Source organism: Mauremys reevesii, linkage group 11, assembly GCF_016161935.1.
Source record: "Mauremys reevesii isolate NIE-2019 linkage group 11, ASM1616193v1, whole genome shotgun sequence".
Classification (NCBI taxonomy): domain Eukaryota; kingdom Metazoa; phylum Chordata; order Testudines; family Geoemydidae; genus Mauremys; species Mauremys reevesii.
In genome coordinates, this window is record NC_052633.1 from 75,009,852 (window position 1) to 75,079,991 (window position 70,140).

The 70,140-nt window shown below is 58.3% G+C and overlaps 1 protein-coding gene across 1 annotated transcript; it reads left to right on the top strand.

Annotated features, from left to right (window-relative positions):
• The first annotated feature begins 17,211 nt into the window (after positions 1-17,211).
• On the top strand, positions 17,212-58,787 carry WNT10A (Wnt family member 10A). The gene is made up of 4 exons (XM_039494955.1): positions 17,212-17,496; positions 24,185-24,447; positions 38,456-38,832; positions 58,287-58,787. Exons 1-4 carry the CDS (start codon positions 17,435-17,437, stop codon positions 58,752-58,754), a joined length of 1,170 nt encoding a protein of 389 aa, XP_039350889.1. The 5' UTR covers positions 17,212-17,434; the 3' UTR covers positions 58,755-58,787.
• The last annotated feature ends 11,353 nt before the right edge of the window (positions 58,788-70,140 follow it).

Consider the following 70,140-nt stretch of genomic DNA (forward strand, 5'->3'; position numbering starts at 1 on the left):
CAAAAGCCACAGCCAAGGTCCTGGTAGAACAAGTCTTCTCTCATTGGGGGATCCCTGTGAAAGTGGAATCAGACCAGGGATCACATTTTACAGGACAGTTCTTCAAAGACTGTCTTACATTGATGGGAGTCCGGCAGAGACTACAGATCCCATACAGACCAATCATCTGGGATGGTGATGTGGAGGAAACTGGCGGATGCTGATGGATGTAATTAGGATTCCCTCAGGCCTCTGCTCTTTATGGCATTAAGGGCAACTCCTGCTGATAAAACACCCTCTGAGGTTAGGACAGGCAGAAACACTCGACCTGCCACGCCAGTGGCACGCAATTGGAGGGAATCAAAATGGACACCTACCTGCAAAATCCGCAAGAACATTTAAATCCGGTCCAGCTGCAGGTAGCCGCTATCTTGGGGGAATCTCGGCAGAAGGCTACGGCGTACTTTGACAAAACCCAAAGAGAGAATCCTTGGGAGGTTGGCGACCAAGTGATGTTGTCTTACAAAGCGCCAGAGCAGGGGTTCTGTAATCGGTGGATCGGACCCTTCCGAATCATCGTCAAACGCAGTTTGGCAGTGAACAGGATTAGAGACACAGGAGGCAAGTGTAATAGAGAGAAAATCCACCCTGCTAATCAGTTAAAGCTGCATCAGTCCTCAAGGGCCCAGGAGCAGCTCGCTTCCCAGGCGCTAGGTGAACCGCCCTCCGGTGGAGTCCAGCAAATCACAGCCGTGACATGGCCATTGAGGTTGCTGATCTATTCCCTCTTTTTTGCCCTGAGGGTAGGACTGAGCCAAAAATCAAGAGTTTGGGACTCGAATTTTGCAAAGGATACACCAGTCTGCACAGGACCATGACGCTCGGCTGCGCTTAAACACGCAGGTGTTTGAACTTTCAAAACGCAATGCGCCTCCAAAGGGAGCAGAGCGAATCACCACCACCAGTCTAGGCAGTGAACGTACTTTAGAACTATATCCCAACTCATTGGCAAATGGTTCTGTGGACTCGTTTTCGTAGCTTGCAAATACCGTAAGTGTTTGGTGAATATTGTTGGGGGTGGAAAGGAGAATCAAAAGCCAACCCCTCTCCCGCACTTGATCCAAGGTCAGAAGGGTTGAGGTAACTATGAGTTGGTGATATACACTGAGACAGGGAAAACTGGTAACGTTAAAACGTCGGACCAAACTGTCCACCTGGACTAATGAAACAACATTGAGAGTACGTGATGTACCCCCACATATACCTGGCAGGTACAGCGCAGGGGCCTCCCTTCAATTCCCTGATCATTGTATCTGGTGGAAACATAGTAGGTTAATTATTCAACCACAGAACACAGACGATCTCTTAGAAAGTGTGAATTTAGGTCCTAATCTTGAGTTCATCCACCATCCAATCCAATCTGTTAAGCGAATTAGAGGGGAAGAGGTCACCTTTCAATACCAGCTGGCAGGGGTGATATCACCCCTGCCACCAAGTGGCTGGAAAAGGATTAAGCTCTTGGATGAAGATTCGAGGCGGGGAGGATGTAAAACCTCTATCTCCTCGCCAACCAATTCCACACCCCTCACACCCCAAATCCTGCACAGGGATTGGAGAAATAAGGCCAATTTTGCATGGTGACTAACCAGGAAAGGTTCCTACATGGTTCCTTGGAGTGTCCGGTCACCGATCTGAATTTCTGTTTTACTCCAAAGCAGTTTCCTTCAATTGGAAGCCAAGTGATTTCCCCTAGTCCTGCCTTTGAAAACACCACCTGATTTTATCCGATCCCTTTTATTAGGACTTGACTATCCAAAACACTCCAGCGTTTTCGGTCCATATTCCCACTCTGGGACTAAAACAATTGTTACTTTGAAAGGAAACCCACCTTATTCAAATGACAAGTGCCATGGTTAAGGTGAGACAAGCTATTGTCCAATGATTAGATGGGGGAGATCAGGCAATAGACGCTCCCTGGGAAGAAATTGAATTAAATGGATGGATTCTTGTCCGCGGCATTGCAGCAGGGATTATTTTCACCCCTCTAGGATACATGCAGTGGAAGATCAATGTGTTAAAGGAAAAAGAGCAATTGCCCATACAGCTGACAGATGCTGATGGTGAATATGTCTCCATGATGCCTATGGTAGAGCTCCATCAGGAGGTAGATCAGGATATCCTGCCTCCACCCCGAGAGGTGGAAAGAAAAATGGAACCTGTTTCCACACATCCGCTATCCACCCCCTCTTCTAGGTGAGGGGTTTTTTATGCAAGCACCCCATCAAGGCGGGATTTGTAGCCCATAAGGGGGTTTTGCTAGCTTGCTATATTGCATAATATGTTTTCTTTTGGTTTGACTCATTATTTTGTTATCATATCATATTATTAATGAATCATCGTATTTTCTGGGGGTTTGTTTATGTGGAATTCCAGTTTATGGTATTCGTAAGAGTTATTCACGGTTATTCAGAATACTTGGCTGTAATGCAAGTAACCCACAGGCTGTATCCTGTATGATTAGCTAGAGCAAGTTAGTATAAGGGTTTGTAACCTTTGGCATAGATAAATGGCCGACTGGTCGACCCCCTTAACTTTGAGGAACTGAATGGGGAACCGAACAAAGAACTGAATCTCTTTACCATGAGTCTGGAGCAGACCGGTAACCACAGGGCACCGCAGAACATGGAAGTCATGAGTTAAGCCAAGGGTAACGTTTTGGGAATGAGAATCAATATTAGTACGTATGAGTCTATGTCATAATATGTTCACCTATTGAGTAAGTTGTCACGGAGTGTGGGGGAGTCCGGCCCTGCACCCCCGGCTTCCTGCGATTCACCGTGACTCTCAGCCAGCCAGTAAAGCAGAAGGTTTATTCAGACGACAGGGACACAGTCCCAGACAGGTCTTGCCGGTACAGACAACAGGACCCCCTTAGTTAGGTCCATCTGGGGGCCCCAGGGATGCCACATCCCCATTGGGAAGCCCAGGCCCCGTCGGGGCGCCCCCTCCATTTCCCTGCCAGCTCCAAACTGAAACTCCCCCCAGCCTCTCTCTCAGCCTCCCCCAGCCTTTGAGTCCTTTGTCCAGTTTCCCGGGCAGAGGTGTTACCTGGCTCCAACCCCCCTCCTGGGTTCTCAGGTTACATGCTCAGGTATCCTCCCTTCCCCAATGCCGGCGTCCCAACTCCCCTGCAACCTTCCCAGGTCAATTCTCCCCACTCAGCATCCACAGAACACAGCCAGAACATCCCCACTTCCTCACACAACTGCACCCAAAGATTTATGTGGGTGAGGAAACAAGAATTGAGCACTGTCACAGACTCGCAGGTTGTGCCCACTCTTGGCCCATATAGTCCCCGGGGGGGGGGCCTTCAGTGCGACAGCCCTTCTCGGGGGTCCCCTCTCTCTCAGGGATTAAGCCCCTCCAGCTCCTGGAGCCGCACCTCTCTGAGCCTCAGCACGTCTGTCTGTGCCGTGGGCCCCCTCAGGGAGTCCATGCGCTCTGGAGACCCAGGGCCTCCACTCCCAGAGGGAATAATGCCCCCTCGCCCCCCGTTCTCTAGACCGGAGCGACTCTCAGCCAGTGTAAACTAGGAGGGTTTAAAGTCCCACCTCTGTCCATTGTCTTCTATCTAGGTAAACAGGGACGCCTGGGCCACCTCTCCTCTCAGCCGTCCTCGATCCCCCTCTGGCTGGAACCGGCGGGTCAGGTCACCGGGGTCCTCTCTCCGCAGCCCATTGTCCTCCCGCTGGCCAGAACCGGCTGTGACTCCCAAGCTGGGCCTCCTGGTCACCAATTGCTGGGGTCTCCATCCTCCAGGCCATTGGCTGGGGGTCGCAGGTCCTTTGTAACAACAAACTCCCTCTCCCATCACCATTTAACCATTACTGGTTAAACCAGTAACACCCAGGGAAACTGAGTCCCAACCCCTCTGCATGCAAACAATTGGAAAAAAACCCAAGAACCCCCCCCCCCAAAAGCCAAGAACCCCCCTCCCCACTTCGTCACAGGCATGGTAAGTTGGTCCTAGATTCCAGCAGTGGGTAGTACCGGGACCCTATAAGAGGGCAAAAAAAAGCATGCAAGATGGTTGCGTTTTCCTATCTTCTCCATACAGCTGAGCTCCTCAACACCCAGGCCTAATCCCTACCAACTTGGGAAGCCTGGACCATCAGTTCCTCAGTCATGCCAGAGATGAGTCTGGTCCTTGGTCTCTTATTACCAGGTCTTCAGGGAAGGGTGTGAGTGTTCTAGCTTAATAGAGATGTTACCACCAGTGGTCATAGAATTGAATTACTTCGTTGTGACTCTGTTTTGTAGCATTTATGCTTCTTACATTTATTTTAATAAAGATCTTAACAAGCTTGTATTGTCTTCAGTATAAGAGTTCTTGCCATGCACCCTGACAGTCCTCTCACAATAGTGAACTCTGTGTTCTCCATCCCTGTAGCCTGAATTGGGACAAGAACCTAAAATATCTTCTGATCAGATCCGTGGCGAGTCATAATAAATGAGTGTCATGGAGTTTGGGGGAGACAAGGCCCTGCACCCCCGGCTTCCTGCGATGCACCAGGACTCTCAGCCAGCCAGTAACACAGAAGGTTTATTTAGACGACAGGAACACAGTCCAAGACAGGTCTTGCAGGTACAGACAACAGGACCCCCTCAGTTAGGTCCATCTTGGGGGGCCCCAGGGAGGCCAGAGCCCCATCTGGGCTCCCCTCCATGTCCCCAGCCAGCTCAAAACTGAAACTCTCCAGCCCCTCCTCTGCCTTTGTCCCTTTCCTGGGCCAGGAGGTCACCTGATCCCTTTGTTCTCCAACACCTTCAGCTGGCACCTCTGTAGCGGAGGTTCCCAGGCCATTAGTTGCCAGGAGATAGAGTGTCGGCATTTAACATAAGAACGGCTGTACCGGGTCAGACCAAAGGTCCATCTAGCCCAGTATCTGTCTGCCGACAGTGGCCAATTCCAGGTGCCCCAGAGGGAGTGAACCTAACAGGCAATGATCAAGTGATCTCTCTCTTGCCATCCATCTCCATCCTCTGACGAACAGAGGCTAGGGACACCATTCTTACCCATCCTGGCTAACAGCCATTTATGGATTATTTATGGATTTAACCTCCATGAATTTATCCAGTTCTCTTTTAAACACTGTTATTTTCTGTTCAGACAGCATCACATCTGCTCTCTAGGGCTCTGCAACAATCACGCCCCCTTCTCCCACCACCTAGAGACCTAGGAACTGCATAGAGGAAACTGAGGCACCCACACAGTATTCAGAGAAAACGTTAAGAACAGTCCCACTTTGTCACAACGAGCCCATAAATTCAGGTCAATACCAGCTTTGTGAAGGGAGTGAGGGCTAGTGTTTAAAGCAGGGGGGTTGGGGAGTCAGGGTGCTGGGGGGGGTGTCTATTTTTGACTCTGCTACTGATTCCCTGTGTGACCTTAGTCAAGTCCCTTCCTGTCCTGGTGCCTAATTCCCCGCCCCCCTCTGTTTAATGAGGATAACAATGCCCCACTCCCATTAGCTCTGCGTTATGCCCAGCAGCAGGTGGGGCTACATGTCGTGGCAGCGCCGTGGCAGCGGAGCTGCTGCTGCCAAGAAGGCTGTGCCCCGTCTCCCAGAGCTTGCCCACATGGGGGACGCATCCAGCCTTACCCATCACCATCCCCACAGAGAGAGCGGGTCCTTGACGGGGCCCAGGCTGGGCTCAGCTGGGGACTAGGGTCTCGGATTGGGGGGAGGGAGAGGTGCCTCAGGGCCACGTGGCCTGGCTGGGCCTGCATTGCTTAATGGGTGCCCTGCAGCTGCCCACCGCCGGGCTGGCTCCTGGGCAAAAGTGACATCAGTCACTGACCCTGGGGGCGACGAATGCAAGCGTTGCTAGGGCCAGCCCTATGGCTGAGGCGGGGCTGCACCCACCCCCAGCCAGCAAGTCCACGACCCCCCAGGGCTGCCTGTGGGCTTGATGCCCTGAGGATAGATGCCCCCTACTGGGATGAGCCAGTGCTTGGAAGCATCACAGGGCTTAGCTGGGTCCAGGTGGGGCTGGAGGGACTGGGCAGTAGGGCTGGAAGGGACCTGGAGAGGTCGTCACAGCCCCTGAACTGAGACAAGGCCACGTGAGCCAGACCAGCCCTGGCTGGGCTTTGTCCAGCCTGGGCTGAAAAACCTCCAGGGACGGGGACCCCACGACCTCCCTGGGAAGCCAGGCCCAGAGCTGAACGGCCCTGAGAATTAGAAATATCTAATGTAAGTCTCCCTTGGCGTAGGTCAGGCCTGCACAACATGCGGCCCACGGGGCGGGGGGAGAATTAGGGAAGCACCGGGTGAGGGGGGGGCTGAGGAGGCGAGCAGTGGGGGGGGGCAGGTGAGCCGGCGTGGGGGGGGGTTGAGGAGGCGAGCGAGGAGTCAGTGGCTGACCTGTTCTCCTGATCTGGCCTGGCTCCCATCCCCTCTCCAAGGGGTGCAGCTGTCTGGAGGTGCTGCCTTCCTCAGTCCCACCTCCTTCACTCAACAGGGCAATTGATTACCAAGTGGGGGGAAGATCTTATTCTACTTCTAGCAAAAAGACATTTTTCTTTTACCTTAATTTTACTACCTTAGGGGCCCCCTATAACATATTACCAAGGTTTAATACGGCTGTTTCCGGGGGGGCAGCGCTGGGGAAGGAGGTTTGGTTCCGTGGAGCGGGCAGTGCTGGGGGGGTGTGTGTGTGTTTCAGCAGCGTGGGGGGGGGGGTTGTTTCCACGGGCCGGGCGGCGCTGGTGGGGGTTGTGTTTCAGGGGGCTAGGTGGCGCTGGGGGGGGGGGTTCAGTGGGGTTCGGCCCTCAGCTGTTTTCTTTGAAGTAATATGGCCCTCGCTGCTGTACGAGTTGCGCAGGCCTGGTGTCGGTTAAGCCCATTACTGCTTTTTTAGCCTTTCCTCATAGCTCAGGTTTTCTAAACCTTTGATCAGGTTTGTTGCTCTCCTCCAGACTCTCCGCTTTGTCCACATCAGCCCTGAAGTGCCGCGCCCAGAACTGGACACAGGCCTCATGTCAGTGCCAAGCAGAGCAGGCCAGTGACCTCCCGTGTCTTACATACAACACTCCTGTTAACACACCCAGAACGAGATGAGCCTTTTTGCAGCTGCCTCACGGTGACGACTCGTATTCAACCCACGATCCACTAGTCCCCCCAGCTCCCTTTCAGCAGCGCCGCCACCAGCAGCTGGTCCCATTGGTAGCTGGGCATTCGAGTTTCCCTCCCCGGGGGCTGTACTGCACACTCACCTTCAATTTCACCTTGTCGATTTCAGGCCAGTTCTCCAATTAGTCAAGGTGGTTTTGGATTCTAATCCTGCCTCCAAAGTGCTTGTGACCTCTCCCAGTTTGGGGTCGTCTGCACATTTCATAAGCAGCCTCTCCACTCCACTATCCACGTCATGACTGAATATATTGACTCATGGCAGACCCAGGACTGACCCCTGCAGGAGCTCACCGGATACACACTCCCAGTTTGACGATGAACCATGGATAACTACTATGGGGCGGGGCGATGACTCACTGGCGCGGCGCCCCCTGCTGGCTGTCCTAGGAATTAGCTCTTCCAGCCTGGAGCACCCTCTGCTGGTCAGTGTCTCGCCTGCCACTGGCCCATGTCCCTCCTGGACCCCGGTGCCCCTCTACATCAGGGTTCTGCCCCCAGCAGTAACCCCCCCTGTCTGGGTCTCCCCTCCCAGGGGTCCCCCAACCCTCTAGCCCCACCTTGCCTCAGTGGCTACTGCCAGTCACCATCTCGCCCCCGCTCCCTGGGGCCGACTCATCGCTGCCGAGGGGGTTAGGACCGGCTGCCTCTGCCTATCTCTGGCCTGCCCCATGGCCCTTTTGTGGGCCTTTAACTCGGCCTGCAGCCTGGGGCTTTGCTAGGCTGGAGCTCCCCGGCTCCCTCTGCCCTGCTCCACCCCATAGCCCCTGCTCAGCTCCCAGGTCCTTCCCTCTCAGAAGCTAGAGAGAGGCTGTGTCTGCCCTAGCGCCTGGCCCATTGCCCTCTTATAGGGGCCAGCTGGGCCCTGATTGAGCTGGCCACAGCTGTGGCTGCTTCCCCCTCAGCCCAGCCGTTCCCAGCTGCAGCCCTCCCCCTTCAGGGCTGCTTTAACCCCTTCCGGGCTGGAGCGGGCTGACCACCCCGCTGGTCTTTCAGCCAGGTGTGCACCCGCCATCTGGTGAGTTTATCTAGACCAGTGGCTCTCAGCCAGGGGGCTGCGAGCAGGTTCCAGGGGGGCCGCCAAGCAGGGCCGGCATTAGACTTGCTGGGGCCCAGGGCAGAAAGCCAAAGCCCCCCTGCCTGGGGCTGAAGCCAAAGCCTGAGCAATGTAGCTCTGTGGGGACCTCTGTGGTGTGGGGCCCCAGGCAACCGCCCTGCTTGCTGCCCCCTAACGCCGGCCCTGGCTTTTGTTGTGGCACTGATGGGCCGTGGAGTTTTTATTGCATGGGGGGGGGGGAAGGTTGAGAACCCCCATCTACACCCCATTTCCCCAGCTTATGAAACTGTCACATGGGACTGTGCCAAAGGCCTCACTGGCATCAAGACACGTCCCGTCCATGCTCCCCGCAGACACTAGGCCCGCAGCCCTGTCAGAGAGACGTAGGGTTGTGTCACTGGGTGGCCCGGGGGACCGAGGCATCTCACGATGTGTCCTCGTGATGAAGGAGCAGGATGAGGAAGGGGCCTCAAAAAGGCCAAGGCAGGGAACTTCTCTCCTGGCCAGCCCCCTGATCCCCAGCCAGCCCAGGCCGCCCCACAGCCTGTGACCCAGCCATGGGTCCCGGAGCATGGGGGCTTCTAGCAGAGAGCATCTCCCCCCAGCTGTTGGCCCCAGTGTCTGGTGTCACTCCCAAGGAGACTGGTCCAGTTGCTGGCTAATATCTGTAATGACCCTGCGGAGGAGGGGGCTGGGGCGCATGCCTTGGCTTTTCTAGCCACTTCTGAAACTCTGGGCCAGCGCTGGTCCTGCTAGGAGAAGGTCCCAGTGGGTGAGGAGGGGATGAGCCAGTGCCGGGGAATGAGAACCCACCAGAGTCCGCTCCTCCCTGCTCTCTCTGCAGGGCCAAGCTGCTCCGAAGCGATGCTTCTCCTGACAGATGCTGTTCGGCTCTGAGCCCTTTGCTCTGGCCCAGCCGGCTCCAAAGCATCAGTTGAGTTTGGTGCAGGGCCCCCGGGAGAGGCAGTGGCTCCAGGCGCTTGCCCAAACCCAGCCGAAGCATTTGAAGAGCCGGCCGACGGCCATCATTAACGGCCAGTCCCCCACGCTGGGACACCGAGGAGGGCGTGCCGCCGGGAAGCGGTGAGAAGCCTCCCGAGGAATGTGGGTGCGATGGAGAGCGGCGGGGCGGAAGAACTGGAGGAGACGCTCGCTCGCCATGTGGCCACTGGAGCTCTCAAGCCACGCTGGGCGAGCAGCCTTCAGGGAGAATCCCAGCTGCTGACAAGTCCAGCGAGGGTGAGTCAGCAGGGGATCGGCAGCACAGAAGCTAGAGACGACGACACAGACCTGTTATGTCCTGCAGTCCATCCCCAGGGACCAGGGCAGGGTTACGCTCCACCCATAATCGTCTAGGGCTCCGTGCGGCCTAGTTTTAAATGTCCTGAGTGACGTGGCTCCCGGCCTTTCCCTGCGGGATGAGTTCCCGGCTGGATCCATCCCGCTGTCAGAGAACAATGGGCCCCCAGCCTCCCACTGGGTATGATTCCCTGGTCCAACACAGCTTCCTGCCTGGAAGTCTCCCAGATACAATTCTGCTGCCCTGATTAACCCAGCGTGTGCCCCCTAACTAAATTCCTCCCCCTTCTGGCTGTTCATGTCACCGACATTGGGGAGCATAGGTCTTTGTCCCCCTTTAATGGTTGGTCACCTTATGAGAACAAGAGTCTACTACTGCTGCCAGCTAGAGGAGTTACTCCTTTAGCTCAAGCTGTAGATCAGTTCCCACCTCTTCTTGTTGTTTGTGGATGCCAGGAGGAGAATGGCCTTGGCAGCAGGAAGAGTCAGTGGCAGAGCACGGAAAAGAACCCAGGAGTCCTGTGCTCACCTACCTCTAACAGTAACACCTGAACTCAAACTGGCCAGTTTCCCTTTAAATTACCAATGAAATGTTGCCTGGGGTGATCATCCCAGCCAATCAGAACTTTCCAGGGGGATCCTGTGTCATTATGGGCTGTATCTGCCAGACAGCTGATCAACAGCCATTGCCTATGGCAGGAATTGCGGGGCTGGGGGGTGGGGTGAGCTCTGTGGTCTGTGCTCATGGTTAAAGGTGCCTTTGGGGGGTTCTGAAAGCGCCGCAGCCTCAGGACGCCATGAGCACGGGCTGGCAACGTCCTGGAGGGAGCCAGGCTGAGGGTGAAGGGAGCAGGTTGCCCCCGGCTCCGGCTGATCAGGAAGGGACGGGGAGCAAACGTGGGCCGAGTCATAGGAGGTGCTGAGTTTGCCTGAGTCACGGGGGCCTGTGATGCAGTGAGATGGCCAAGCGCCGCTGGGCTAGGACATCCCTTTGCGGTGACTAATGTCCCAGTTAAAGGCCAGGCCGCCCCACGCCCTCCCTGAGGGAGCAGCCCCACCCAGAAGGGATGAGTCGGCCAGCTCTTTCCCTTGGAGCCATGGGAGCAGGGGTCTGTGGGGCGCGGGAGCCACTGGCCTCCTCAGAGGGGACGGAGCAGGCTGAGAATCTGAAACGCTGCTCCCTGGGGGACCATGGGGGTTAGGAAGGGGCCCCTGTTCGTGTGGGAGCTTCTTCTCCTCACCCTGTGGCTCCCACAGCACCCAGCTAGACTCTCCACGCTATGCTTGGCCTCGTCCAGTCGCACACGTCCCAAGCGATGGAGTGTCCACCCATTGCCTTCCTGGCAACCCATCCTTTGGAGTCTTTCAATCACGACTGGACACCCCTCGGAAAGATCTGCTCTAGCTCAACCACAAGATATGGGCTGGGTGCAGGCATCTCGCATGAGCGCCTCTGGCAGGAGGTCAGACCAGAGGATCCCAATGGTCCCTTCTGGCCTTGGCATCTGTGACAAAGTGGGAAAGTTCTCGAGGGTCTCTCTCAATACTGTGTGGGTGCCTCAGTTTCCCCTATGCATTTCTTAGGTATCTAGGTGGGGGGATCAGAGTGTATGATTGTTGCAGAGCCCAAGAAGGCTCCTGTGATACTCTCTGCACAGAGAAGGGCCGACACTCTGTCTCCTGGCAACTGATGGCCTGGGCCCCTCTGCAAAGATGCCAACTGAAGGTGTTGGAGAACAAAGAGATCAGGTGACCTCCTGGCCTGGGAAGGAGACAAAGGCCAGAGAGGAAGGGCTGGAGTGAGTCAGTTTGGGAGCTGGCTGGGGACATGGAGTGAGGGCAGACGTAGGCGTCTGGCTCACTTCCTCCCAAAATGGACCTGGCTGAGGGGTCCTGTTCTGTGTACCCACAAGCTCTGTTTGAGACCGTGTTCCTGTCACTGGGGCAGAGGCTGTTCTGCAGCATGGGAGACCCCTCCCTGGCGGGAATCATTGCCTGCTCTCCAGCCTCATTCACCGACCACCTGACGGCTCTCAATAAACAACCCGGCGTGAGCCGCGGCCTCGGGTGGCTTGATTTGGTCGGGGCGGGAGAGTGACGGGGTTAAAGGAAAGAAAAGTAGTTCTCAGTTAACTGTTGGCACAAGTTAATTGCCAGCTGTCCCCCATCAATGATCAGCCATGGGTTACCGGGTACCGGTTATCGCCCTGGTGCTCGGGGAGTTCAGTGTCCCTCCCTGGTTTGTGGTGTCTCAGTTATGATGTTGTAATCACAGAATCACAGGACTGGAAGGGACCTCGCGAGGTCTTTAGTCCAGTCCCCTGCACTCAGAGTAGGACTAAGTATTATCTAGACCAGCCCTGACAGGTGTGTGCCCAACCTGCTCTTAACAATCCCCAGTGATGGAGATTCCACAACCTCCCTGGGCAATTTATTCCAGAGCTTAACCACCCCGACAGGACGTGTTTCCTAATGTCCAACCTAAACTGCTCTTGCTGCAATTTACGCCCACGGCTTTTGGAGTGGCTTTCGTGGCAGGGAACAGCTTGGGAGCAGGGGGCTGTGGCGCAGAGCCTTTGGAGTGGCCCGGCATCACTTGCGCTCACCTGAAGTCAGCACGTCGCCCACAGGGCAGGGGTCTGTGTCCTTTCCCGTGCACCCCCATGCTGGGAATCGCTCCCTTCCCGGACCTGGCAGCCCAGGCGACACAGTGTGCTCCGAAAGGGGTCCGGGCAGGAGCCGGCTCGATTCACCATTGCACAGTCACACCCCAGGTCTAATTTGCACATGCACCATTCAGTGAGGGAGCCAGCAGTAAATGCAACCCCCCAGAACTCGCCGCACACACCAGCAATGCCCCAGGGGTGCAAATCCAGCTGTGGGGATTGAACAGCCAGATGAGACTCCTCCCCAGCCTGGGTTGTCTGCGCCTTCAGTGCTGCAGCGCAGACCTCTCCCACTTGAGCTGAAGGAGTAACTCCCGTAGCCAGCAGCAGTAGTAAGCTGTTATCCTCTAGTGGAGCAGCTGCCAGAACGGGGTGCAACATGCACTCTTGCCCATGTACGACACATGCATTTGCTCAATGAATCTGTTTGTAAACAGGGCCCCGTGTCTGTTACATAAATCCTCCCTGAGCCAGAACATCTCTGGATGCTTGGGAGAACTTGGAGTGCAAAGGGTTTTAAAAATCACGTTTGCAGAAAAGCGCGGTTGCTCTTTATTTCCTGCTGGCAGTTTTTGGGGTGCCCCTTGCATGGGGCAAAAGTCCCCCCGGGGAAAAATGGCAGCAGGAGATCCAGGTCCCACATCAACGCCCTTCACCCTCTGCAGCTGCACCAAATGCAGCAAACGGCCCGGGCCAATTCCCATGCCAGGAGCAACAGCCCCAGCCCTGGCCAGCTCTTTGTAGGGGCGCTGGGGTGAGAGCCGGAGCCCCACGCTTGGAAAGCCACTGAACTAGCACGTGGGGGTAACGCTCAAGGGCCCCGGTCCTGGATCAGCAGAGAATTTTCTCAAGGGCTGGTCAGAGGTTTCCCGGGGAACACGGCTCACCCCTGAAAGCCCCGCTCCCAGGGCCGGGGTGCGGCAGGGTTCAGCCTGCAGCAGGCAGCAAACCCGGGCCGGGAAAGGAGGTGCAGAGGGGCCCACGAGGCAGGGTAAAGCCAGCCTGGGTGTAAGCGGACGCGGCTCGGCTGAGGGCTCACCCAGGCCTGTGCTGGGCTCTGCAGGAACATGTGCGGGGGCGGGAGTGCAAGCTGCGGGGTGGCTGCTGGGCTCCCCCGCTTTCCGGGGCAATGGGGCTGGTCCCACAGGGACCCCTGGCAGTTCCCCGGGTGCTGCAGGGCTTGGCTGGAGCGGGTCCCAGCCAGCCACGGGAGGCCCTGCGGTGTGTCTGGGAGCCAGGATGCCCCACTCGCCCAGCGCTGGGCTAAAGCTGCCCCCCAGCTCGGTTCCAGCACTTGGAGATGATTGTGCCATTCAGGGCCGGAGGAGGGTGAAAGCGGCACGACCCCCCCAAACACATCCCCCGGCAGGGGCCCCCAGCCGCAGGGGGAGCAATTACCCACCCGGGAGTGAGGCAGGAGCCTGGGGGGGGTCAATTGCGTCTGGAGCCCCCCTTCCTCCCTGTCCTGCACCCCACTGAAGAGGGGCCCAAGGCTGCACAGGGAGGAGCCATGGGACTTGCTCTGCACTGGCCGAAAAGCCTGCAGGGAGCTAAGGCCCCTCTAGGCTGCACCGATTTCTCCGTGGCCCCTCCAGGCTGGGGAATCCTGCTGATCCCCCTCAGCGGGTGGGCCTGGGGGCGGCCTGGCTCCGGGAGAACTGGGCAGAGCTGCAGGTGCCCAGAGCGGACACGGGCCTGCAGCAGCAGCGGCTGGGGGCGGAAGAGCTGCCCAGGTCCTACTGGTGACAGGTGAATTCCGCCCTGGCCCCTCCTGCAGCGTCTCCAGGGGCCCCTTCCCTGCCGACACAGGAACCGAGCCCTAGGTGGAGCCCCCATTTACACAGCAAACCCTGACCGGGCGGGGCCAGGAGCCGAGGGGGGATTCAGTTCCTTGGGCCCCTCCTCACCCACCCATCCCCAGGGAGCGGATCTGCCCGGCCCCTCCCCGCCAAGTGAGGGACCCCCAGCGATCTCTGGGGCTACCCCCCCAGGCATGGAGCCATTGTCGGGGGATGACACGGGCCCATGCTGCTGGGGAAAGGAGCCCGGGAAAGGTCCTGCCAGGCCCAGAGTGACTTGGCCTGAATGCCGCATCCCTGGCATTCGGGGCCGGCCAGCTCGCTTGGGCAGGAACAGAGCCATGTGGTCCCAGCCAGCTCCCCACTGCAATGACGTGCAGCTCCCCACGGAGCCCCACCTGCAAACCGCTGGCCTCACACCTGTGGCTGCGCTGGGTGTGCAAAGCCCAGGCTTACCGGGAGGCAGGGAATAAGGGACCAGGAGCCGCACTGCTCCCCACACCCTGACCCATCACAGCCCCCCCGCGTGCCGGAGACCCTTCCGTCCCCCCTCCAGCACTGCGGCGAGCATGAAGGCCCCCGGCTGCACCTTTCCACCGCGGCCAGAGGGCTCCGGGGCGCCAGGGGCGGCTCTAGGAATTTCGCCGCCCCAAGCAGGGCGGCACGCTGCGGGGGGGCGCTCTGGTGGTCGCCGGTCCCACGGCTCCGGTGGACCTCCCGCCGACGTGCCTGCGGAGGGTCCGCTGGCCCCGTGGCTCCGGTGGAGCAGCCGCAGGTGCGCCTGCGGGCGGTCCACCGGAGCCGCCTGCCGCCCTCCCAGTGGCATAAGCGCACTTGGCGCGCTGGGGTCTGGAGCCGGCCCTGCAGGGCGCAGACTTTAGGGGTGTGAGTAAGGTACAAGGCCAACAAATGGACACCCTCCCACACCCCCCACACGCTAGGGGCCTATGTGATTTACACACACCTCCCACATGCCATTTCCATCAGCACAGCCATAGGCCTAGGGTAGGGGTTGGAACCTTTCAGAAGCGGTGTGCCGAGTCTTCAGTTATTCACTCTCATTTAAGGTTTCACGTGCCGGTCACACGTTAATGTTTTTAGAAGGTCTCTCTCTCTCTATATATAGAACTAAACTATTGTTGTATGTAAAGTAAATAAGGTTTTTAAAATGTTTAAGAAGCTTCATTTAAAATTAAATTAAAATGCAGAGCTCCCCCCCCCCCCCCGCCCCCGGACTGGTGGCCAGGCCCCGGGCAGTGTGAGTGCCACTAAAAATCAGCTTGCGTGCCGCCTTCGGCATGCGTGCCATAGATTGCCTACCCCTGGCCTAGGGGATTTACACACACACCTCCCACACGCCATCTCCATCAGCACAGCCATAGGCCTAGGGGATTTACACACACACACACCTCCCACATGCCATCTCCATCAGCACCACCATTGGCCAAGGGGATTTACATTCACACCTCCCACATGCCATCTCCATCAGCACAGCCATAGGCCTAGGGGATTTACACACACACACCTCCCACACGCCATCTCCATCAGCACAGCCATAGCCCTAGAAGATTTACACCCACACCTCCCCACACACCATCTCCATCAGCACAACCATACACCTAGGGGATTTACACTCCTACACGCTATCTCCATCAGCTCTGCCATAAGCCTAGGGGATTCACACACACACACCTCCAACATGCCATCTCCATCAGCTCTGCCATAGGCCTAGGGGATTTACACCCACACGCTATCTCCATTAGCGCAGCCATAGGCCTAAGGGATTTACACACACACACCTCCCCCTCCATGCACATACCCTCACCTCCATGCACTCACACATCTGCACACCCACACGGGCAGGCCCCACCCTCTCAAATCCAGGCACATCCCAGACCACATCCATTCACACACCTTCGCAACCATGCTTTCAGGCCCACACCCCTCATCCAGCTACACCCACGCACACTCCCACAGCCATGCACACTCACACATCCACCGCGATATCCCCACGCACATCCATGCACACCGCCTATATACCAATGCACACCCACCAACCCCCTAACCACATACCGCATCCATGCACTCAGCCAGCCAGCCACACATGCACATCCACATATAGCTATGCACACACATGCATGCACACACCCATACACACACATCCATACCCCTATATCCATGCATGCTGTCACATCCACACGCATGCATACACAGTGATGCACACCCCTATATATCCATGCACACACACCTCCGTCCACACCCCTGTGTATCCATGTGCACACACACACACCCCTATATATCCCTGCACACATCCATGCACACCTCAGAGACCCATGCACACACACCTCCATGCACACCCCTATGTATCCATGCACGTGCACACACACACACACATATCCATGCAAAGCCCTATATATCCATGCACACACACCTCCATGTATCCATTTGCGCGCACACACACACCCCTCCGTGCACACGCACCCACCCGCCTCACCCATGCACCAACACCTGCACCCCCGCCCCGTCCGCACGCCTCCTCCCCGGCAGGCCCTGTGTGGCACGCTCCCTCCCCGCCCCGCTGCCGCTGCCACCCTCTGCCCCCGTCCTTCCCCTGCGGGCTCCTGCCCAGACGTGTCGGGACTCGGGCTCCGGGCGCTGAGGAACGCAGCGTGATCCGAGGCAGAGCAGCCGCCGCAGCCCCTGTGCGAGCCCGGCCGGGACCCTGCCCGATGCGCTCTTCGCCAGGGGACGGTTCCAGGCGGCTGCGGGGCGCAGGGAGGCGCTGAGCCGGAGGCAGCTGGAGAAAGCGTCGGGGAGGGGGAGCAGCTGGGGCTCCACGTGCGCCTACGAGATCCAGGGGAGCTTGCACCCCCCCCAAGGAGAGAGAGACCCCCCCGCACGCGCCCCGCCCGGGGCGCACAGGACGGGCAGCTCTGAGCACAGCGAGGCCGAGTGGCAAAGAGAGAAGCCAAGGGGGGGGCTGGGTAGGGGGGCAGCCTGCCCCCTCATTCTGCCTCTGCCAGCGCCCTGCAGCTAGGCCCCCCTCCCCCGGCTAGAGACTTGGCTGGGGGGCGGCGGGGCAGGACCTGTCCACATGGAGCCTGAGCTGAGAGCAGCTCTCCCCCCTGCAAGCAGCCAGCGGCTCCTCGGAACTTTGATGTCCTCCTAGAGGGGGGGCGGCCCTGCCTGGTCCATGTAGTTGGGGTTGTGTTGGGGGGTGGGGGGCTAGGGGCTGCCTGCGGCGAGGATGGCCCCGTCCTGCTGGGACTGTCAACCCACCAATCCAGGCGGGGGATCCCTGAGGTCCTGAAGCGCGGAGGGAAGTGCAAGAAGCAGCGAGAAGAGACAAGAACCAGCAGCAGCCGAGGAAACCACCCCGGGAAACCCAAACCCGAGCCCGCCGCGGCTGCCAAGCCCCGCACCGAGCCCGCGGGACACAAGATGGGTCTGGCCCTGCTGCCCGGCTTCTGCCCCCTGCTTCTCCTCGGCCTCTGGCTGCGAAGGTAAGAGCACCCCCGCCGCGCTCGGGCCAAACTCGCCTGGTTTTAGCCGCGGTGGGAGCCGGGCTCGTGTCTCGGCCCGTGGTCCCTCGCCAGCGGCCCCGTGCGCCCGGGAGCTGAGCCGCGCCCCCGCACTCGGGTCCTCGGAGAGGCGATGGCACCTCGGAGCCTCTGGGGAATCGCAGCGCGCTCTGCTCCCCGGAACGCGGCGTTTCCCCAGCTTGTGTCTGCTCTGCCCCTGATCCGGAGGATTATCTCCCCCGTGTGCTCACCGCCCCCTCCGCGTCCCCTCCCGATAATCCCTTTCCCTGCCTAGGATCTGCTCCGCCGGGCGGCGATTCTCCCCGGGGGGCGGGGGGGGGGTTCTTCTCCTCGCAAGTGCCATGAAAGCCGCCTCTGCTCGGCCTGGCTGTCTGGGCCAGGCGCTGATTGGCGGAGCAGCCGGGCGAGGGCCTGACTCCCGGCTCGCCTCCACCGCGGCGCAAACCCGGACCGGCTTCCCTGGGGCTGCCCCGTGTGGCGCGCCGGCTAAGCGAGTCGGAGCCCAGCCCCTGCCGGGCCCACCCGGGCCGCAGCGAACCCGGCCAAGGGGGGATTGTCCGTCTGCTCGGGCTGGGCTCGCCGGGCTCGGAGATGGAGCCGAGCGCCTCCTGTCCCGCTCCGAATCGGGTCCTCTCCTGCCGGAGCATACAGAGAAAATAAGTTCGGACCAGCTGTCCCGCCACCTGCTCGTGTCTAAAGGACCCCGCACCCCCACACCGCCAGGCCGGGCTGGCTAAGGGGCTCCGCTCGCCCACCTGCCAATGGCTCACAATCGAGGGCTAAGGAGGGAGTTTCGTCGAAGCAGAGGCCCAGGACTCCTGGGTTCTTTCCCCGGCTCTCCCACTGCCTTGCTGGCGGAGGTGGGCCAAGTTGTGTCCCGGGTCCGTTCTAGGGTCCCATGATGGGGGGGGGGGGGTATTTGGGCGGCTTCGCAGGAGCCCAGTGGCTAGTTCGAGCCCTGGACAGTCTGGGATTCACACGTAGAAGCCGGTGCATGTGGCTCCCGGGCGGTGTGTTCCTGGAGTTTATTAACACGAAGATTCGCAGGTCAGGACAGTCCCCTGGGGGATTGTTTGCCTCTCCCGGGCTGCACAAAACGGGGTTTACCCACCTGTGCGGTGGGGGTTCGGGAGACGCCCCGGGAGCCTGGCGCTGGGCCCTCCAGCTGGAAGCGCAGCCGGGGGTCTCCTAACTCCAGGCAGCTCGGGGTCTGCCCGTGCAGGAGCGCTGCACCCCCCTCCGTGGAGGGGAACGGGGCGCCCCTGTGGCCACCGGAGCTGGGATGCCGGGGTGGGGTGGGGGGCGCTCCCGAAGGGCGGGGCCAGGAGAACCGAGCGCTTTTGGTCGGTAGGTCCCTTTCATCCCAAATCCGAGGGAAGCGGGGGCTGGGGTGGGGAGCCGGCTTGTGCCCCACATCCAGTACCCGGGGGACCCCGACGGTCCCCCCTTCGCTGGCCATGACCCCGCCCCCCCCCCGGCCCTTTCCCGCATCACAGGCCACTCCAGGCGTCTTCCTTTGATCTCCCCGGCTGCCCCGCCAGCTGCCAAACTTCCGGGCAGCGGGCAGGGAAGGGTTAACCCCCCCCCCCTTCCCTCCTCTGGCTGCTCCAGCTCCTGGGGCTGGGCCGGGTTCTCCCCCCCGCCCCCCTTCGCACACAATGTGTTGACGCTGGAACGTGGGTTAATTAAAGCAGCAGCAGCCGCAGCCTGTGACCCGCGGGGCTTTCACCGTGAAATCGTGTTTAAACCCACTTAGTCCGGGGCGGGGGGGGGGGCGATGCGGCAGCGCCGGGGATCAGAGAAGAGGATGGCGGCGGCGGTACATGATTTCCAGCCCCCCGCCCACCGTGGGCGCTGGCGCTGGCGCTGGCGGGGAGCGCGTGGGGCGAAGAGGGGCGGGAGAGCCCGGCGAACCACCTGGAAGTCAGAGAGCGGTGGGGCTGGACGGCGGCTGGACTGATCCTGATCTGACTGGCGGGGGCAAACCAGGAGTGACTCCGAATCAGGGTCAGGACTCGGGGAGCTCCCTGCTCCGGGTGTTAAGGTGGCGCCCGCTCCCCTAGCGACTTCGGCGGGGTCACTCCGGATTGGAGCCAGAGCGAGCTGAGCTCCGAGCCAGGCCCAGCACTGAAAAGGGGAGAACCGGTTTAGTCCCCAGGGGAACAAGCCTGGCCTGAGGGACAGACCTGATGGGCGACCCCCCCCCCAGGCCCCCGATGAGTTACAGCCAGGGCAGATCGCGCCCGGCGCCTCTCCAAGCGAGTCCCATCTCCCTGCAGTGCCCCAGTCACCTGGATGGCATCCGCCCCGGCTGCGGGGGGCTGGGCGGGGGGGCTCGGCCTTTGAAGACACCAGTGCTGTGGGGCTCGTCTCTGGCTTTGGCGAATCCAGAGAAAGGCCCGAGTCAAGCAGCCGAGCGGGTGCAGAGGGACCCTCCGAAGAAGGAACAAGGAACCTGGTCCAGGCCTGACTCGGACAGACCCCGGGAGCTCAGGATCTGGTCCTGGCTATGAAGGGGTGAGGCTGGGCTGTCCCCACCAGACTTTCTGATGATGCCCCTCCGGGACCAGGATCCTGCCGCTGGCTGACCCTCAGCCCCCTCCGAACGTGCCAGGCCAGGCCAGGGAGGGCGGCCTGGCCCCTGGTGCCTGCGACAGGCCCAGGCCCGCTGGGGTGGCCCTAGAACTGCCGACCTGGGAGCCCCACGCCAAGGAGTGGCTGAAATGGGAATTGGACACAGCCTGGGAACACGGCGCAGAATGTGACCTAGGAGGGACAAGCCAGCCCGGGCCAGGCCCGAGACTTCCCAGCAGGTGCCAGAGAGAGGAGCGGAGAGTCGCCCGGCAGAGTCCAGCTTGACTTTCAGATCCCTGGCACAGAAGCCGCCATGGGGTGGAACATGAGGTTCTGCCAGTGGGGAGAGAGACAGGAGATGAAGGGTCGGGCTCCGTGGTCACCTTTCCTGCAGCTAGCACAGAACAGCATTACCTGGCTGGGCTGCGACACGGGCACCTGTCCCCACGCCCCGCACCGGCGCCCCACAGCCCAGGGCTCAGTCCCTGTCTTCTAGGTGCTCCATGGGTCCGGGCTGGAGACCCGGGCATAACTCTGCTCCTCAGGCCCCACGGGGCATTCTGCTATTGGGGGGGGACTCATCCAGGCAGGGGACAGAGCATCCTTAGGGCTGGACCCTGACTGAGGGAGGAAGGACCATCCCAAACCTCCCAGCGCCTGCTCCCCGTGCCAGGGGCATTTCTCTGACTGACCTCCGCTGACAGAGACACCGAGCACCGGAGGTGTTAGAAAACCCAGTCCTGCCACAACACGCACAGCTCCCCGTCTGGGAGACGGGGAGCAAGAGAGAGCGACCCCCGGCCCAGATGGCAGTCCTGTTGCTCAATGCACTCTGGCAGGTGCCCAGATACCAGGGTGAAGGGGGTGGGACACGAACCTGGATAGCCAGCGATAGAATGTCAACATGGCAGCAGAGCTGACGCGTGAGCCCTGCATGCTCAGTCCATGCCCATCCCACAGGGGGCGCAGGGCCTCAGGGAGTCTGATCTCAGGGACAGCCTGCAAATCCGGGGTGACGGCATTGGAGGGGGGGAGCCTCATCCCTGACTAGCCCTCTGCTTGGCTAAGGAGCCGAAAGCTTAGGTGGCCACGCAAGCCAGGCCTGGGTCTCTGGGGCTGGCTGTGCACGCGTCCCCATATGTCCTCCCATCATCCAGCCTCGTGCACCTCCTCTACCTATCTCATCTCTCATGTCCTCCCACCTGTCTCTACAGCCTCCCTCTATCTAGCCATCCACCCATTCACCCTCTCTGGCTGTCTGTCTCCATATACACCCCTAGAATCACAGAATCTCAGGGTTGGACGAGACCCCAGGAGATCATCTAATCCAACCCCCTGCTCGAAGCTGGACCAGTCCCCAGTGAAATCACCCCAGCCAGGGCTTTGTCAAGCCGGGCCTTAAAAACCTCTAAGGGTGGAGATTCCACCACCTCCCTAGGGAACCCATTCCAGTGCTTCACCACCCTCCTAGTGAAATAGTGTTTCCTAATATCCAACCTAGACCTCCCCCACTGCAACTTGAGACCATTGCTCCTTGTTCTGTCATCTGCCACCACTGAGAACAGCCGAGCTCCATCCTCTTTGGAACCCCCCTTCAGGTAGTTGAAGGCTGCTATCAAATCCCCCCTCACTCTCCTCTTCTGCAGACTAAATAACCCCAGTTCCCTCAACCTCGTCTCATAAGTGCTCCAGCCCCCTAATCATTTTCATTGCCCTCCGCTGGACTCTCTCCAATTTAGCCACATCCCTTCTGTAGTGGGGGGACCAAAACTGGATGCAATACTCCAGGTGTGGCCTCCTGAATCCCTCACTTTGCTGGCAACTTTGCTGATGTAAGTGGGACTCTTCTCTTAATGCTTCCTAAATACTGTGTGGGGCCTCTACTTCTGGGGGACTCCTCTTCTGGCTCTGGCCTGACCTGGGGGGCCCTTCCCCTGGGGACCTGCAAGAGGTGAACAAAGGAGAGAGGGTGGAAGACAAAGAGGAAAGAGGAGGAGAGAGAGAGAGAGGAGAGAGAGGGGGCTGGAGGTGGGGGGCTGGGGGGGAGTGAGAGGAGGGAGGGGGGAGGAGGGCAGTGGGGGGCCCAGGGGCTGCCCCGGCTGAGGGGACCCATTCTCTCCCTGTACAAGCTGTTTTTTACTTCTGTGTTTGTGTCTGTGTTGTCTGTCTGTTCTCTCCTACTGGCTCTGGCTGGCTGCCTCCTGCTGACTGCGGGTGGGGCAGGACCCTGGCCCTTCAGAGCAGGGACCACCTGGGCGGGGAGGGGAGGGGGAGGATGGGAGATGGAGGAATGCGGAGGAGCCAGGTCAGCCTGGAGGGTCTTGCCGTGAGCTTCTTGGCCTGAGACAGTCTGCTCCCAAGGAGGAGGCTCCCAGTGCTGGAGAGCTCTGAGGGCAGCCCAGGGGAGCCCATGGGGGGGGACTGTGTGACATGCTACCAATACACACCAATATGACTTGGGCTGGGCTGCTTGGGCACACACACTGCACTTCTTATCCAGCTTCTCCCCACTGCCCCCCCTACCTCCTTTCTTTTCTGCTAACTGCTGCACTCCTTTTCTCCCAGCCTGGTGCCTGCTGCAGTCCTGCCTCCTGCCCTCAAACTCTGCACTTGTCCTTGTTGAACCTCATCAGATTTCTTTTTTCCAATTTGTCTTCAATTTAGTAGATTCAATCCTCCCAATCCCCCCCCTCCCTCCAGTGTCTCTACCTCTCCAGCTCAGTTGAACGTGCTGAGGGTGCAGCCCCTCTGTGCAGCAGAGCCAAGCCCCGGAACCAAAACTGCTCCAGGGGCACTCCTGGGGGCCTACACACTGCCTGCCAAAGACTGAAGCCATTGATCACTACCGCTGCCCGAGATCATCTAGCCTAGATCTATCCACCTCCACCCATCATCATCCCCATCCATACTACTTTAACTACTTTAACTGTCCAACTGAGACTGTGGGAGAAATATCAAAATCAAAGATAAAGTCAAGTATATCCACATCCACCGCCATCCCCATCCCCCAGTTATCTCCTCATAGAAGACATCAGAGAAGATCAGGTTCAGGTTGGATTTGGTGAATCCATGCTGATGCTGATCTCCTCTGTTCCTTCCCTCCCTCTCCAAGTCCTTCAAAATGGGATCCTTGAGAGCGCCATGATTTTGCCGGGGACTGAAGTGAGGCTGACACATCTGTAGTTCCCCGGGTTCTCTTTGTTCCTTTTTTTAAAAGATGGGGGCTCTACATTAGCTTTTTTCCAATCATCCGGGACCTCCCCCGATCACCATGAGTTTTCAAAGATAATGGCCAATGGCTCTGCAATCACCTCAGCCAACTCCCTCAGCACCCGCAGATGCAGTTCATCCGGCCCCATGGACTTGTGCTCATCCAGTTTTTCTAAATAGTCCTGACCCACTTCGTTCTCCACAGAGGGCTGGTCACCTCCTCCCCATGCTGTGCTGCCCAGTGCAGCAGTCTGGGAGCTGACCTTGTTCGTGAGGAGAGGCAAAAAAAGCATTGAGTACATGAGCTTTTTCCACATCCTCTGTCACTAGGTTGCCTCCCCCTTCAGAAAGGGGCCCACACTTTCCCTCTCTGTCTGTCTAGGTTCTGATATTGGTTCTCTTTGCCGCCATGTTCCACACATAACAGGTGTCGGTCAGGTGACTTGGTGCATGACTCGAAGGTGCCCAGATACCGCAGCGATGGGCTGGGATAAGGTCTGGTAGGGAAGAGGCCTGTCGAAGCCTCTCCAAGCCGGAGGCGGAGCTGGAGAGCCCGTGGAAAAGAAGCTGCCGCTGGGGGTTTCTGGCTGCCTACCCACGCCCCAGTCCCCTGCCCCGACTCCCCACCCCGCTCCAAATCCAGCGCAGAATCGCTGGGCTGGCGGGCGGGTCTCTCTGGGGCCTGGCTCCACCCGACGCCCCGGCTGCCCCCTCCCTGTGGGGACTTGCACTGCGGGGGTTGGGGGGGGCCTCCCCGTGACTGGGTCTCTGCGGGGCTTTCCCCTTCCCCCAGCAGAGCCCTGGCACCCTGGGCGGGCGAGGCGGCAGGGCAGGGCGCTGAGCCTGGCTCTCCCTTCCCTTCCAGCTCCTGCGCCAATGAAATCCTGGGCCTGAAGCTGCCGTCGGAGCCGGTGCTGAACGCCAACACCGTGTGCCTGACGCTGCCCGGCCTGACGCGGCGCCAGCTGGAGGTGTGTGTCCGGCACCCCGACGTGACGGCCTCCGCCATCCAGGGCATGCAGATCGCCATCCACGAGTGCCAGCACCAGTTCCGGGACCAGCGCTGGAACTGCTCCAGCCTGGAGACCAAGAACAAGATCCCCTACGAGAGCCTCATCTTCAGCCGAGGTAAGGGCCGGGGCGCCGGCGCCCTCCGCCCCCTGGCACCGTGCGCCCTCCCCGGCCCTGTGCCGGGCACCCTCCGCCCCCGCCCGCCCCCTGGCACCGTGCGCCCTCCCCGGCCCTGTGCTGGGCACCCTCCGCCCCCGCCCGCCCCCTGGCACCGTGCGCCCTCCCCGGCCCTGTGCCGGGCACCCTCCGCCCCCGCCCGCCCCCTGGCACCGTGCGCCCTCCCCGGCCCTGTGCTGGGCACCCTGCGGCCTCGCACTCAGTGCGCTGCCCGGGCCGGGAGCTACAGAGCCAGTGGGAACCCCAGGGGGTGGCTGGGTCCTGCAGCCCCAGCTCGGAATCTCTTTTCTATTCCCACAGCCGCGGCCTGGTTCTTCTCCGCTCCCCTCTCCAGAGCCCCGCGCCTGCCCCCAAGCGTCTCTCCGAGCCCCAGCCCCGTTTGTGCGCCCCCACACTCCGGCAGAGCTCTCCCGGGCCCCGGGGGCAGCGGCCTTTGTCTCAGGAAGCGCCTCGGAAATGCAGCCAGCTCTGGGGTGGGCCAGCGGCAGCGCCGCAGGACAGGGTGTGAACGGGAATCTTGGTAGCCACTAGGAAGCGCAGGGGGAAGGAGGGGATTGGGGGGACCGGATGTGATGCTGCACAGGGGAGTTTGGCCCCGGCACTGGGGTGACCACCCCAACTCCTCACCTCCAGGCTCGGTTCCTGCAAGTCTGTACCCAGGGAGGGAGCCGCCTGCCCGGAGAAAGCTCCATCAGGTCCCGCTGCCGAGCAACACAGGGACCCCCCTGGCATCCGACTCCCTGCTCTGGGATCGCCCCCCATGGATCGGTCCCAGCTCCAGGAGAGACGCGCCCCCCACCCAGCCAGCCGTCCCGCGGGACCAGTCACTTGTCCGGTGGCGGGAGCCAGACCCGTGCTGGGGGCTGGGCCCGGGCTGTGGAAGTCGGGGACCCGACGCGCTCGGGGAGAGCGGCCCTTGCTCCCTGAACCCCCGTGGCGCTGGGCCCGCTCCGCTCTCACTGGGGTGCTGGGCACCCCGCAGGATCGGGCCCTTGGCAGCTCGCTCCCGGGCGGGGCCCCCGCCTTGCCGGGCTCCACACAGCTCTCTCCAGGGCCTGCCCGGTGCTGTGTCCGGGGTCCCTGCATCGCCCGAGCCGGCCCAGCCCGGTGTCCGCTTCCAGCCCTGCAGCCCCAGGGGGTCCGGGTCCCTCCCCAGCGGTGCACGGCCCCCGGGGTACAAGTAACGGCAGAGCTCGGCTCTTCCTGCTCCCAGCCGGCGCTAGCCACACCCCGGGCTGAGCTGCAGCGGAGCCGGATTCCCACCCACGGGAGACACGCTGATGTGCAAAGCTCCCAGAAACCTCCCCGCGGACACGGTTGCATTAGTGGGGAAAACCCAAGCCCCGGGACCGCGGCAGGCCGGAAAGACTCGGCTGGAGCCGGAGCTTTGAAAGCCTCCCCTCACCCGCTGTCTCCATGGGGAGACTGACCCCGGGTGGGAGGAATCCGGATTCGATCCGGTTTAGTCACAACGCAACGCTGAGGAAGCCCAGTGGCATCCCAGGTCTGTAGCTAACCTGAGGGCCCAATCTCCCCCCGCCCCCATTGCTGGCGGCTCGCTCCCTACACCGCAGCAAGGGCTCTGGCCTCCGGGCACCGAACAGCGCCCGTGGCACCCAGTGACGCGGGCTGCAGCGCCCTGGCGGGACGGGGATGGTCCAGCCCCCTTCGGGCATCAGCCGCCGGCCCGTTTGCTGCTCTCCCGGGCGGAGTTTCAGCGTGACAGGAGCGCAAGGGGCCCGGGGCGAGCCGGCAAGTTGTGTCGGGGATCAGCGGGTCGGGAGCGCGGGGCTAGAACCGGGCCGAAGGCTCCCAGCCCGGGCCGCGGGGTTCTGCCCTGGGACGGCGCGTTCCTCCCCGCTGTGGAGGGGGCTGAGCCGGGTGCTCCAGGCCAGCCAGAGCGGGGCCCCAGCCGAGCCAGGGGACCGGGAGGACAGTCCCGCCCATCCCCGCGTGTCTCTCCCCGCCGGGGCGGGAGGCAGGGCCTGCGCTCGATGGGCCGCGGCTGCTCTGACCCAGGAGGGCGGCGGATTTGTACTGACTCTGATCCCGGCCCATGTGCAGCCTTGACGCCGGGAAATGTTGTTGTCGGGTTTGGGGCGGTGGCCGAAACGGGCGGTTCTCCGCGTCCCAGCGAACACCAGCTCCTGCCCGCGGCTCGGAGCGGGCTGGGGCTTTGGCAAGAGACTGAGAATCGGCTGCGCCCAGTGTCTCCCGCGGGAGTCGCTGGATCCGGAGGGAACCTGGCCACGCGCCTCAGAAGTGACCAGTTCTTTGGGGGGGCCCAACCTGAGCGCCCCTTCGGGGCCCCGGGCCCGCCCGCTGCTAACCGGGGCAGTGGGAGCCCAGTCACCGGAGCAATTTAAACCGGACCGAGGCGTGTCCTGGAGAACGACGCCAGGAAACAATCCTGCCCCTAGTCCTGGGTCCCAGCGCACTGGCTTGGCCACACGTCCCACCTGGCCAGGGGCTGTGCGCTGGGCGGGGCGGGCCAGGCCCGCGCTCCGGCCTCTGATTTCAGCCTTCTCCCAACCAGGCGGCCCCGCCCCAGGGACCCGCCCGAGCGGTCAGGGATGCTGGGCTGCAGACAGGCCGGGGAATGGCACGGGGCTCCCATCGCAGGGCGGGCGCGCTGGGGCCGGGCAGAGGGCGGGCGCGCCAGGGCATCGCAAACCACCGCCGGCGCAGGGGCTCGCGGGCGGCTTTCCAGGCGGCTCCGACCAACCGACCGGGAGAGCAGGGGGGTTAAGGCCTCCCCAGGCCCCAGCAGAGCGGCCCGCGGGCGCTAATGCGCGCGGCTCCCCCGGGGGCCCGGCTCCGGCTCCACGCGCTGCCCCACGCAGGGGGCTCCAGGCGCCCGCAGGCTCCTTGGTCCTAACCCGACGTGACAGCGCCCTTGAATCTTTCATCGTGTCCCGCGGCCGCGCCATCAGCTCCGCGGAGCGTGCGCCTCCCTCCCTCCCTCCCGCTGAATTATTTGCGGGGTCCGCTCCGGCGCCTCGCCCGCTCCGAGTCCGGCCGCCCCCGCGCCCTGCCCGAGGGAGAACCCAGCCGGGGAAGGAATGGAAGTGGATCGGCAGAGGAGCCTCCACAGAGAACAGCTGCGAACGACCCCCCGGCCCTAACCCGCTCCCTCGCTCGGCTCAGACACGGCCCGTCCTCCTAGCGACAGGCGCCGCCCGGGGCTTTCCATGGCCCCCGGCAGCCAAGGCCTCTGCCCGTGGGAATGCAGCTCCCTCCGGGGTGGGACGCGACGGCGCCCAGCAGCGGTTTAGGACAGGAAGTGAAGCTCCGTGCTGGGTTCAGTAGGGGAATAAACCACCTGAGCCGAAAAAACAAGGAGTCCGGAGGCACCTTCAAGACTGACCGATTAACTGACCGTGTGTCTGAAGAAGTGGGGTTTTTTATCCAGGAAAGCTTATGCCCAAATAAATCGGTTAGTCTTTAAGGTGCCACCAGACTCCTCCTAACAGGGCTCCCCCGATACGTGGCACCTGAGCCGGGCACTGGCCCCGATGTGCAGCTGCACCTGGATTCTTACCAAGGGAATCCTGTATCAGAGGGGTAGCCGTGTTAGTCTGGTTCTGTAGAAGCAGCAAAGAATCCTGTGGCACCTTATAGACTAACAGACGTTTTGCAGCATGAGCTTTCGTGGGTGAATACCCACTTCAAGTGGGCAGCGCCTGGGATTTTACATGTCCCCAGGGAGATGGCACCTCCGCTGGCTCGGCATCCTTAGCACCTCTGGGGGCCTGGCAGGGATGCCCAGGGGGGTTTCCTGGGGAGATCTCCCATCCGAGGGCTGCCCGGACTCAGCTCAGCTGAGCCTGCAAGATCACAGCCTGAGGCGAGTGAGCGGCAAGCAAATGCTTCTCCAAAACGTCCAGGGCCTCCCATTGGGCTCGCCCGCCTCCCGTCTTCCTCTTTCTAACCTCAGCCAGCCCCGGGCACCAGGCACTCTGCTCCCCAGCTCCCGGCCCGGCCTCTGCCCCTTTCTGATTCTCCCCACTGCCGGGTCTTAGCAGCTCTGGCTCTGTGTCTGCTCGGCCTTGGCCTGCTTTCCGGGCTGGGAGAGACGCCCTCTCCGTGGCACCAGGCAGCACCGAGCAGTCGGCCGGTCCCACTGAGACCTGGCACTAGCACCAGGAGAGCTGCTGGGAAGAACGTTGTTTGAGATACAGGGTGAGGAGCCAGTGGGGCCTGATGGCTTCTTGGGACAGGTTCCTCCCAGTCAACCCCCGGCCCAACCGTTCCCAGGCAGCCATCCCAGCGGCATTTCTAGGGTACCGCCAGCAGGTCTGGGCATGGTCTCCTTCCTAGCCGAGGGGTTATTCCAGGGAAGGCACGTCTCACCAGGCCTGATACAGACTGGGGGGCTCGGGGGTGCCAGAGCCAGGTGGACAGGGGCAATATCGGGGATAGTTTCTCCGTCGGCACAGGGCGCCCTGCCTGCAGACCACGGCCCTGCTCCTGGGCCTATGCGGGACAGGCCTGGTCCGTCGGCCTCGTGCCAGGCGACGCTCGCCCCGTCGACAGGCGCGTCTCCACCGGTTGTTGCGGGTGTCTAGGTATAGCAGCCACCCTCCATTTCTTTATGGGTAGAGGGGATGGGGGAGGGGGAGGCGGGTCCCAGAGCATGGAGCCATGAGCTGGAGTAGGGCGCACGGCCATTCTCCGCCCCATGCTGGAGACAGCGCAGGCAAACCAGGCAGGGCAGGGGCACAAGGGGCCCCAGCTGAGATCGGGGCCCCGTGGTGCTGTGTGCTGCACAGCCACACAGGACCTGGTCCCAGAGGATTTAGGCACCTAAAGATGCTGACTGGCACCTGGGCGGATGTTCAGAGGAGCCAAGGCAAGTTTGGTGCTTAATTCCCATAGATTTCAAAAATGCCTGTAGGCACTTTTCAAAGTCCCACTGATCTGCCTCTCTGGGCACCTAACTCACTTGTCCCTTAATGCTCACCCTAAAGAGCTTAAAATCCAAATAGGCAAGACCCAGGGGAAAGGGCAGCACAGAGAGGGTGGTCTCCTGAGCCCCACTGCAACCCCCTAGACACTTGGGCCTGGCTCCACAGAGGGATTTAGGCTCCTCCTTTCCACTGAAAGGTGCTAGGGGTCTTTGTGGATCCGGGCCTGACCACCCTGAAGACAAGCAAACCGCCCTGGGCCCTCCCTCCCGTCACTGCGACTGGCCTGGCAGTGGAGAGCGGCTGCATTCCCAGAGCGGCGCGTTCGGAAGGTGCATGGAGGCAAGTTCCGATCTGCATGGAGGAATTTAGTGTCTGGCCTGTTGCCACGGCCTGGTAGGTTCACCTGCAGTTTAATTAGGAAAAGAGGGACGGGGAGGGAAGAGGAGAGAGAACAGGAAACATGTTGCAACTGGCTGCAGCCCCAGTCCTCGGAGGAGCCGGGCACCCGCTCTGCCCCTTCGTGTGGGCAGAACTCCCGGAGCGGGGCAGCTCTTGGAAGGCCATTGGCGCGGCCCTGCTGACACCATGCGATGGGCAGGGTCTGGAGGCTTGGCTGAGTGCCCCAATTCCTGGGAACTTCTAGGAGCCTCCTGAACCAGTCAAACTAGACCAGAAATCCCAGGCGACTTGGGAGAGGTCCAGTGTTTGCTGTGTCAGGCTGGGAATGGCACCAATCAGCCGTTCCCAGCCAGGTCCCAGGGGCACGGTGAGCCGGTACCAGGAAAGGTGATGGGAAAACCTCAGCGGAAATTGCTCCAAACTGAAAAAACTGGCAGGTTCTGGTTGGTTCTGATGGTGGCCCAGGAAGAACCACAGCCTGTTAATGGGGAGAGGTGACTGCATGACTTCAGCTCTCCATCCAGCTCCACTTGGTCCACACCGTGATGGTGTCGACACCAGCAGGAGGTCTGGGTCCCATCATGAAACACTCTAGTTTGACCCAAACAGGCCACATTGCATGCTGGGATTGTAGTCTCCACAGCGTCTGCCTCCATATTAAAGAGGAAGGCAGCGGTAATTGGCTGAGTTTAATGCAAATTAATTAGTGTGACCTTTTTATAAGTACATCAGACGCAGGAAGCCGGCCAAACAATCCTGGGGCCACTGGACGATCGAGGGGCTAATGGAGCACTCAAGGAAGACAAGGCCATTGTGAAGAAGCTAAATGCATTATTTGCATCAGTCTTCACTGCCAGCTTTGTGAGGGAGATTCCCACACCTGAGCCATTCTTGTTAAGGACAAATCTGAGGAACTGTCCCAGATTGGGGTGTCAGTGGAGAAGGTTTTTGAACAAATCAATAAATAAATTAAACAGCAATAAGTGACCAGGACCAGATGGTATCACCCAGGGGCGGCTCTAGGATTTCCGCCGCCCCAAGCAGGGCGGCACACCGCGGGGGGCGCTCTGGTGGTCGCCGGTCCCGCGGCTCCGGTGGACCTCCTGCAGACGTGCCTGCGGATGCTCCACTGGAGCATAAGAACATAATAAGAACATAAGAAAGGCCATACCAGGTCAGACCAAAGGTCCATCTAGCCCAGTATCTGTCTACCGACAGTGGCCAATGCCACGTGCCCCTGAGGGAGTGAATCTAACAGGCAATGATCAAGTGATCTCTCTCCTGCCATCCATCTCCATCCTCTGACGAACAGAGGCTAGGGACACCATTCTTACCCATCCTGGCTAATAGCCATTTATGGACTTAGTCACCATGAATTTATCCAGTCCCCTTTTAAACATTGTTATAGTCCAGCCTTCACAACCTCCTCAGGTAAGGAGTTCCACAAGTTGACTGTGCGCTGCGTGAAGAAGAACTTCCTTTTATTTGTTTTAAACCTGCTGCCTATTAATTTCATTTGGTGACCCCTAGTTCTTGTATTATGGGAATAAGTAAATAACTTTTCCTTATCCACTTTCTCAACATCACTCATGATTTTATATACTTCTATCATGTCCCCCCTTAGTCTTCTCTTTTCCAAACTGAAGAGTCCTAGCCTCTTTAATCTTTCCTCATATGGGACCCTCTCTAAACCCCTAATCATTTTAGTTGCTCTTTTCTGAACCTTTTCTAGTGCTAGAATATCTTTTTTGAGGTGAGGAGACCACATCTGTACACAGTATTCGAGGTGTGGGCGTACCATGGATTTATATAAGGGCAATAATATATTCTCAGTCTTATTCTCTATCCCCTTTTTAATGATTCCTAACATCCTGTTTGCTTTTTTGACCGCCTCTGCACACTGCGTGGACATCTTCAGAGAACTATCCACGATGCCTATCCATGATGCCTATCCATGCCTGCGGGAGGTCCACTGGAGCCGCCTGCCGCCCTCCCGCGGGACGCCGCCCCAAGTGCGCGCTTAGCGCGCTGGGGTCTAGAGCCGGCCCTGGTATCACCCAAGAGTTCTGAAGAAACTCAGATATGAAATTGCAGAACTACTAACTGTGGTGCATAACCTATTGCTTAAATCAGCCTCTGGACCAGATGACTGGAGGATAGGTAATGTGACACCAATTTTTAAAAAAGGCTCCAGAGGTGATCCCAGCAATTATAGACCAGTAAGCCTGACTCCAGTACCAGGCAAACTGGTTGAAACTATAGTAAAGAACAGAATTATCAGACATGTAGATGAACGCAATATGTTGGGGAAGAGTCAGCACAGCTTTAGGAAAGGGAAATCACGCCTCACCAATCTATTAGAATTCTTTGAGGGTGTCAACAAGCATGTGGACAAGGGGGATCCAGTTGATATTATATACTTGGACTTTCAGAAAGCCTTTGAGGTGGTGCCTCACCAAAGGCTCTGAAGCAAAGTAAACTGTCATGGGATAACAGGGAAAGTCCTGGCATGGGTCAGTAACTGGTTAAAAAACAGGAGACAAAGGGTAGGAATAAATGGTTAGTTTTCACAATTGAAAGTGGTAAATAGCAAGGTCTCCGAAGGATCTGTAGGGGGACCTGTGCTATTCAACATATTCCTAAATGATCTGGAAAAGGGGGTAAACAGTGAGGTGGCAGATGATACAGAAGTACTCAGGATAGTTAAATTCAAAACTGACTGCAAAGAGTTACGAAGGGATCTGACAAAATTGGGTGACTGAGCAACAAAATGGCAGATGAAATTCAATGCTGATAAATGCAAAGTAACGCACATTGGAAAACATAAGCCCAACTATACATATACTATGATGGGGTGTAAATTAACTGTTACCATTCAAGAAAGATCTTGGGAGTCATTGTGAACAGTTCTCTGAAAACATCCACTCCATGTGCAGCGGCAGCCAAAAAAGCCAACAGAATGTTGGGAACCATTAGGAAAAGGATAGATAATAAGAGAAAATATCATACTGCCGCTATAGAAATCTGTGGTACACCCACACCTTGACTTCTGGTTTCATCATCTAAAAAGAAATTAGAATTGGAAAAGGTACAGAAAGGGACAGCAAACATGATTAAGGGTTTGGAACAGCTTCTGTATGAGGAGAGATTAATAAGACTGGGACCGTTCAGCTTAGGGCTTGGCTACACTTACAAATTTGCAGCGCTGCAGCAGGGTGTGAAAACACACCCTCTCCAGCAGAAATTGGCGGCGCTAAGCGCCAGTGTAGTCCCAGCGCCCCAGCGCTGCGAGCGCCCCCAGCGCTGTCCGTTATTCCCCACAGGGAGGTGGAGTACGGACAGCGCTGGGAGAGTTTTCTCCCAGCGCTGGCGCTTTGACTACACTTAGCGCTTCAAAGCGCTGCCGCGGCAGCGCTGCCGCGGCAGCGCTTTGAAATGCAAGTGTAGCGAAAGCCTTAGAAAAGAGGCGACTAAAGGGGGATCTGATAGAGGACTATAAAACCATGACTGATGTGGAGAAAGTGACTAGGAAGTTTAATTTACCCCTTCACATAACACAAGAACCAGAGGTCAGCCAGGCAGCAGGTTTAAAACAAACAGAAGGAATATTTCTTCAGACAATGCACAGTCAGTCTGTGGAACTCCTTGCCAGGAGATATTGTGGAGGCCAAAAGTATAACTGGATTCAAAAGTTCATAGAAGTCCATCAGTGTTATTAGCCAGCTGGTCAGGGATGCAACCCCCTGCTCTGGGTGTCCCTAAATCTCTGACTGCCAGAAGCTGGGACTGGACAATAGGGGATGGATTGCTCGATAATTGCCCTGTTCTCATTGTTCCCTCTGGGGCACCTGGCATTGGCCACTGTCGGCAGACAGGACACTGGGTTGGATGGACCATTGGTCTGACCCAGTCTGGCTGGTCTTACGTTCTCCTGGTAAACTGTCAACATTCCCATGGTTGGGTCCAGTTTGGGCAGCCCATAGCGTACAGGGAGCCTGCATAGATGAATTCTCCCAAGCGTGAAAAGCCACATTGGAATCTGAGCCGCAGCTGGGGTTGGTGTTTTCAGAATTGCTGTCAGATAGCGCCTGCCTCAGCAAGGTCTTTACGCCTGTGCACCTGGGGGTTTCTGTGGACGTCGATGGGCCTGGCTGGGTCAGAGCTGTGGTGTTCTGCTGCAGTGTCCTGGGAAGTTGACTTTCCCAGGGCATCTCTAATAGCCCCAGAGTCTGCGTAGGCTAGAGCTGTACCATCCTCTGTCGTTCCAGGAGGGCTCTGGTGACCCCGGCTGTGCCGTCGGGGCCGGAAACACGCAGCGTTGCAGGGTGGCCCTGGGGCAGGTTTATTCGTGCTCTCCTGTGCCATCCACAGATGGGCTTCTGGGAAGTGCCTCTGCCAAGAGACAGGAAGTGGCTGTGGCCGTTGCCTGCAGCCGTACTGCTCCATGTTTCTGACCCCTGTGGGTTCAAAGGTCAGACAACATTTAAACAGCCCCATGCTCTCATCAGAACTGCAGTGCTTAGTGACGGCCAGAAAAAGCGTGAAGCTTTTTGGAAAGTTTAAGCAAAACTAGGCCCGTTGTTACTGAGAACAGTTGGGGAGGGAGAGACGTGGGTCTGCTTGTAAATGACCAATATCACCCCGTTTTGAACAGCTCTTCCTCTGAAGCCAGTGGAGCTCGAAAAGGAGGGTTTGGAAGAGAACTAGGCCTGAGGGAGGAGAAGTACATGATGTGCTGGTGAATACTGCCCTTGATTAGGCTGGCTTGTAAGGGTTAAAAAGAAATCTTTGTTTGCGGATGCACTGGAGTTCATTGCTAATAACAGTGATGGTGCTTTGCTTTGTAACAACTACTCCCAGCATTCTCTGCAAGGAAAACTTCACAGCCGTGGCTGCGGAGTGAAAAACATCCCACCATTAAGCTTGGGCACCAAAAGAGGCAGGGCCCCGGGGCATGAGTTTGTCAGACCTTATCGAAGAGGCAGGGAGTGGATTCTGATTGCTTTTAAGCAGTGCCTTGTTAATTTGACACTGGCGCATATTAAAAATGAACGCACAAATCGGCAGCGTGGCGCTCCGGGAAGGTTTCACAGATGCACTTTTTTTCCGTCTCATAAGATCATAGTGGCTTGCTAAGCAGACGGCAATGAATCATTGAAAAGCCACCAGGCTTTGCGAAGCTTGCTAAGTACACGAGAAATACACCAGGGGACATTTTCACTCGCGCCGGCAATCTAACCGCAGGCAGCAATTAAAGCAGCTTCACCTCCAATGGCACAACCGTGACTGGCAAGTCAGAGCTTCGCAGATCGGCGCCCACCATGTATTTTGCAGCCACAGACGTGTCCAACGCCGAGATAGCGGCCTGTCATGCCTGCAAACAGAGAGAGCAGGTCTCAGAGCAAGTGGAAACACGCTCCTGCCATTATGTAGCTAGCTACCCTGCTCCCAGGCTCAGGCCAGAGCTGCTGCAACTGTTTTCACCGAAAAACATTTTCCAACAAAAAACCTGGACATTCTGGACGTCCCCGTCCCAATCTTGTTTGGATCAAAACCGGTCAGTGCGGCTGCTGAAAAACCCAAAGCCTGAAAAGCAAAAAAAGCAACAACAACAAAAAGGGTTTTAGGTTTTTCAACAAGAACCGGAAATATTGCAGCAAAAATGAAAGAGGGGCTGGGAACGCAGTATCCACACCGGGCGGCTATCCCGGGTCCCGGACCCATCCCGTCCTGTACGCGCCAAGCGGGAGCCTGCCCAGCAGAGCAGCTGCCCCGCCGCCCTCACGCCTTCCTCACCCAGACATCAGCCTGGGAGAGGCTCTTTGACCGCTTCCAGCTCTCGCTTCCCCGAGGTGTCTGAGCAGCGGGGACCGGGGGCCAAGGGCTTGGGCAGCGGTCCTGGGCTCTGTGGCCTGCTCTGCTGCTCACTGACCTCGTGTGGCCTGGGGGAAGGCACCTCCCTGCTCCAGGCTCCAGTTTTCCCGTCTGTCCAAGGAGACTCACGATCCTGACCCGTCTTCACAGGACGCTGCAGGCTGCTTCTTAGGGCTCGCGCAAGGTGGCTCAGGCAGTGCGTGACGCGAACACTGATCCGTGCCCCCAGCAAGCAGCTTTCCAAAGGAAGGGGCCAGAGCCCCGGCCCTGGAGAGAAACACCAGTGGATAAGCCGAATTCCTCGCCCCACCTTAGCCCTGGTGGGCACAGTGGGCAGGACTCAGGAGGTGCAGTTCCGAGGGCTCGGGCGGCCTGGCCCGGCCTGGTGTGCAGGTCACGGGGAGCTCTGCTCGGCCCCAGCCCCTCCCTCTCCTTCAGCTGGCGTTTACACATCTTAATTGGTTAATTGAATTGGAATGAATAATTAAACGATCTAAACATGTTCTCGGCCGCCCACGGCCTTTCGACCCGCACCATCGTTTCGGCGGGAAGCTTTCGGCCTGATGGAAAATCTTCAGCTCGCCAACTCCGACAGATTTTCGGCTTTCCATTGGAAATCACTAAAAAATCTCAATGGGGAATTTTGAAGGGAAAAAAAAGATTTTGAAGTTAAAAAAAAAGATTTTTCCGCCTCCAAATTTCCCATGCAAAATAATCAGTGTTTTCCGAGCAGCCCGGTGTGGAGGTCGGCAGAGCAGAGACTCCAGCCCTGGGTTGGATCAAACCGATCACTCTGCTCCCAGGCTCCCAGGCAGGGTGATGCACAAAGCAGGGAGAGCGAGGGGAAGGGTGACCCAGTGGTCAGAGCTGTAGCCTGGGGCTTGGAGATTCTGGGTCAGGTCCCCATTCTGCCACCGATTTCTTGTGTGACCTCCTGGGCAAGTCACATAATCTGGCCTCAGTTTCCAGGGGTTGTGATGCAGAAAGCAAACATCCACAAAGCTGCGTCCTCCTTAACCCTCTCCTTTGCCACCGGACACGGCTGTGCTGAGACCAGGCCTGCTGTGCGCTTTCCTGGTACTGCTGCCAGTCTGCACCTCTTGTCTCTCGTCTTATCCTTAACCTGGCCACAGACTGTCCTTTGATTCTGGGGTTGTACAGGACCTTGCACAGCAGGGCCCAGAGCCACGGCTGGGGCTCCTGCATCACACAGCCGCCACGCTGGAGTGCCAGTGCCGTCACAGCCGGACCCCGGGCGCCAGCAGGAGGAATTGATATGTGTGAAGCCAGGACGTTTCTCTCACCTCTCCAACATGCCAGGCCATCTCCCCTGCTGCCGGCAAGCCAAGGGCAGCATGCAGGGCCCTGCATGGAATGGGAGAGCCACCTTGGCAAACATACTGGCTCCTACGAGGAGCTACTCCAGCCTGCAAAGGGGGTCCCTTCCGGAGCAGCTCATTCCTACCGTGGGAGCCTGCCCTCCCTGCCCCTCTGAAACGCGGCCCCCTGAGCCAGTGGAGGAAGGGGCCCCTGAATCATGCCCGCAGCGTGGTGGGAGGGCGGTGCCAAGGCTCTACCAGATCGCCGCCCCCAAGGGCTTACAGTGGAAAGGCAACAGGAGACAAGACAAGAGTGAACACAGAGCAGGGAGTGACTCCCAGAGCTTGTGTGGGGAGACACAGGGGGCAGGAAGCAGTGGGGAGGGGAGGGGTGGATGGAGGCAGGGCCGGAGATGTGGAGAGCTTGGGCGGGCAGGGGAGCTGGCTTGAGCTGTGGTGCAGAAGCAGCGTGGGAGCTAGGGCAGCAGGCGAGGGGCTGCAGGTGAGGGGCTGCAGTGGGGCCTGCGGAAGGGGCACCAGACCAGGAATCAGGAGGTCTCAGTTTTGCTCCCTTCTCTGCCACTGCCTCACTGTGAGAGCTGGGGGGAGTCTCAGCCTCAGTTTCCCCCAGCTGCGAAGTGGCAGTGATGATACGGACCCGGCCCTGTGGAAGGAAGGGCTGTGGTGATGCTATGTATGATTTGGGGTGGGGGGAGATGGAGGAGGGCAGCAGGGACCCTGGGCTGGGCTGGGCAGGCTGCAGCAGGAGAGAGGCCAGGCCAGCCTAGGCTCGGCGAACGGGGTGGGGTGAAAGGGGTGAGGCTTTGGGAGCTGGGCTGGGAGGGGCAGGAATGAAGGGAGTGAGAGAGGAGCCCCAGGCTGCGTGGGTGCTGGGCTGGGGGCTGGAGGGGTCCTTGGAGGCACAGCATAGAAAGAAGCAGAGACACCTTCAACCCCTGCGGATTGGCCCCTCCGAGGTGCTTGTGGGCCTGTGCTGTCCTCAGCATCCCCCTCCCCCAGCAGGCGAACACCCCCCCCCCCGGCAGGTGAATCCCTGCTGTCCCCCGTGGGTGACGGGCACATTGTGGGGCGCCAGGTGTGCTTCCTAGTGGGGGGGCTGCCTGGCTCCCGGGGGGGAGGCTCTCTGAAGGTCACCCCCAGCAGCACTTCCCTGGCGCCAGGGTGAGAGGCCTCAGGGCAGGCGTCACCACAGTCCAGCAGCTCCCAGCCCCACTGGTGCTAACCGGCCTCCCTGCTGGAGACCTCAGCAGAGGCCCAGGGCTGAGGACGTTCTGGAGGCCAAACCAGGCCCTGTCACCGCCAGGGCTGGCCCGTCAGTCTGCAGGGAGACCCTGGCTTCCTCCATACCCCATCCTGCCTGTCACCCAGCCGGACCCCCTGCTTTCCCAGCCTCTGACTGACCCCCACCCCTTCGCTTCCTTGCAGGCTTCCGGGAGAGCGCCTTCGCCTACGCCATCGCGGCCGCCGGGGTGGTGCACGCCGTCTCCAACGCCTGCGCCCTCGGCAAGCTGCAGGCCTGCGGCTGCGACCAGAAGCGCCAGGGGGACGAGGAAGCCTTCCGCAAGAAGCTGCACCGGCTCCAGTTGGAGGCCATGAACCGGGGCAAAGGGATGGTGCATGGGGTCCGGCTGGAGCACATGCCGGCCGAGACCCCAGGGCTCCAAGACTCCTGGGAGTGGGGGGGCTGCAGCCCCGATGTGGACTATGGGGAGAAGTTTTCCAAGGATTTCCTAGACTCCCGGGAAACCTACAGGGACATCCACTCCCGCATGAGGCTGCACAACAACCGCGTTGGCCGGCAGGTGAGTCCATGCGCGCTGCAGCCAGCTCTCCCCTGGGGGGCGCCGTGGTGCACAGGGGGAGCAGAGGCAGCACTGGGGGACGTTCTCCCCTCTCGACGCCTCCCCGAGGGGCAGCCAGGGGAGTGGGGGGGGGAAGCTGCTCACACCCACAGCTGCTTGAGATGTTGAATGAAAATTTTGACCAGAACCGGCCTTTCCACCATGCTGGAGTTTCTGCCAGAAACCCCCCACTCTCCTTGGCAACTTTTGGAAGCATTTCCCCGCGTTTCATTTCGGTGGGGATAATCCCCCCTTCTCCCTCCCTTTGGGTTTAAGTCCCCCGCTCGCTTTCCCCACCTCAAATCGTTTGAAAAGTTTCCGAACGAAGCAGAGTCGGGCTTTTCTGGGCTGGGTTCTGGGTTGTCTGACAGAGACGGGAACTGGGGGTTGGTTCGGAGCCCCTCAGCCGGACCAGGCTGTGCTAGAGAGACCCGCTCGGTAACGTGGGGCTTTCTCCTCGCACGGTCACACGTCTGCACAGGGTGAGCCCCCGGAGGGTGTCGCACTATCAGTAACTCTTTGCACGTCTCCAGAGCACCTTCCGTTCCAAGCCCTGTAGGAACAAACTGTTGCTAGTACTTAGACAGCATTATCCCCAGTCTGGGCCGCATTGGGCTGGGCGTTGTGCAGACGGATCAGGACGGTCCCTGCCCCAGACAGCTGCCAGGCCACATGTCGGACAGGCCGCGATCGGTAGAGGAAACAGGCAGAGAGCGGGAACATTAAGCTGAGAGCAGCAGAGAAGCAGCAGCCCCAGCCCAGCACTTGCTGGGTGGGAGGGATTGGCTGGCGCCGCATTAGAGGTGGGTTTTAAGGAGGGAGCTGACGGTGGCCGTTGTACGAATGCTGATGGGACGTTTGTCCCATGTGTGGATGTTGGTGGGAAGGGATGTCCCAGCACCCACCACTGAGCGGCAGCGCCCTCGGGGTGCGACGTGGCAGCTGGTTCACAGTGCTCAGCAGTGTAGGATGGGAAGTGGAGAACGGGAGCTGCGGGGGGCGGGGGCACAGTGGGGAGGCTTTGGGGGCAGAATGGAATCGCCCCATCTGGAATTTGGCCAGGTTTTGTTGGAATGGCTTCAAGGGAGCCGCAGCCCTTGGGGGCCTGGGAGCTGTGTGCACACGTGGGCGGATGTGCATGTGTGGGTGTGTCCATGCACACCAGAGGGGTCAGCAAAGCAAGGATGGGCCTGGCGCACAAGGGAGGGCTGGCCGCGTCACAGCCCCTGGAGGGCAAAGGCCCGTCTGGTGCAGGAGGGAGTGGGGAGAAGGAGGAGGCTGCAGTGGGGGAGGGAGGGGGTTGCAAGGCAGACCGGCTGCCTACTCATCTCCAGCTCGCATGACGTCACCTTGCAAAAGGCGCTAATTAGCGGCTCTCACTGCCTGGCACAAGCCGTTCAGAAGCAGCTTGAGAGTGGAGGCTTCAAAGAAGGTGGAGAGGGGAGAGAGCCGCCCTTCCCTGCCCCAGCGCGGCTCCCCACACGCGCCATGCAGCCCCCCCCCCCCCCGCACAGCAGTTGTGCCAGTGCAGGCAGAGATCCTCACCTTGCAGCCACGGGCTCCTTCACACGGGCCGGCCTTAGGGAAAGGAGCACCCTGGGCGAACTGCCCGCGGGAAGAGGGGACCCAGGGGCCGGCCTGCTGCTCATGCTCCACGCCAGGCTGGCAGCTCCAGGCGGCATCAACCTCCCCCGACCTGGCTGGCCAGGGGTGCCAGCCCCGGGCTCCCCGCACTCAGCCCTGCTCTGGCAGCCCACACCCGCCTCCCATGTCACCCACCTGTAAGGCCAGTCCTGTCTCCAGACACACACACGCTCCCTCAATACCCCCCTTGCGCGGTCTCTCCTCCCTGCACAATCGGGTGATGCTTCTCATCTGCACCATGCACTGTGCTGCCTGCCTGGCACCTCGTGTCCTCATTTCACCGGTGCCAAATGCTCCATCTTAGCCCTTTACCACACACACCCCACGTACGTGCCAGCTATCACACACACGTGGGCTGCAGCTATCGGATACACTGCAGTTTTACAACCACACGTCTGAGGGATGGATGATAAAACCCTCCCATGGACACGCCCCAGAGACAGCAGTCTGAGACGGCCAGGACATACACGCTCCTACATCAGGCAGACAGAATCACAGGCCCACATGGGCCATCTCGTCTAACCCCTGCCAATGCAGGACTCGTTGGGTCTAACCCATCCCCCACAGACGGCTCCAGCCTCCTCTCGAAAACCTCCAGTGAAGGGGCTTCCACAGCCTCCCGAGGCGTCTGTGCCATTGTCCGACTGCTCTTACGGTGCGGGAGTTTTCCCTGAGATTCATCTAGCTCCGCTCTGCTGGCGTTTGAACCTAGTGCCTCTTGCCCTCCCTGTGAAGAGCCTTTTGCAGATCCCCTGCAGAGCTCCTACATGGCTCAGGCAGAAAGATGGAGGCCCAGCTGCTCCCACTGGGCCAGCACCCACTTCCCTGTGTGCTGCTGGCCACTCAGCGCATGGGGAAATCAGGCTGCTTATCTGGGTGCCTAACCAGGGACCGAGGAGCCGAACTTCCGGCTGCCTGGTTTGCAAATCCCAGTCTCTGCTTGTAGAACGGCCCCTTCCTAGAACACGCTCCTCCCCAGCGCCAGCGCCGTGGCTTACGGGGGTCACAGCAGCGTGCGGACTGGGCCCATGGTCTGTGTTTCTCCACCTTGCTTACACCTGACAACCAGCTGAGGGTCTAAAGCCCCCAAGACTTGTGCCTCCAGAATCTACCCCCACATCCCCTTTGCCCATCGTGCTGTATCTGCGCCAGCAACCTCGCAGGATTGGGCCCCGTGAGATGGGAGAAAGGGGGACGAAAACCCACGCAGACCTTTAAAGCCTTTTAACCAATCGGAATGTAATATGCAAATAAACTAACGTGCCATCAGGCGGCTCACATCAGAACCTAAGAACAGCCAGACGGGGTCAGACCAAAGGTCCGTCCAGCCCTGTGTCCTGTCTGCCGACAGTGCCCAGTGCCAGGTGCCCCAGAGGGAGTGAACAGACCAGGGAATCATCCAGTGATCCAGCCCCCGTCGCCCATTCCCAGCTTCTGGCAAACAGAGGCCAGGGCCACCATCCCTGCCCAGCCTGGCTAATAGCCATTGATGGACCTGTCCTCCAGGAACTTCTCTAGTTCTTTTTTGAACCCTGTTCTAGTCTTGGCCTTCACAACATCCTCTGGCAAGGAGTTCCACAGGTTGACTGTGTGTTGTGTGAAGAAATACTTCCTTTGGTTTGTGTTAAACATACTTGGTGACCCCTAGTTCTTGTGTTATGAGAAGGAGTAAATAACACGTCCTTATTTACTTTCTCCACAACCGTCATGATTTTTTATAGACCTCTGTCATAGCCCCCCGTAGTCGTCTCTTTTCCAAGCTGAGAAGTCCCAGTCTTATTAATCTCTCCTCATACGGAAGCTGTTCCATATCCCTAATAATTTTTGTTGCCCTTTTCTGAACCTTTTCCCATTCCAATCTCTCTTTTTTGAGATGGGGCGACCACATCTGCACACAGTATTCAGGGTGTGGACGTACCATGGATTTATAGCGAGGCAACATGATATTTTCTGTCTTATTATCTCTCCCTTTCTTAATGATTCCCAACATTCTGTTCGCTTTTTTGGCTGACGCTGCACATTGAGTGGATGTTTTCAGAGAACTCTCCACACTGACTCCAAGATATTTTTCTTGAGTGGCAACAGCTAATTTAGACCCATCATTTTATATGTATTGTTGGGATGATGTTTTCCAATGTGCGTTACTTTGCATTTATCAACATTGAATTTCATCTGCCATTTTGTTGCCTGGTCACCCAGTTTTGCGAGATACTTTTGTAGCTCTTCACAGTCTGCCTGGGACTTAACTATCTTGAGTAGTTTTGTATCATCTGCAAATTTTGCCACCTCACTGTTTACCCCTTTCTCCAGATCGTTTATGAATATGTGGAATAGGACTGGGCCCAGTACAGACCCCTGGGGGACACCACTATTTACCTCTCTCCATTCTGAAAACTGACCATTTATTCCTACTCTTGTTTCCTATCTTTTAACCAGTTACCAATCCATGAGAGGACCTTCCCTCCTACTCATGACTGCTTAATTTGGTGAGGGACCTTATCAAAGGCTTTCTGAAAATCTAAGTACGCTATATCCACAGGATCCCCCTTGTCCACATGCTTGTTGACCCTCCTCAAAGAATTCCAGTAGATTGGTGAGGCACGATTTCCCTGTACAAAAACCATGTTGACTCTTCCCCAACAAATTATGTTCATCTCTGTGTCTGACAATTTTGTTCTTTACTATAGTTTCAACCAGTTTTCCCGGTACTGAAGTCAGGCTTACCGGCCTGTAAGGGGTCACCTCTGGAGCCGTTTTTAAAAATTGGCATCACATTAGCTATCCTCCAGTCATCTGGTCCAGAAGCTGATTTAAATGATAGGTTACAGATGTCAGTTAGTAGTTCTGCAATGTCACATTTGAGTTCCTTCAGAACTCTTGGGTGATACCCGCTGGTCCTGGTGACTTATCACTGTTTAGTTTATCAGTTTGTTCCAAAACCTCCTCTAATGACGTGATTGGCTTAGTTATTGGTGCTGTCACAGCTGCCCCTCCTCTAGCTCTCAGCTGTTCAGATCTGACTGCAAATCCCCCCAAAACCTTTAATATGAGGGTTCCTTTTCTTCGAGCAGAACCATACAAGCCGTATCCCTGCAGGTGACGCACGGTGGATGGGACCCGTTGAATAGGATTTTAAAACAAGCAGGTTATTTATTTTCTTATTCTTTCTATTACAGTTGCATCTGGGAACCCCTGTTCCGGAGCAGGGCCCCATTCTGCTAGTGGCTGGGCAGTGCAGACAAGTAAAACATTCCCCATGCGCTCACCCTCTGGGTGCTCTTTGGGAAGCGCTTGTGCTTTGCTGATCCGCTAGGTCCATCAGTCTCAGCCGCAGATAATCGAAATACAGACCAGTGGGCTGACCTCATCGCTCTGCGGGGATTTCCCAGCTGAGACCACGCTGGTGCCAGCTCTTGCCTTGCTCAGACTTTGGTAAGAACATAAGAACATAAGAAAGGCCGTACCGGGTCAGACCAAAGGTCCATCTAGCCCAGTATCTGTCTACCAACAGTGGCCAATGCCAGGTGCCCCTGAGGGAGTGAACCTAACAGGCAATGATCAAGTGATCTCTCTCCTGCCATCCATCTCCATCCTCTGACGAACAGAGGCTAGGGACACCATTCTTACCCATCCTGGCTAATAGCCATTTGTGGACTTAGCCACCATGAATTTATCCAGTCCCCTTTTAAACATTGTTATAGTCCTAGCCTTCACAACCTCCTCAGGTAAGGAGTTCCACAAGTTGACTGTGCGCATGAAGAAGAACTTCCTTTTATTTGTTTTAAACCTGCTGCCTATTAATTTCATTTGGTGACCCCTAGTTCTTGTATTATGTGAATAAGTAAATAACTTTTCCTTATCCACTTTCTCAACATCACTCATGATTTTATATACCTCTATCATGTCCCCCCTTAGTCTTCTCTTTTCCAAACTGAAGAGTCCTAGCCTCTTTAATCTTTCCTCATATGGGACCTTCTCTAAACCCCTAATCATTTTAGTTGCTCTTTTCTGAACCTTTTCTAGTGCTAGAATATCTTTTTTGAGGTGAGGAGACCACATCTGTACACAGTATTCGAGATGCGGGCGTACCATGGATTTATATAAGGGCAATAATATATTCTCAGTCTTATTCTCTATCCCCTTTTTAATGATTCCTAACATCCTGTTTGCTTTTTTGACCGCCTCTGCACACTGCGTGGACATCTTCAGAGAACTATCCACGATAACTCCAAGATCTTTTTCCTGACTCGTTGTAGCTAAATTAGCCCCCATCATGTTGTATGTATAGTACTTTTGCAAAACGTATTTGTTTGTTTTGTCCCTGTAACAAATTAGTAGCCACCTAGGAACTTTGCTGAGGCAGCCGGGATCAAACTCAGGGTGTGTCTACACAGCAAAGCAAACCGCCTGGCTGGCCAGTGCCAGCCGACGCGGGCTCACAGGGCTCAGGCTGCGGGGCTGTTTCTTTGCTGTGTAGACGCTTGGGCTGGAGCCTGACCTCTGAGACCCTCCCACCCTGCAGGCTCCTAGAGCCTAAGTCGGCTGGCACAAGCTGCGGGTGTCTAGCTGCTGTGTAGACATATCCTCAGAGTCGTTTGCTTCAAGTCCACAAGCCCCTAAGCTAAAGGAGAATCCCAATTCACTCTTAACAATATAGATCCTATTCATAGACTCTAGGACTGGAAGGGACCTCGAGAGGTCATCGAGTCCAGTCCCCTGCCCTCATGGCAGGACCAAATACTGTCTAGACCATCCCGGACAGACATTTCTCTAACCTGCTCTTAAATATCTCCAAAGATGGAGATTCCACTGTGACGGAGCTGTTCTGGCGGGACCCAACTGAGAGTGCCAAATCAGGACCAATTGCTTAAACAGGGCAGTCACAGCCCTAGGCTGGGGTTTTTCCACCTCTAAGGCAAACCAAACCAGCCAGACAAAAAGGACTTTGGTCTCACCCCACTGGCTAACCACAAGTCACACAAGCAATTTCCTTAGACACTCCAGTCTCCCAGCATCACCACCAGTGCACTCGTCCTGGGGATGAATGGTTATGAAAACCAACACCCCAATAAAAGAAAAAGGTTCCCTCGATCCCAAAGGACCAAGCCCCAGACCCAGGTCAATATACACATCAGATCTTACCCACAAATCACGCTGTTGCCAATCCTTTAGAATCTAAAATCTAAAGGTTTATTTACAAAGGGAAAAAGGTAGAGAAGAGAGGTAGAATTGGTTAAATGCAATCAATTACATACAGTAATGGCAAAGTTCTTAGTTCAGGCTTGCAGCAGTGCTGGAGTAAACTGCAGGTTTAGATTAAGTCTCTGGAATACATCCCCCACCGGGATGGGTCGTTCAGTCCCCTGTGTAAAGCTTCAGTTTGTAGCAAAGTCCCTCCAGAGGTCAGAAGCAGGATTGAAGACAAGATGGAGATGAGGCATTAGGCTTATATAGACTTTTCCAGGTGTAAGAATCCCTTTGTCTTCACTGTGGAATTTTACAGCAAAATGGAGCCTTGAGTCACATGAGCCAGTCCCTGCATACTTTGCTGAGTCACAAGGTGTGTCTGCCTTCTCTCCATGGGTCCATTGTGTCCTTAATGGTCCCTAATGGGCCATCAAACAGGCTAGGCAGAGCTAACACCAGCTTGTCTGGGAGGCTTCCCCCAGAAGCACAGCACAAACTTGAAATATTGACAGCATAGAGCCAACATTCATAACTTCAACTAAAAATGATACAGACATACAGACAGCATAATTATAACCAGCAACCCGGAACCTGGTCTTGGACACCTTATATGACCCCCTTTACTTAGGATTTGGTGCCACTACAGGACCTTGGTTGCAACCCATGTTCTATATGGTCCCCATTTATATCAATAACGTCACATCCACAACCTCCCTAGGCAGTTTATTCCAGTGTTTAACCACCCGGACAGTTAGGAACTTTTTCCTAATGTCCAACCTAAACCTCCCTTGCTGCAGTTTAAGCTCATTGCTTCTTGTTCTATCCTTAGAGGCTGAGGTGAACAAGTTTTCTCCCTCCTCCTGATGACACCCTTTTAGATACCTGAAAACTGCTCTCATGTCCCCTCTCCGTCTTCTCTTTTCCAAACTAAATAAACCCAATTCTTTCAGCCGTCCTTCCTAGGTCATGTTCTCTAGACCTTTAATCATTCTTGTTGCTCTTCTCCGGACCCTCTCCAGTTTCTCCACATCTTTCTTGAAATGCGGTGCCCAGAACTGGACACAAGACTCCAGCTGAGGCCTGATCAGCGCAGAGTAGAGCGGAAGAACGACTTCTCGTGTCTTGCTCACAACACACCTGTTAATGTGACACACAGCTGAGGAGTTCTGAGTCCATCCGATACAGGCCAGTGTAGAGTAGCAAGTAAAGGCTTGATTCTCCCATGTGCTTCATTATGAACCGGCAGTAAGTGTGTAAACCACACACGCACGTACACTGAGCCCATTTATAATGAAGGGCATGGGAGAATCAGGCCCTTGCTTGTTGCTTCGCACGGGCTCTCCTAGCCTGCTGGTAGTCCTGCCCAAAGTTAAGGTTCTCTGACACTTCCCATTATAAGGCCCTATTTTCAGCCGCTTATAACTTTGCCAAACTTCAACCATCCGAGCTGACATTTCCAAAGCTGGGCATCTGCCTCAGGCTGAATTTTCCTGGAAAGGTTAATCAGAAATGGCGGCAGACGGCACACATGGTGGGGGATGTCTGGAGTGCACAGTGCAGGTTCATGCAACGCCCCTTTCTGTACAGAACGGTCGCTGTGGGTTTCATAGATGTTAAGGGCAGAAGGGGCAACCGTGGTTAGCTAGTGTGGCCTCCTGTCTAACGCAGGTGTTGGGGCATTGCACCACGAGGTTACTCTAGTACCACGGGGCGAGTGGCACACCCAGGTCTCTGAGCCGGACATGGACACTGCTCGTGGCTTCTCTGGGGCTAGCAGGCGTGGAAGCCTAGTGCCGGCTGCCATTACAGAACGCAGGCGGCAGGGGCCGTTGCATGCGGAGGCCACTTGAAATGCCATGGCCAGAGCTAGGATAGAATTCGGGCGCCCCGGTCCAAGAGCCCTGATCACACGCTGACGGGAAATCGCCACTTGCTAGTGGCAGTACGCAGCCAAGGGCACAACTGAACATTTCTGTCCAGCAGGCGCTGTCAGGAATCACACACGCGATTCCGACAAGTTTGTTCAAGTCAGCCATGGAAAGTGCGTAGGACGCGGATTCCCGTCTGTGTTATCTCATGTCTTCTCTCATTCCTGACCCCTGCCCATGGGAATATTCCTGATTGAGCCCAGAGTTGAGACTGGAGGCAAAAAACAGGCCACGGTCCCTGCTGCCAACGTAGAAACTGCAAATCTGCCTGCCTGGGTGAAAAGCCCCTGAAATCTGTCAGTGGCTGGTTGTCCCGGCCACAAAGACTGGACAGAGGCTCTGTCTACACTGGGGATTGGCTGCAATTATCCCAAGTGGTGAAGCTGCCCCAGTGCAAACCCGCAGCGAAGGCACGTTCAGATCCCTGAGCCGTGCTGGTGCGACCTCACCCTGCTTGCAAGCACCTCTGCAAAGGCGCTAGAGGTTGGTACTGGGAGAGCCTGGCAGGCTGGACTCAGGGCAAAGCCACAGGGCCGCAGCCCAGCCTTGCGCCGGTGGCCTCAGCTGCTGTCCAGTTAGAAATGACTCGGACACTGGTGCTTTCATCACTGGCTCCTGGAGACCACAGCGGATCTCTTCATTAGCGGCTGTTTAGGTGCAGCTAAGCTGGAGGGAGGCACGACCTGGCCAGGGGAGTGTGGCGGTGGGTGTGATACAGGTTTAGAAGCAGCCGAGGGTGACCCATTACTGCTAAGCGGGCGCTGTGCAGCCACGTATTGTTTTCTATCCTGTAGTCCCTTGATTCTTTATCCCCCCCAATGTCTGACCTCTTCGGCATGTGTCCTCCCTGCTCAGACACTGCTTCCCAGCGGCTTCAGATTTCATCACCCCCGCGCAGCTGCCACTCCCGGGCACGGCTCTCGTGAAAGCCGCTGGGGCCGTGACAGCGAGCGCTGGCCCCGGATGATGCTGGAGGGAGTCGCTGGCTGGCTATTGTGCTGTGCAGCTTCAAGGATGAATGCCCAGCCCTGTGCAGCACGCACGCTGCTGCCTGGCCAGGCGATTTCCCGGCCTCCTGAGTCTGCGACCACTCAGCACGGGGACGGTGCCACGTGTCCCAGAGTGAAACCGGAGTTCTGCTGAGTAAATCCCTATGCACCGAGCAAACAATGAACCTAGAAAACCACAGCCGGTGTGGAGAGCAGAGACAGTCCATAATTATCCAGCTCCTTAAACTCTCATAAGAACGGCCACACTGGGGCAGACCAAGGGTCCGTCTAGCCCCGTGTCCTGTCTCTGATAGTGGCCGGTGCTGGATGCTTCAGAGGCAATGAACAGAACAGGGCAATTATCACGCGATCCATCCTCTGTCATCCAGGCCCAGCTTCTCTCATGGCATTTCCCACAAGAATGGGGCTATTTACCAAGGGGACTCCTGCCCAGACTAACTCATGGTCTTTATCATCCACCTCTCTCAGTTCTCCCTGCAGGGTAAGTGAGATGCCCAGAAGGCTAACGGCATTGTGGGCTGTATAAGTAGGGGCATTGCCAGCAGATCGAGGGACGTGATCATTCCCCTCTATTCGACATTGGTGAGGCCTCCTCTGGGGTACTGTGTCCAGTTGGGCCCCACACTACAAGGATGTGGATAAATTGGAAAGAGTCCAGCGGAGGGCAACAAAAATGATTAGGGGGCTGGAGCACATGACTGATGAGGAGAGGCTGAGGGGACTGGGCTTGTTTAGTCTGCAGAAGAGAAGAGTGAGGGGGGATTTGATAGCAGCCTTCAACTACCTGAAGGGGGTTCCAAAGAGGATGGATCTAAACTGTTCTCAGTGGTGGCAGGTGACAGAACAAGGAGCAATGGTCTCAAGTTGCAGTGGGGGAGGTCTAGGTTGGATATTAGGAAACACTATCTCACTAGGAGGGTGGTGAGGCACTGGAATGGGTTCCCTAGGGAGGTGGTGGAATCTCCATCCTTAGAGGTTTTTAAGGCCCGGCTTGACAAAGCCCTGGCTGGGATGATTTAGTTGGGGTTGGTCCTGCTTTGAGCAGGGGGTGGGACTAGATCCCTCCTGAGGTCCCTTCCAAGCCTGATAGTCTGTGATTCTATGTGATTCGTACTTGCAGTGTAGCAGGCCCACGAGCCCCGACGCAGGGCTGGCACCCCGTTGTGCTAGCAGTGCACAGACCCAGAGGGCCCTGCTGCACAGACTTAATATTCTAATTCCAGATGAGAGCTGACAAATGGGTATAAAACCACCGGGGAAGGGGAGGACACTGTCAGGGCTAGGAACCCCTGTGACACTATGGGCATGACTAGCTGGTTCCAAGGCTGAGTTTTTATTTTATTTTTTAGTTATATTTTGTAACACACACCCACACCCACACAGCAAACTGCGGTGGAGTTTTGCTCTGAACAGTTAATCAGCTGCCATGTCCTAGCCCAGAGGTGGCTGCATTTGAGTGGTGGTGTAGCTATTCCTGTCTTTGCATAGGGCCGCATTGTGCCGGGTGCTGAGGGGTTTCAATAATCCCACCCTGCAAAGCGCTCGGGGACCGCTTGAGACGGAAGGGGGGAGAGAGGGCGTGAGGTGCAGTTACTCCCTGCTAATCCATGTTCGCTCTGTTGGGCTACAGGCCGGGCTGGGGCACAGGTTTTATCGGCATGGCTTTGGGATGGATGCAGTGTGGAAGCCACCCCAAATGGGTGCCTATAGATCTCTGCCCGTCCCCACGTGGCTGGGGTGCGCCGCCGGTTTCGCAGCGCTCTGAGCAACGGTTTAGAGAGCAGTTTGACGCGTTTTTCTTGGTACTACTTTCCGTATCCCTCCACCTACATGCCTGGGCAGGCTTCGCTCCCAGCTGGCCTGGGACGGTCACAGCTGATAAATGGGACGCCTGGCACCGTGACCCAAAATGGAGTTTCTTCTCGGCCTCAGAATGCTGCGGTCGCTGGCACCTGGCCTCAGCTAGACGGCACTGGTCCATCCCCTTGGAGAGGGGGTTTCCAGAGCCATAACACAGGAACAGAACAGCTGAGAATGGGGCCTGAGGGAGGGCGAGGGACGGGACCCCAGAGCCCAGCTCCCTTGTAGGGTTGTATTTTATGGAGTGCTCAGGATCAGAGGGCTGAGATGAAAGGGGAGCAGGAGCCTATTAATCTCACAACAAAGGCTTCCCGGAGTTAAGAATGGCAATAAAATGCTTTGGGTGTGTGTGGGAAGCGGGGGGGGGGGGAGGGGGGGAGCCCGAGCATGCATGTGCAATGACATGTGTGTCAGTGAACAAGGGCAGAGGTGTGTCCGGGCACGGAAGAATGGATGAGCTCGTGGTTAATGGGACTTGGGAGGGCCCTGCCCCAGCTGCCCCATGGGACCACGGGGCTTAACTCGGAGGGGGGGTTGAGTTTAGCTCACACGTTGCTAACACACACTAGCAGGGCCTCGCCTGTCTCTGAGTGCAGCCCTGTGGAGCTCAACATCGCTGGATTGGCTGCGATGCAGCCTAGTGCCTGGGCCTCAGTTTCCCCATCTGTGCATTGGGGATAACAGTCCTTCCTTTCTGTCTGGGCTTCTTGGACTGTGAGCTCTTGCCTGGCACACGGCGTCTGTGTGGCACCTTTGGAGCTGAGAGCGTGGGGGGGGCACAGACACCCCCCTTTCCTCAGCCCTTTCAGTTACTTCACTCTCACATTCTAGGAGTGTGTGTGCCTGAGGAACCCAGATCCTCCTTCCAGGCCGGTGGCCGCCCAGGGCTGGTGCACGCGCCAGCAGCCCCTTTCAGCGGGGCAGCGTGGTCGGGGCAGGCATGGGTGTGCGAGGCGGGTGCTCTCTGAGATGGGAGTCCCCCCGGCCAGGGGCAGCTCAGATACGCAGATGGGCTGTTTCCCTGGGCCGTGATAACACACCCAGGGCCCCCCCGGGGATTTCCAGGCCACGGGCCGGGGACAAAGCCAGAGCTCACAGCAGCTACCTCCACTCCAATCTCCAAAACTTCCGGGCACAGCTCTGTGTCCACCTAACATTAGCCCTGCGGTTACATCAGTGCCACTGAGAGCAGAGTTGGACCCTGGAGACAGGTGCACGCTAGAGCCTCAGTTACAACAATGTCACCTTCCTTCTAGCCACTAGGAACACAGCACGGGCGCAGCTGAGCCCTTCCGTGGCCAGGGAAGTGATCGATGCTGGTGGAGCAAAGGGTAACACGCGCCTGGGGAGGGCTAGAACAGGGAGAGGTGGTGCTCGCCCTCCCCGCAGGATTTCTAGCCCACATGGAAATATCTTGGACTCAGAGAATATCGGGGTTGGAAGGGACCTCAGGAGGGATCTAGTCCAACCCCCTGCTCAAAGCAGAACCAACCCCAACTAAATCACCCCAGCCAGGGCTTTGTCAAGCCTGACCTTAAAAACCTCTAAGGAAGGAGATTCCACCACCTCCCTAGGGAACCCATTCCAGTGCTTCACCACCCTCCTAGTGAAATAGTGTTTGCTAATATCCAACCTAGACCTCCCCCACTGCAACTTGAGACCATTGCTCCTTGTTCTGTCATCTGCCACCACTGAGAACAGTCTAGATCCATCCTCTTTGGAACCCCTCTTCAGGTAGCTGAAAGCAGCTATCAAATCCCCCCATATCTTCTCTTCTGCAGACTAAACAATCCCAGTTCCCTCAGCCTCTCCTCATAAGTCATGTGCTCCAGCCCCCTCATCATTTTTGTTGCCCTCCGCTGGACTCTTTCCAATTTGTCCACATCCTCCTTGTAGTGTGGGGCCCAAAACTGGACACAGGACTCCAGATGAGGCCTCACCAATGTCGACTAGAGGGGAATGATCACGTCCCTGGATCTGCTGGCAATGCCCCTACCTATACAGCCCACAATGCCATTAGCCTCCTTGGCAACAAGGGCACCCTGCTGACTCCTATCCAGCTTCTCGTCCACTGTAACCCCTAGGTCCTTTTCTGCCTAGCCGGTCGGTCCCTAGTCTGTAGCAGTGCCTGGGAGAAGATGGAGGCTCTGAGCCCTCCAGCTCATTCGACATGCTGGCCCGGCTCCGGTCCGTGCTGCGACTGAGCAGCAGGCTGTACCCACGGGCTCCAGTTCTTGCCCTCCGCCCCCTCCCCTCCTCTCGCTCCAGGGCCAGCTGAGGCGAAGGGTGTCAATCCCGAAGGCCCAGCAGCAGGTCCCCCAGGTGAGCCCCTGTGCGCCGATGGCCCGGCCTCGCTCCAGTGGTTGCCAGTTCCGCAGCCCTGCAGGCAGGGAGGCGTCTCAGGTAGCTTGGGCCAGGCCCGTGGAGAGCAGAGACCAGCGTAGGGAGCCAAGGCCCGGTGCCGAGCAGGTGGGGCACGGTGCTCTGGAGTCATTGCGTGACCGGAGTGCTCATTCCACAGTGCAATGATCATGGGGGGGGGGCCGCAGAAGCATGAGTTGCGCGGACACACGTGAGACAGATGGGCAGCTGTATGTGGGAGAGGGGCTTCCACAACCACAGCTATTTGGGCATCCGGTGGCCCGGAGGGGGCCCGGGTGCGGTGCCACAGAGCGCGCCAGGCTGCCCGGAGCATTGGGTCTGGGGAAGCGTCCAGGCGTTTGGCTGAGCCAAGGCCTTGGGGCTGTTTGGGGCTTGGCCAGGCCGGTGCAGCTCCTGTGGGACCTTCTGCCGCGGGAAGGGGCTCTGCCACCAGCGCCCGTGCCAGGCTGCACCGGCTCGAGGCAGGCGCCCTGAACGGTGCACAGGCAATTGCCTCCCCACCGCGAAACGCGGTGCAAAGAGCTGCAAAGTGGCGAATGCCTCCCAGCTCCTCGTGCTCTGTAAGTTGGTGCTAATTTTCCTTATTACACGGTTCCCGCGTGGTGGGGGCTGCTCAATCTGTGCTCCAGAGCCAGGGCTGTGCTGGGCCATGGCGGGACGGGTGCCCCCAACAGGCCAACCCTGGGCAGGGCACCAGAGCCGTGGCTGGGGTCTCACCCGATCCAGCTGTCTGGGCAGGCAGACGTAGGCCGGGCCGGTGGCGCTCAGGTGCCCTGGGATGCTGCCAGGGATACACTAGTGGTCCTAGGGGGCACAGCTGTTCCACAGGCGGGGGGCAGAGCCCGGAGATCTTGGGAGCGGTACCGATGCTGCGCATGGCTCCACTGGCTCTGGGCCTGGCCAGCCGGAGTTACCTGTTCAACCCAGCAAAGGCCCTTCCCAGCCCTCCCAGAGCCGGGCTTTCCCGGGCTGGAGGTGCTGAGCTCTGCCCCCGGGACGTGCTAGCGAGGCAGTTCGGGGGGTCCGGCGCAGCCGCTGGGTGGGCTGGGGACCCTGCTGGGTGCGGGGGGGTTGGTACAATAGGCTGAATTGCAGGATACGGACACTGTTCCAGGCTGGCACACCTGGGGGCATCTAGTGGGCTCACCCCGCCCTGACCCTGGGAGTGTGTGTGTGGCCTGGGGAGGCCAGCGATCAGGAGCAGGCCCCCCTCCCGTCTCAGCTCCAGCCTCCGTTCCTGCTCACGCCCAGCACCTCCCATTCCTTGCACCCCGGCTGTCAGCAGCAGCAGCCTCCGTTCCAGGGGAACGCTCTGGCTTCCAGCCAGCCTTTGGCCAACGTTCTTCCACCCACACAGGCCATCAAACAAACCAACCGCCCTCCCCGAGTCCCCACAAACCACCGACTCCCGGCTCCTGGCCAGAACCACAAACACCTGCCCTGTCCACCCACACCCTGCAGCAACCACACGCAGCATTGCCTCCACCCTAAGCAAGGCCTGCTGCGTCCCCACGCGGAGCCCAGGGGCCTGCGTGCTGACCAGGGCTAACCACACCAGCACGCCACCTGCACCCAGCACGGTGCCAGCCAAACCCATCATGCCCACGCCCTGCGCCACGGCCGCGGGGAGGAGCTGGGCACCACGGCGCTGCCAGCCCCCAGCACTCAGACAGGCCCCCTGATCCCGCACTATTTAGGAATAATAAATACTGGGGTCTGCTTAGGAATCGGACCATTGGATGGGGAGGGACATCTTGGGTCAGCACATCCCAGGCTGCCCCCACAGATCATCCCCTACGTAAACTGGTCAAGTTCCATCTTCAGAGCAGACAGCCCCCGTTCCTCCCTCCTCCGCTGCCCAGCCTGTGTCTGTTTGTGGCCAGTTTATCCCCTTTGGCTCCCGTAACTCTCCTCTCTTCCTGGGGTTTGCCTGCTCCCTGCAATCAGAGACAGCAATCGGATCTGGTGAGAGCGGCCCTCCAGCCCCCTGTCGGCCTCAGCACCGGCTCCTCTGAATTCATCTGCCTTGAACGTGGGCGACCCACCGTGTGCACAGCCCTGTCCGATGGAAGACGCGTCCCTAGCTCTATGGGGAACGCCTCCCCTCACACAGCCTCCCATCGTGTTCCCCCTTTTCAGGGCTGCAGCACGTGGGCGAAGCCGTTATCCTGGCCTAGGCTGGCTGGTTCCTGAGCCTTTAGATCATGCTCATGCCAGGTTTTCCTCTGCAACCAGGAGGGCTAGAAACCTCAGTCCAGATCCTCAAAGGTGTTTCGGAACCTAACTCCCATTGGGCCTTACTCCTTCTTCCTTTTTAAATGAAACCCGAGTCTCCTCATAATCACAGGACTCCAGGAGCTGGGGCATTAAGAAATAAACCAAATATCACACGAGTTGGCAACACTATCATTATACAGTCTTTTGCAGGGCAGATGTGACCCCCAAACACACACCATATGTACATCCTCCCCCAACACATATCACAGGGACCCCTCCATTGCCCCCCACGTCACAGAGAATAATACTACAGTCCCTGTGCCGAGAGCCACAGGCAAGGCAGACGCTGGTATTTTTGACCCGAAGTCTGGTTAGATGAAGGGTGGAGGGGACCCAGCAGAGTCGGGATGTAGAGAGGCAGGGACACACTGCAACACGGCTCTATAAAATCTCAAGGATTTTAAACAGAACCGAGAGGGGCTCTGGGGTCAGACGCTGGCTCCAGGGGCAGACTTTTGGTTTGTCATAAGAAAGGACAAGAAAAATCAGTCAAATCCCCCCAGGTCTGCCAGAGCCCAGGTGAAAGAGGTAGACCTGGGGGAGATTTGATATTTTGCTCTATTTTGCCTAAAAACCTCGTGGTTCTGTTTCAAACATCTGTCAAAGTACAACCGTGTGTGTGTGCAAAGTACAACCCTGCGTCTCTCTGTGTGTGGTATTGTAAGGTAGTGGTTGGCTGGATCTCTCTTGCTCCGTCCCTGTTTGTGTCAGAGAGGCTGCTGCCCTCTACTGACTGGAATCAGAACTGCTCATAGTGTGTCCTAGGACCTATACTGCTAACAGCTCATGGAGATTTTCCTTTAGCTCAGCGTAATAGGGGCCACCTATTAAATGATCTGGAGAAAGGGGTAAAGAGTGAGGTGGCAAAGTTTGATACAATTTGATACTAAATTGCTCAAGATAGTTAAGACCAAAGCAGACTGTGAAGAACTTCAAAAAGATCTCACAAAACTAAATGATTGGGCAACAAAATGGCAAATGAAATGTAATGTTGATAAATGTAAAGTAACGCACATTGGAAAAATAACCCCAACTACACATACAATATGAAGGCGGCTAATTTAGCTACAACTAATCAGGAAAGAGATCTTGGAGTCATCGTGGATAGTTCCCTGAAGACGTCCACGCAGTGTGCAGCAGCAGTCAAAAAAGCAAACAGGATGCTAGGAATCATTAAAAAAGGGATAGAGAATAAGACGGAGAATATCTTATGGCCCTTATATAAATCCATGGTACGCCCACATCTTGAATACTGCGTACAGATGTGGTCTCCTCATCTCAAAAAAGATATACTGGCATTAGAAAAAGTTCAGAAAAGGGCAACTAAAATGATTAGGGGTTTGGAACGGGTCCCATATGAGGAGAGATTAAAGAGGCTGGGACTTTTCAGCTTGGAAAAGAGGAAACTAAGGGGGGATATGATAGAGGTCTCTAAAATCATGAGTGATGTGGAGAAAGTGGATAAGGAAAAGTTATTTACTTGTTCCCATAATATAAGAACTAGGGGGCACCAAATGAAATGAATGGGCAGCAGGTTTAAAACAAATAAAAAGAAGTTCTTCTTCACGCAGCGCACAGTCAACTTGTGGAACTCCCTGCCTGAGGAGGTTGTGAAGGCCAGGACTATAACAGGGTTTAAAAGAGAACTGGATAAATTCATGGAGGTTAAGTCCATTAATTGCTATTAGCCAGGCTGGGTAAGGAATGGTGTCCCTAGCCTCTGTGTGTCAGAGGATGGAGATGGATGGCAGGAGAGAGATCACTTGATCATTGCCTGTTAGGTTCACTCCCTCTGGGGCACCTGGCATTGGCCACTGTCGGCAGACAGGACACTGGGCTGGATGGACCTAGTCTGGCCGTTCTTATGTTATTCTGTTCACCTCTGCTTGAGGCTCCAAGTTACTCAAGAGTTTCTGGCTCCTAACTAGGGGCATCCAGTGTGAATTCCCTCGGAACGGCAAACGCCTTCACTCACAGTAACAGATTTAGGCAACAATCAAGAGACTGCAGTGGCCTTCGTGAGAAGCATCATGGACCGAGAAAGAGATTGCGGTGCCCAGAAACCGGCCGGCTCAGCTGGATGGCTTTAGTGGTGCGTGCTGGCTGCGTTAATGGCAGGAGGTGGATAGACCCTGGAAGGGAGCGGGGAAGGGAGAAGGCCCTGCTGATGAGGGCTGCAGAGTTTAGTGCTCACGAGCAGCTGCTTTCCTTGCCAGGAGGGCGGCGATGTGGCAGCAGCTGCCTGTTCTGGTCGGCTCTATTTCCAAGCTGCCCAGCAAAAGCAGCGAGTGGCTCTGCCACACTGGCATTTTCAGAGATGTTTTAACACGAGGGGACGTTTAGCACAAGCAGGACGTGCAGGTTTGGTCCAGCCCCCTTTAGCCGCAAGCTGCCCTGCAACAACCGTTCACGTTGTGTCCACACTGGGGTTTATGAGCTGTGTGCAGCCCTTGTGCAATCAGGTAGCAAACGGCCTTTAGGCTCCAGCGTCTGTCTGTGGCTGGTGCTTCTTTCTCCAGCTACTCACCTGCCCTTCATCACCGGAGCATCCGAGCACCTCGCACTCAGTGAGGAGTTTTGTCTTCACCGCTCTCCTGGGAGGCAGGGAGGGAGCTTCCCCATTTTACTGCTGGGAAAACGGAGGGTCTGCAGGCGGGAGGTGTGATGGCACCGGCGATCCAGCCTGATCAGAGCCAGCCTGAGTCACAGTCGGTAGCTGCACTTCGTAGCCGGGTTCTGGGCGGGTGGCGCTAACCCATGTCACCCCCTGTGCTGCATCAAAGCCAGCCTGGCGTGTCTACGTGTGAGCAGTCACAGCGCACATCCCCAGAGGGCCACGGTCACTGCGCCACGAATCCAGCCTGGGTCTCTCAGCCCAGCCCTGTGCTCTCTCGCTAACCGGCACCTTCAGGTACCATCAACCCTCTTCCCTAAAGACCAGGGCTCACGTGGCTGCTGTTACCGATGAACACGGCTTGTTAATGAGCCAGAGTGAAGGCGAGTGCTGCTCCGGTGCAGCGAGCTCCCGCTCGGTGCCAATTGCACCCGGGGGCCGGTTTGCTCTCTGCACCGCGTTTGCAGCAGGGGGGGCTGTGCTGGGCTTAACAAACCTCCTTGTCCCCCGCAGGTGGTGCTGGATAACATGCGGAGGAAATGCAAGTGCCACGGCACCTCCGGGAGCTGCCAGCTGAAGACGTGCTGGCAGGTGACCCCCGAGTTCCGCCTGGTGGGCTCCGTGCTCAAGGAGCGCTTCTCCGGGGCCACGCTGATCCGGCCCCACAACAGGAACACGGGGCAGCTGGAGCCAGGCCACGCGCGGCACCGGCGCCGCGCCAGCATCGGCGACCTCATCTACTTCGAGAAGTCGCCCGACTTCTGCGAGCGGGAGCCGGCCCTGGACTCCATGGGCACCCAGGGCCGGCTGTGCAACAAGAGCAGCCCGGGCATGGACAACTGCGAGAGCCTGTGCTGCGGGCGCGGCCACAACATCCTGCGCCAGACGCGCAGCGAGCGCTGCAACTGCAAGTTCCACTGGTGCTGCTTCGTGGCCTGCGAGGAGTGTCGCCGCACCGAGTGGGTCAGCGTCTGCAAGTGAGGCGGGCAGGGCCGCGGGCCGGCGCGCGGCAGCCACGGGACGCATGCTCCAGCCGGGACCTCAGGGTGGAGCAGGGGGAGCAGCTCCCAGGGGGGCTGCCCAGCACTGGTTAATGCACCACACACCTTCCACCCTTTGTCGGCACCAGCTCCTGCCGTGGGGAGCGTTCAGACGGCTGCCTGGGCAAACCCACCACCGCTCCCGCTGGGGGAGAGACCCCGTGCCGGGGCACGGCAGGGCAACTGGGTAGCAGGGCGGGGGTGGGATGGGAGGGATGGGGGAGCGTTTCCGAGCTAGGTACCGTTCCTTCTGTTCAGGGACAGCATCAGCCGCAGCCCACGGGCGGCAAAGCATGGACGGGATTCGGGCCGCGAGCAGCTCCAGCGAAAGCTCTGTCCCTGCCCAGCGTGGACACGTGCAGAGACCTCCAGGGCGCAGGGGACTAAATATCCCGGCAGTCTCCCCTCGCTGGAAGGGGGCAGCTCAGGACTCACCGGACCGCCCTGAAAAGGGATTTTCATATGAAAAAAACATGTAAACAAGAGTTTTGAGGGCTCTCCCCCAGCGTTTCTAAGAGGCGGAGGGGTCCCCAGTGCCCCGGGGCGGTGCCGCGCGCGCCCGCGGCTGTGGTGTCTGGTAAGTTATTTTATTATTGTGAATAAAAGTGGATTGGAGACGGCGCCATGGAGCGGTTCTGAGCATGGGCTGGGGAGGGAATCGGGAGAGGGTGTTAATGGAGGGGCAGCCCCTCTGCAGAGTCCCCGTGGGTTTAAAGGTGCTGATGCAGCTAACCGCTGCTGCGGAAAGCAGGAGAGATCCCCTAGAAAGTTGGGGGGCTCCTACGACCACTTTAACCTCCTTCGCCCATTGCCTCTGCAGTCCCCTCAGCCTCCTGGCCCCAGACACGTTCCTCCCCTGGGAGCAGAGGGGTCAGGAGCTCCCAGGATCAGGCCCCCACAGGTCAGTGGGAGCAGGTGGGAAGCCAGGCCCCAGGCTGTTGTGAAACAGACGCGGGAGGGACCCAACACAGCCCCGGAGGCAGCCTCCTCCCCTGCCGCCGGCCGCGCCGGCCGTGTTCTGGGGATACAGGACCTCGGCCCGCCGAGTCCAGCTGGGCACCGAATCCAGCCCAGGAGGGGCCGTGGAGCTGCGTGGGGCTGGGATCTTCCACCAGGCAACCCACGGGGGCAGTTCTGCATCCCCTGGGACGGGGCAGGAGGGAGTCAGGGTTATCCCAACCCCCTTCAAATGCACCCGCCGAGCAGAAGAGTGACCTGGCACATCCTGCGCCCGCCCATGCAGCACCAGCAGTGACTCCAGACTCCGCAGGCAGGATCCCGCCGAGCTCAGGGGACCGAGCCGCGGCGGCTTCCATGGTCTCAGCCATTGGCAGAGCCCAAGGAGAGTGCCTGTCTCACCGGGGGGCAGCCGCACGCTAGCAGCCCCCAGCGCCCTGCATGCTGATTCCTGCTGCTGGCATCTCCCCGGCCGTCCCCGGGCTTACTGAGAATTATAACGCTAAATAGCTACCGAAACAGCTAGGGCTCTGAGCAGACAGGCTGCCTGGCTCCTGCAGGTCCTAGCACTTCCTCTGGGCGTCATGGCAGACACGAGACCAGGCTGGAAGGAGCGTGCCGGGATTAACATGTGCTGAGCACGCAAAGGCCTCACTCGAGATCAGGGCTCTGCCACGCTGGGCACAGCTGTGGTCCCTGCTCTGGGGCATTTAGAGCCAGCAACAGCAAACAGGACCGAGCGAGGGGGACAGAAGGAACAGGAAGGCGATCGGACGCGTACAGAGACGAGCTTACGAGCGCGGGTTATTGTACATAAACATCGGCTCTAACGCCCCCAGGTTCCCAAAGCACCGTCCCACCTGGCACGCGGGCTGTGTAAGAGTGATCCCTCCCCCACCACTGAAATGCAGCCACCTCGGGGCAGAACACAGCAGCTGGCTGGGCGCGTGCAGCCGCTCTTCCGCTGGGGTTCAATTCAGAACAACGGTGGTCATGGGTCCCACAGGAAAGCAGGAAGCAGAGAGGCAGGATTAGGAGGACCTGGCTTGGACTTTGGCCAGGACTACGGGGTTCACGCCCTGACACATACAGGGAGGGGTTTTCACACAGGCCAAGTTTGTTTCACTGCAAAGAGATTTGCTCCCCCTGGGATCTGTAATTTCTATATCTCAATGAACCAAGAGGCCCGGTCCCGGAGTGCTCCCCGGGGCACAAAGGGATGTGTCCTGCTCCCCCCATCGGATACCGGCCCCTGCCCTCCACTGCTGACTCAGTGTCCCACCTGCACTGGGTCTATCGTCCCCTCGTGCCCACAGTCACCTGGGCCCTCCAGCTCCACTTCCTTCCCTGGGGGCTCTCCTTCCCCTCCGGGGGTCTCAGCCTCAGAGCTAGAACAGGGCCCCCCAACACTGGGAACCCTCTTCCCCATGTAACACTGCATGGAAACCCAGCCCCCCCCCACCTCGACCCCTGGACCACCCTTCAGTAGCAGGGCGGCTCCCTTGTCCAGCTCCCCAAATGTTCACCTCCTCCCTCCCCGGCCCCTGTGTCTCCGGGCGGGGAGGTCGGGCTCTGCACATCAATCAAACCTCGGCACTTTGTACTCGGCGTCTGTTTCCAAACTCCAAGGGGTGCTTGGCCGGGAGCGTGTGATCTCGCTGGGCTGCCTCAGTCAGTAATTTACTCTCCCCTCCACCAGCTCATTAACGCCCCAGCTACTAATCCAGCCGCATTTACACGCTACAACAGCTGGGTCGCCTGCTGCCTGCGGCTCACCTGGCCTCTGCTTGATGTGGTCTCAGGGGAGGTGCAGCGGGGACATGGCTCATCCCCCCCACCCCCCAGAAATGACAGAGTCTGGTGCATTTCCGATACACTCACACCCCATGCTCAGGTGACACTCAGCGAGCAGGCACCTCGCCGCGGCCCGAGGCCCTGGCCCCGTTCGACACGGTAGCCCCAGGAAGCTCCGAGCGCAGCGACATTGCCCAGCTGTCCCCAGCTTTGAAAGTTCAGCCGTCGCGCTGCTCCGTTAGCGACACCCTCGGGCGATCAGAGGCTCATGCTGCTTTCCCCAGCCCCAAGCGTTTCAGTCGATCAGCGACCCTAAAAAATCAGAGCCCTCCTGCCGAGATTATAAAGCGCCACAGCCACTTTACGACTTTCTTTGCAGCCGTGCCCAGGCTGCGTCAAACAGGTCAGCAAATCCACGGTTAAAATGCGCCCTGAAGGCAGCCGTTCAATCCCCACTCGCCATTAAAGGCCTGTCCTGTGACGGGCCCAGGGCATTCTGCCTCGGTCTTCAGCCGCCACTGGACATCCTGGACTAGAGCCAGCCATCCACAGCAATGGGCCTGTTATCGCTTCTTTATATACACTCTAGACACCAGCCCTGGAGCAGAGGGGGTCACAAACCGCACACAGCAATCCCCTCTCTTGGGGTTCTTGGCCAAATGCCTACACCTGGTTTCCAGGGAGCAGCAACGCTGCGGCAAGAATGGACGCAAGTTCGAATAAATTCCCCTGCCATTTGCCACAGCTCCCACAGAATGAGCGAGCATCACAAAAGGAGCAACAGCTCGGCGTTCGTTAAAGACAGGACACTCCTCTCACGCAAAGAATCCAGTAACCTGTAAGGCAGGGAACAGCGCCTCCTGGTGACACCCGTCGGAACAACGTGTCAGGCTGGATTACATGAAACGGAGCCCTGGGCACTAGGTTAACAGAGAGGAGCAATGAGCCACCAAGGAGGAGAGTCCGAGGTAGAAACTGCTACCCAGGCCCCAGTGAGATTTGAACCCACAACCCCTGCTGCCTACACTAACCCCTGAGCTGCTCTGGTCTGCGTATCCCAGCACCTTCACTGCCTGGCTCTCTGGCCCCACGGTTACTGCTCCATTGCTCCAAGGGAGCAGCAGCTCTGACCCTCCGCAGATGGAGGGGAAACGGGGCAGGGAAGTGTGGGGCATTTAGTGCACACGGCCCAGCCACCCTGTGGAGGTGCAGCCCGCTGAGAATTAACAGTCATAGGACCCCCGAGTGCCCAACATTTCGCCCCCGGGCCACCTGCCAGTGTCACAATGTGACACACGCAGCACCAGCCCGTGGGCACAGCCCCCGTCTTTCTCCTTGGGCTGAAAGGTTTTGCACAGGGCAGGAGATTAAAAGATCCCAGGCTCTTCCCCAGAGAGGAGCGAGAAGTCTGAGGCCGGAAGTGACACCAGTCGATGAAGCTGGTTTTGCTCAGAGTCGGTCGATCCCCTTCTCGCCAGCACAGCACAAAGCGTTTGTGCGCTGGAAGCAAGAGGCAGGTTCCCCAGCAAATCCAGAGAAGTGAACCAGCGGCAGGAAAATGGCAGAAGAAAAAATGCCCAGAACAGGAGCTAGTTCTTAACTGATTGAATGAGATGAGGTTTTACCTCCATTTAAGTGCACCAATTTCAATGGGGGCCCTTTATTGGGGTGTAACGTTTCCCCTGGAAGAGGGGGGCCTCCCAATTCTCATGCTTTCATCATGAGTTTGCTGCTATTTAGTGCATTCCATAAAGCGCCAGCTCCCAGCATCCTGGGATGCCACGAGACTCTCAGCGAGCAGGTTTTAAAGAAGGGACGTCTACCCCCCTCCGATAGCAGAGAAAAGCTTGAAAGCCAGGAGCCTGGTGCTGCCTGAAGGCTCAGATACCAGAAGGGAAACACAGAGAACCCAGCATTTTTTATTATTATTATTTTTAAATCTCATGATTTTTAAGCCAATCCATAATTTTCAGGGCCTGACAATCACACCTCCCCCCAGTTCCTAACCACGGGAGATCACAAGGGAAGAACGGCTCCTGGGAGCGAAGGGGGAGCTGGCGAGGACTGAGTAACTTCTCTGGTATTTATTCCTTCCTCCAAACACTCGGCTGAGGCCGATTGCGCCTGGGGGTTCGCAGCGCACAGGGAACACCCAGCTCCCTCCCAATTCCATTCTCTCGCCGCATGAAGCAAAGCGAGAGGTCCCCACAAGGGAACGGCTCCCAGCTGCTGGGATCTGGAGAGGGATTTACATGGCGGCACAAACCTGGTCCCGAATGGGGAGACAACACATGGCATTTGGTGCTTTCCAGCTACTGATCACACAGGGGGGTGAGGAAGTTTCTCCTGCAAACCACTTGCCTGAGGTTACACAGCCAGTCAGCAGCAGGGCTGGGAGAAGAACCCAGGAGTCCTGTGCCCCCATTGGCTGCCCAGGCTCTGTCATGGCGACACCCCAGGACACAAGCCCCACCAGCGAGAAGGCTGCGGCCTGGCCAATGACTCCATGTCCTGCTTTTACTGGCCCAGGCCAGGTCTGCAAGGACGAGGGTGGGACGTGTTTTTCAAACCAGCCTCTCGCCCAGATTCCCACCCGCTCAGCCAGCCAACCGCCCTCCCGGCCGAACGGGCCACGTTCCTAGCGGGACGGATGGGGCAGCCCATCCCAGTTCAGCTCGGCCGTGCACCTACTGGGCTGCTGCAGGGCTGGAGCCGCTGGTTTCCTGGCCGGACTGAGGACGGGCGGGGGGGAGACCCAGCTGCTGAGTTGCTGGGCACAGGCCTCGGAGGCAGAAGTGGGGCTGAGCCGAGTTTTATGGATGTGGGGTTGGGGCTAAGAGGGGGGAGGCAGGAGACCCCCTCCGAGGCAGAGGAGATGGGAGGGACTAGGGGAGGCCATGGAAGGGGGGCAAGGAGCAGGCAGCAGGAGGGGGCACTGAGCCCGCGAGCAAAGGAGGCAGTGGGGGGAAGGGTAAAACCTCTCTAGAGAGTCGGAGAAGTGGGGCACACATCCCCAGCCCCTGGTGCCCGGCTCTCGCCCCCAGCCCATCCCGGGACCCTGGCTGGAAAGGTGTCCAGCAAGCCAAGGGCTCTCACCACTAGGCCTTTCTTCCACTGGGCTCACCACTTGCCCACGCCTGGAGCTACGCATGCTGCAGGGCCCTGGGATCGCCTCAGACCCCCCAAAACACGAGATCCACTGAGCTACTCCCAAGACTGGGCCCTCCCGAAATGCCAGAGCCCCCTCCCACCGGTGAGGGAGCCAGGGCCAGCGGAGGCAGGGATGGAGAGAGGCTGCTGGGGGGCGGAGGGCTCAGGAAGCAGCAGGCACCATTAGAGGTCACCCCATTCTATAGTCCATAGGATCTGGCATCCCACAGCAAGCCCTGGGCTGCGGGAGGGGGGCCCTGGAGGCTACCCTGGGGGTAGACAGGGAGGCAGGAGCTGGGGGAACGTCCCCCCCATACCCTTCCCTGAGCCCCCCCTTACGGCTCAGCTCCCCCTGACCCGCCCCAGGTGCTGGGCTGAGATCGCCGGGGGCTGGCCCAGCAGCACAGAGGCAGCTGCCCAGGGAAGCCCAGGTCGGGCAGGGACAGCGAGGAAGCCGAACCCCCCACCGCCAGGCGAGCGGGAAGGCAGGCGAGGAGAGGGGACCAGGGCCAGCGGAGAGGGGGAGCCAGGCAGGAGCCAGATGAAAGGGGCCGGGAGCGGGCTCTCCTGGAGCGGATCAGTGGGCTGGGGCGGAGCCCGGAGCCCTGTAATCTCGGGGGAGCTGCCTGCTCTCATGTGGTTGCCTGCAGCTGCATGCGGTGGGCTCAGCCCCACGGCTCCACGTGCAGGGACTTTCCAGCGGGGGGAGGAATGACATAATGACAGCCTGCGAGGCTGCCGTCGGGGCGTGCCGAGGGGCTGCCCGGGGACGGCAAATGGAAGCCGGGCCAGGTTTAGGGCTCGTCACCCACACGGCCCCCTGACGGGCCAGCAGGCAGGGTGGGGTCTGGGCCTTCAAGCCAGCGAGAGCCTGGGCTGAGGGCGGCCAGGGCTAATTACCCTGCGAGCCCACAAGCAAGAGCAGGATCAGGTGGCTCAGAGCCCGCGGGAGCTTTGATCAAGAACAGCCACGCGCTTTGGCACGATCAACCGGCACGGCTCAGGAGGGAGCCAAGATGGTAACAGGAGAGACGCTGCGGGTCGGGAGTGAGGGGCACCGGCAGAACTGGGAGGGTGGAGCCCAGGGCTGGGCTAGCAGGGGCTGCGGGTCAGGAGTGAGGGGCACCAGCAGAGATGGTGGCAGGGAGCCCAGGGCTGGGCTAGCAGGGGGCTGCAGGATTGAGCATGGGACCCGCGCCTGGCTTACATTTGCTGTCAGGCTGCCCTGCTGTCCGCACAGTCTGTTTCCTGTCAGCTTCTAATTCACCATATAAATAAAATGTCCCGTCCCCGCCCCTTAACATGGAGCGTTTGATGCCCGGGAGGGTCTGGATTCACAGCCCTCTGCACCTGACGACAAATGCTTCCAGCACAGACACCGAGCATGTCCCCAGTCACCGTGACTAGGCTGACCAGCGTGTCGAGACCCAGGGTGACTTGTGCATGTCTTAAAATCTGCCCCAGGCCCCACCAAGGCCCCTGTCTGCACCATTCTGGTGCTCGCTGGTGGGTCGTCACTTCAGTGCCTGGCAGGCGTTCAGCGTGCGTGAGCACAGCAGTGCTCAGAGGAGACGCGCGCTTGGATTTTGGGTGCATCTATTGATACTGCAGCCTGAAAGGCACAGCCGGCCTGACCCCATCGCGGGAAATTAGAGAGTGTCCGGAGGCCAGGAAACCGGCTCTGCAGCTTGCTAAGCTGGGCCCCTCGGTCACGTAACCCACAAGGAACAAAGCTCAGAGTCACAAAGAGCGAATCAGGCCGTTACGCCGGCTGGAGCGTCTCACGCCTGTGAATGCCGAGCTCAGGGCCGGCTGTCAGAACCGGGGCAGACACCCCAAGCCGGTGCTGTGTTCTATAATTAGATCGCCCCAAGCCAGTAACCAAAGTGAACTCCTGGATCATTGTATCTGTCTTCCCCGGCAGTCACAGACAGCCCCTTAGACTCGCCAGCCCATCCTGCCACCCAGACAAACTGGACTTTGCGATAATGGTCACTGACACCAAAAAATCACACCACTTACTCCCAGTCCCAAGAGACCGGTCACTTTACCAGCTGATCTGGGGTCTCTGGGTCTTATGCCAAAGACTAGAACTGGCTGCCAGTGGAGAGTCACTGACTGACGGTTTAGTAGCTACGCAGAGGAAGTGACAGTTACCGAGAGGTTAAAGCAGGTAAAAGATCTGCACAAATGAGTCACAGTTTGTAACTCCAAACGGTGGCAGTGATAGAATAAACTGACAGTTTCCCAGAAGTCTTCAGGGGACCCAGACGGTCTCTGGTACCAGACGGTCTCTGGTACCCGTCCCTGTCAGAGTCCCAACCGTCCAGCAATGAAGGGAGGGGAAGGGACAGCTCAGTGGGCCGAGCATTGGCCTGCTAAACCCAGGGGTGTGAGTTCAATCCTTGGGGGGGCCATTTAGGGATTTGGGGATTGGTCCTGTTTTGAGCAGGGGGCGGGACTAGATCCCTCCTGAGGTCCCTTCCAACCCTGAGATTCTATGATCTTTCTTTGAATCCAGACAGAGCTGCTTCTCACAGAAAATAAGAACAGCCAGACGGGGTCAGACCAAAGGTCCATCTAGCCCAGTGTCCTGTCTGCCGACAGTGCCCAGTGCCAGGTGCCCCAGAGGGAACGAACAGACCAGGGAATCAGCCAGTGATCCATTCCCAGCTTCTGGAAAACAGCATCTCTACCCCCGTGGGCTTTTCCTCTGATGACGGTGAGCGAGGAACATACTTCGAGTCTCTGAGCTCCGCTCAGCGCACACAATGGGCGTTTGCTTTGAAATTAGCGCTGTTCTGATCAAGTCCCTCATTAGCATCCCACAAGGCTGCTCTGATGCCCGATGAGTTATGTAGTCACAGGGGTATTTGCAATGTAACTGTTTGCTAACAGGACATGGCTCAAAAGAAAACAACGTGTCTAAGGTCCCATCAGGTTTCTGAGGTCTGAACCCCAGATGCACTGGTCCACCATTAACAATCACTCAGAGCTCGACTTGCACACAAGTGAATTGGCCTGAACCTGGTCTGCCAGCGTCACCCAGGAAACCAGGGTGAGGCAGATAGTTGGGTCAAGATTTTCAAGACAGTAGCGACTCAGGGAGCTTTGAGGATCAGCGCCCAGCGTGGGACACCGGAAAGGGCCCTGAGTTCCGTGTGCGGGAGCTGCGCACTCAGCCCTTTCTAAAAGTTGGGCTCCTTGAAGGCCCCTTGGGTTGGGCCTCCCCCCAAGTCCCCATTCACTGACAATCAGCCACTGGATGCAGCCCAGCTTGGTCAGCACGAGCTCAGGGCCGGCTGTATGGTCCCTAGCGTGGCGCTGGCCCTGGTGGAAGCCAAGTCTCTCTCCTGGAAAGCGCCACCAGGCCCGGGGATGACACGGAACCAGCTGAGGTGTCCATGGCTGCGTCCTGAGCAACTCCTGAAAGGTGACCCCTGTGTCTCAATTTCCAGCCCCACCTTTCTAGGAGGGGCCCAGCTTGGCCAACCCCAAACTCTCAGCACTTTGCTGTGACCCGTCCCGCTGAGCCAGGAGCGAGCCCCTAGGGCCCAGGCTTACTTTAAGATTTGCTTCTAGCAGATTGGGCAGAGGGAAATTCATGCCACCTGGCCAAACATTTCCCGGAGCCCAGGGAGTACAGCCGGGGGCCCAGAGCGGCCAGCTGGGCCACAGGCCAGGCATTGCACCCACGGTCTGCACAGGGGAGAGAGAGAACCTGCCTTTTCCTGCCTTTTCGCTCTTCTTCTCTCTCCCCCCACATAAGCATTTGGGAGGAAACAGGATCGAACTTTCACAGCACATCCCGAGAGCGGCAGGACCCCGCCACAAGGCTCTGCCCACCCACGATGCTGATACCACTGAAGAAGCTTTCACGGGAGGGTTTCCAAACGACTCTGCAAAGCCCGCGGACACCACTGGAGAGCCCCGTGGATTTCAGAGCAGGCCCAGGGAAGGACTCCATGTTGTGAGGGTTCGGACCAGCTCCGAGGCCTCCCGGCTTTCCTGGGTGTAACGAGCAGGAAGGGGAGTGGGTTACGATTGTGCACGAGACGAAGGCAAGAGCCCCAGGTCTGGTCACTGCTGTGGCAGGAAGAAAAGGAACTGGTAGGACAGGACACTTCCGAAGTCAGGCTATCGCCTGCCCCCAGCCCCCGTGATCCTCACAACATGCACACACCCCATTGCACTGTGACAATTGGGGGGTAAGGTGTGCACCCCAAACCCCATCCATGCAGCGGCCCCTGCTGTGCACACGTAACCCCCACACCTGGGGGCGGGGCTCTGTCCCATCTAGTGGCACCAAGACCACTTAGAGAGAGCGCGATAAAATGCGTCTGCTCTGCAGCCCGAGCTAGCAGCCAGGTGGCTTTTAGCTCATGCTGCAGAGGTTCATGCACTAAGCTCCCGAGGTCCCCGGTTCAATCCCGCCTGCCGACGACCAGAGTCTGTCGGTGTCACACACACTCCACGGGCAGGGGGCCTAGTGCACAGCCAGGGGCTTTGCACCCCCCACAGGAGCCCCCGCTCCCCAGGCTGGCAGGAGAGCGAGGGGGGCCACATCGCATCTGGCTGATCACGCGCAGCATGAATACGGCTCCAGGGGGAGAAGGGGGAAGACCCCAGGAGGAGATTGAGAGCCCAGCAGTGCCCCTCCTCCGCAGTCTGCTGCAGCCTTTTCTCACCCCAGCCAGCTGCCAAGAGCTTCCCACCCCGTGTGCTGTTCTCCCCCTGGGTTGCAGCTGTGGGGCGGGAGCCACGCGCTGTGCCGGGGCACGAGGCGGGATGGAGCTTGCTCTGCACACGTCCTGGGTGCTCAGAGGCCCCTGAGGCAGGTACAAATGGCCCGGCAGCACACGCCCCATCACGCCCGAGTGCCGCTCGCTCCAGCAGGGAGAGGAGACGCCTGGGATTCTTCTCCCAACCTGCCCGTCCCTCCTCTACCGGCCTCGCTGACGTCTCCCAGCACTCGGGGGCTTCCCCCCCCATGGGCCCCCTGCGCACAGCTCACGTGCGTGTGCACATTCTCCTCCCCCCCGCGGGCAACCCCAGGAAACGGCTGCACCAAACTCAGTGGTGGCATAATGCACCTACCCCTCATCTTACTGCTGCTCCGAATGTCGAACTGGTGCAAGCTACACACCTTAGACACCTGTACCTGCTGCGGCACATACGCGACACAACCGCACGGGGCTCCCTTCGACCGTCGCTACCTGTCGCCCCTTTGCCGAGCGGCCGCAGGTCTCAGGGCCGCGCAGGTTGGCTACTTGCTGGAGAAGCATTTTCTTACTTTAGTCTGTTTGTTTACAGCCTCTGCCCCAGTCCTGGAGCAGAGGTGGCGTGCCGGCAAACTCCTCTTCCCGGCATCGCAGCCCAGACACCAGCGTCTGGTTCCCAGGCAGCAAGCGCCCCAAGAACTGACT

Bases quoted from the DNA above. Each gene is read 5' to 3' on its own strand.
- WNT10A (XM_039494955.1), top strand. From the start codon at position 17,435: ATGGGTCTGGCCCTGCTGCCCGGCTTCTGCCCCCTGCTTCTCCTCGGC. The intron at 17,497-24,184 runs GTAAGAGCACCC...CTTCCCTTCCAG, and splicing joins CTCGGCCTCTGGCTGCGAAG to CTCCTGCGCCAATGAAATCC. The intron at 24,448-38,455 runs GTAAGGGCCGGG...GCTTCCTTGCAG, and splicing joins GAGCCTCATCTTCAGCCGAG to GCTTCCGGGAGAGCGCCTTC.